The sequence below is a fragment of the Miscanthus floridulus genome, chromosome 4, assembly GCF_019320115.1.
Source record: "Miscanthus floridulus cultivar M001 chromosome 4, ASM1932011v1, whole genome shotgun sequence".
In the NCBI taxonomy this organism is placed as follows: domain Eukaryota; kingdom Viridiplantae; phylum Streptophyta; class Magnoliopsida; order Poales; family Poaceae; genus Miscanthus; species Miscanthus floridulus.
In genome coordinates, this window is record NC_089583.1 from 20,186,351 (window position 1) to 20,258,439 (window position 72,089).

Genomic DNA, 72,089 nt, shown 5'->3' on the forward strand with positions numbered 1-72,089 from the left:
GACCTCCTCCTATCTTCGAGGGGGATGATTTTCCATATTGGAAAATTCGCATGGAGGCTTACCTAGCAGCTCTGGATGTTGGAATTCTTAGAGCCGCCTCTCAAGGGTTCCCAACACCTAAGAATGCCGCACAACTTTAAGGCGATGAAGTAAACTATGAAAAATGGAATGCAAAGGCTCGCAACACCATCTTTAGAGGCCTTTGCAAAGATGTGTTTAATCGTGTAAGAAACAACAAAGACGCCCATGCACTATGGTCGGACGTTTGTGCGCTTCATGAGGGAACCAAGAGTGAGCGTGAGGAACGCTATCATCTTGTGATTAAAAAGCTAAATTCTTTTGAGATGCTTCCCAAAGAAAGTGCTAATGAAATGTATTCTCGTTTAAATATTCTTGTAGAGGAAGTCAGTGGGCTTGGACTTACTCAAATGTCACCATCCGACGTTGTGAGAAAGATCTTGAGTGTCCTCCCCATTGATAAATATGGGCACATTGTGACTGTGCTACATCAAGGTGATCTTTCCGCCGCTACACCGACACAAATCTTGGGAAAGATCAATGCTCATAAGATGTACATGCACATCACGCCACAAGATGGCTCATCCTCTACAAAGAAGAAAGAGAAGGACTTAGCATTCAAAGCTAGCCAAGATAAGGGCAAGGCAAGACTTGAGTATGAGAGCTCAAGTGATGAAGATGATGAAGAAAGTCTTGCTCTCATGGTGAAGAAGACCGCCAAGATGCTAAAAAAGCTAAACAAGAGTGGCATCAAGTTTGACGGCAAGAAGAAGAAGTTCTTCACTAGCTCAAGAAGAAAGCCAATCTCCGAGATGGATTGCTACAATTGTGGCGAACTTGGTCACCTAGCTCATCAATGCACAAAGCCCAAGAAAGACAAGTTCAAGAACAAGGGCAAGAAAGACAAGCACAATGCACAAAGCCCTCAGTTGCAACTCATCCCTTCAACTGATTGCAACTTCCGTCGTACACAAATTGCAACCTTGGTGGTAGGCCAGTTGCAACTGCCCTGGGGCCTGGACGGCTGGTTGCAACTCTGTTTGTATACCAGTTTCAACTTAGCCCGCTGAAAGCATCTAGGCCCCTAGTTGGATTTCGGTGATTAATTTCAATACAAGATTACTATGACTAACGTGTGTTTTGCAGAGGCAATTTAGTTAGGTCATGGTAATAGAGATCGATTGGGCAATCGAGGTTGTCATGCCCCTACGATGGAAATCGTTTCGGTTTTCAAAGGATGGACGACAAGGTTAAGGATAACTAGTTCTAAGTGTCAATTGAAGTTGGAGAGACACTTAGAGTAGTTTAGGACTTTGTTTTTCCTTTAGCCATACTATGAAGGGGGGTATGAACGGGTAGCTTGACCTAGTTGAGTCTAGTGAGTTAGGTGTGGTGCACACTTGTTAAAACTAGCTCTAGGTAGCTCCTATGAATGCCTAAGATCCTTTGGAGCTAACTTCATTCACATATGATCGAGAGTTGGAAGTGAATGGAGGGTCAAATACTGACCGGACGCTGGCCACAGGGTCCGGTCAGTTCATTTGACCGTGAAGATCAAGTCTAGTGTGACCGGACGCTGGAAGGTCGTGTGACCAGACGCTGAGGGCCAGCGTCCGGTCGACTAAAGTAAGGGTCCAGACTTGAGAAAGTGCGACCGGACGCGTCCGGTCAGTGGTGACCGGACCCTGAGTATCCAGCGTCCGGTCGTTTACAGTAAGCATCCAAGTGCGACCAGACGCGTCCGGTCGGTACTGACCGGACCCTGACAGCGTCCGGTCATCACTTGAAAACTGTTTGTGGGTTGAACTGACTGGAGCGTCCGGTCAAAACGATCGGAGCGTCCGGGCACCCCGTCGAAGCTCATAACGGTTCGTTTTTTAGGCTGCCTTATAAATAGAAGCTCCACTCGTGAGTGGAGCTACTTTTGCTCATTCCAACAGCTGAGAAACACGTTTGTGAGTGCCAAGAAGAGCAAGGTCCTAGTGAGGTGTTTGTGATTTGAGAATCCAAGAGTGAAACCTCATTAGTGAATCAAGAGTAGCCAAGTGTGCATCCATCTTCTCATTAGGCTTCGCGTGGTCAAGTGAGAGTTCGTGCTTGTTACTCTTGGTGATCGCCATCACCTAGACGGCTTGGTGGTGATTGGGAGCTTGGTGATCACCCGGCGGAGCTTGTGGGTGACCCAACTCAAGTTGTGAGCGGCTTTGGGTGATTCGCCGTGATGGAGTGTCGAAGAATCAACCCATAGAGAGCACTTGATCCTTGCGCGGATCAAGGGGGAGCTACACCCTTGCGCGGGTGCTCCAACGAGGACTAGTGGGGAGTGGCGACTCTCTGATACCTCGGCAAAACATCGCCGCGTTCCTTTCTCTCCCTATTTACTTTGAGCACTTACTTTGAGTATTTACTTTGAGAAATTCAATACTTGTTTTATATTCATAGAATTGCTATGCTAGAGTAAGTTTGGAACATAGGGTGCAAGTCATTTGTGCGTTGATTTGTTAGAAACACTTTTCTAGGCAAAGGGGTTAATTGGGCTATCCGTAGGATTTGATTATTGCAAGAAAATTTAGAATTAGCCCAATTCACCCCCCTCTTGGGCATCTTGATCCTTTCACCCGCCAGCCGATTGCATCTTCAGTCATACACAAATTGCAACTCATCCCTTCAACCAATTGCAACTTCCGTCGTACACAAATTGCAATCTTGGTGGTAGGCCAGTTGCATTCCGGTTGGGTCGGCCAGTTGCAACTGCCCTGGACGGCTGGTTGCAGCTCCGTTTGTATACAAGTTTCAACTCAGCCCGTCAGCCGATTGCATCTTTAGTCATACACAAATTGTAACTCATCCCTTCAAACCGATTGCAACTTCCGTCGTACACAAATTGCAACTCGTTCGCACGCTCGCTGTGTGCCTGCCTCGCTACGTGGTGGGGCGGTGTTGGCGTGGGAGAGGGTAGAGGTGTGTGGCCCGCGCCTGATTAGTGGGTTAGTTGGGCCGGTTGCCCAGACAAGACACGCCGGTTGGCCTGGGTGCATTCTGTGTGTGTATATATATATATATATATAACTCAATATAAATGACCAAGGTTAACTATATACTTCAGATACCAAATTAAGGCCGACATTTGAGTAAACTAATCATCAAGTTATAGGACGAGCCGTCTTAGAAGTTTCATCAAAATGTACGCAGTACGTAGACGCCGAACTAGCCCCTCCGTTGTCCGTACACGGGCCGGTTAACGTGTGAGCTGACGCACCATGCTGCGCATGGAATTCATTTGGGGACTGCGTGCTTAACGCCGCGCGCGATCCGTTTGTCTCTGACGGCGCGGCTGACCTTCTTATTCATCCATGCTATCAATTTCGCTTCCGCGGTCCTAGCTGGAGATTTGATCCATCAACTGGTAAAACCACCTGACTTAGTGATAAATAATAATGACCTTGGTCAATTCCCATCTTAATGCAAGGGCCACAACATTTGCATGGTCAAACAAGAGGTAGCAAAGTGTGTGGGGCGGTGTGCTTGTCACTGAGGAGGAGGAGGGTGTTGAAGGCCCAAAGCTCAAGCTACACGTACCCACATAACAACACACATGTGCATAAAATCAGCTCGATTGTATAAGTCATATTCTTGAACCAGCTATATGGGGTGGTAGCCTCAGTTGGTGGTTGACGGTGGTGGATGAGGTGCTGATTGTAATTGATAGCAATAAGAAAAGCATCATGTGGCAGTGCGATTGTTAGTTCAGTCGAGTAGTGATACCATAATGATAGTGTGGCCAACATGCATGTATTAGTTATCAGGGTGGGTTGGCGCGCTTGGCCATGGGTGATAGGCCAGTGACGACAATGATCAATATAATCGTGACGACAACTGGGTACATTGGCACTCTCTGATTTGATGCGAGGTATGTAGCCGCATGGGTGGATTCAGGGGCTTTTGTCGAGGTCCGCCGACCACGATGACTTGTCACAAAACCAATGGGACATAAAACACGGTTTCGCACTCCTGAACATTAGAGTTAGAGAAGAAACCCTAGTCGACATTGGTGATGACCCCGGTGCTGATTCCGGCTGCAAGATTCGCCACCGTGTAGCCATGTTAACAAGGGCCATGCCGCGTTATCGACAGACTGGGCGCCAAAGAGTTCAAAATCGAATCGAAGGAGATGGTGCAATTAATCTACAGTTTATAGTAGCTATCAACGGATACATTAGGGCGTGTTTGGAAAAAGAAGAGAAACCCAGATCTCTAATGATGTGGAGTGTACAATAAGGTGGACGCAGTGGGCCAACTGACCAATTGGTTCACGTCTATCTCCCTTGGGTTGGTGGCGATGCGGCCTGACGCTGCCGGCTCTATACTACGTGAGAAGACGAATACACTACGAATATAATAACTTATATATATATATATATATATATATATATATATATATATATATATATATATATATATATATATATATATATATATATATATATATATATATATATATATATATATATATTCAGTAGCCAGCTACAAAATAAGTTATTCTGTAGCCACCTCCATTTACGATAATTTTATATACTAATTTACAATAATATCAATACGTATTTATGATAGTTGGGTTGCTATAACACATGGGAATATTTACCATAACATCATAGTAAATCACTTAGTAAGAAGTTACTATAATCTCATAAATTAATATAGTAATTATCGTAACTCAAAGTGGCTACAAAATAAGTTATTTTGTAACCAGCTACAGAGTAGTAGTTCTCTCTCTCTCCATGTGTGTGTGTGTGAGAGAGAAGATGAATAGAGATAGACACTAATGCGGGACTAGGTTGTGGTCCCGGTTGGAAAACCCTATCTAGTCCTGGTTTTCCAACCGGGACTACAAATCCAGGACTAAAGGCCCACCCTTTAGTCCCGGGTCGTCCAACCGGTATGGAATGGGGCCCTTTTAGTCCCGGTTACTTATACCAACTGGGACTAAAGGCCGAGCCCGAGGGCGACCATCTCCAGTCCCGGTTGGTATAACTAACCAGAACTAAATATCACTTTTTTGTTTACTTTTTCTTTTCTTTTCTTTTACGGTTTCTTTCCATTCAATTTGTTTTCGTTTTAAATAGTTTTCGTGCACGTATTATATGCTATATACTATTGTACGTCATCCATAAATAAGAATGAAACTAATTAAGTAGGAGCTTATATATTACAATGATCATCCCCATTCATCAAGTTCATACAAATCATAATAATTTAAAACAAGTCATTACAAACTATATGTTCAAGTACACCCAAAGTTCAATTACACACCAAGTTCATGCAAGCACAAGTAGATCACCACCAAGTTTGACAACGTTGTATTATGTACTCAGTGAAATGTAGGTCACCGATATGGTATCCACAAATATCATTGACGTATAACAACGTATTAAATAGTGCACTCTCCCTTGCTTCAAAAGTATGAGCACATGGTCTACTAACGACGGAAAGCGGTGGTCGAGAAGTCGGTGGATCAGATGATCCCCTCTTAGTCATAATCAGCTTTTTCCTGAAATCCGTCCGTAGTGAGTGTTGGCTTATTCAAACGTGCAATGACAACATATTTAATTGCAATTTTGTTCTCAGGTGCCTTAATTTACTCCCACCTCTGACATTTGTACAACACCTGTATCCCTCCTAGTGGCGATGGAAAAGCCAATTCAACATTGGTCCAATCGACCATTATCTACATCAAAGGTCTCAACATCCACTCCCTCACCCCCAAAATTTGAGAGTGTCTATTCAAACCATACGATTGGGTCAATTATACGGTACATTTAAGAGAAACACATATACATATATACATATATACATATTAGGAAAATATATTATGTACAAGTGTATTTAAAACATATTAATTTATTAAAACACATATCGTTACTTACTATGCTAGGATGACTGAACGGTACAGCCGACAACCTTGGTTCGAATCCCCAAGTAATACAATAGCCCCAACTTGGGACAATTGGTTTAGGGAGACGTCTAGCCATCTCTTCTCATTAAAGTTAATACATAAAAATTCATATAACTAGAGTCAATATATGAATTCATACACCCAAATTCATAAATTCATATATATATATATATATATATATATATATATATATATATATATATATATATATATACACACACAAAACATCAAAATTCATATATATCACTAAAGTCAATATTTTTTATATATCAAAATGCATATCACTAAAATGTATATATGAAAATTTACATGTAAACCCTATATCAAAATTCATATAATTAACTGGATCCTATATATTATACCAAATGCATATCTATATACAATATGTCACACTAAAGTCAATATATATATCAAAATTTATATCACCAAAGTCAGTATCTTTTCTCATATATATATCAAATTATATCAAAATATATCACTAAACCAATTACAAGTTAGATCGAGTACAAATAGCTAGCCAATTAGCTTAAGTTAGGGTTGAGTGCTCGGTTTCACACAATAGGAAGGGATGAGGCGAGGCGATCGAGGTCGAATACCTAGTGGCAGCTGCGAGGGCGAGGCCTGAGACGATTGAGGTCGAGGCCGGAGACGAAGGCGCCGGTGGACACAATGTCGATCGAGGCCAGAGATGAAGGCGCTGGTGGAGATCGACAAGGGCGATGGAGCCACCGTGCGCGCCGGGGAGAGAGGACAAGGGCGAGGCGGCCGGACGGATCGAGATGAGGGGGCTAAGGCGAGGCCACATGCGCCGGAGACGAGGACGAGGGGTGATGCCGGCCACTAAAGACGAGGACGATCGAGGGCGCCGCCGCGCGTGCCGGGGAGAGGACGAGGGCGAGGCCGGCCGAATTGAGACGAGGATGAGGGTGAGGCCACACGGCGGAGCCTAGGACAAGGGCGAGACCGGCCGTCGGAGACGAGGACGAGTGTGCCACTGTGCACCAGCTGGGGTGAGTGGATGAGGGCGAGGCTGGCCAGATCGAGACGAGGGAGGGGGCAAGGTCACGCGCGTCGGAGACAAGGATGAGGGTGAGGTCGGACGGATGCAAGGCGCGGGTGGCGACCGGTGGGGGTGGCGGATCTAGGCGCGAGCTCTCTCTGGGTGGCGGCGATTGAAAGGAGGAAGAAGAAGAGAATCGATGAGTATACGTAGGGTTGGACCCATTATTCCCGGGTTGGGCCACCAACCGGGGTTGAAAGGCCTCTAGTCCCGGTTGGTGGCCCAACCTAGGACTAAAGCCAAATTTTGGCGCATGGCGAAACTGCTGCCTACTCGGCAGTTTTGTTTCCCGCCCATGCAACAATTTTTAACATTTCCTTTAACCTAAATAGGCTGCAAATTGGAAATTGCATAGTAAAAAAATAAAGCTCAAACAATTGCAATACAAATTTGATTTCATATACAATTTATAATGCTTTTTGTTCCTTGCTTTAAATGTTTAATAACATATGCTATAAATTATAATTACATTGTAAATATTCAAATTTCAAATTTGAGAAATTCAAACATAGTTTTCCATGACATGTTGATTTCAAATGAAAAAGTTGTTAACTACAAATTTGTATAATTTTTTGAGATCTACAACTTTCGTTTTGGTCATTTCTCCATTTGAGGACATTTCTAAATATTCAAATCTCAGATTTGAGAAATTCAAACATAGTTTTCCTTGACAAGATGATTTCAAATGAAAAAGTTGTAAACTACAAAGTTGCATAACTTTTCGAGATCTACAACTTTTGTTTAGGTCATTTCTCCATTTGAGGACATTTTTAAAATTCAAATTTCAATTTTGAGAAATTCAAACATAGTTTTCCTTATAAGATGATTTCAAATGAAAAAGTTGTCAACTATAAAGTTGTATAACTTTTCAAGATCTACAACTTTTATTTTAACCATTTCTCCATTCGACGTAGTGGTAGTAAACATTGTTCGAGATATATATAAATTTTAAACAATGTTTACTACCACTTTGTCGAATGAAGAAATAACCAAAATGAAAGTTGTAGATCTTGATCAGTTCTACAACTTTTATGCTTATGAATTTCTCAGCTGAATTCATTTACTGCTTCAAAATGCTGATTAAAGTTGCCATTTTTGAAGAATCAAATTTTGAATTCATAAAACAAGTTCACATGAAAAAGATGACCAAAATGAAAGCCGTAAGAACACAATAAATTGATAGAGCCTGATTTTAGAAAAAAAAATTAGGAGAAAAATTATCAATTTTGAAGTTAGTACGAGGGAGAAAGACTAGTTACAAGTTTTAGTCAGAGATTAAAAAGAGAAATCAGATTTCTTTAAAAATTAAATTTCAAACAGAATTTAGAAATAGAAGATGATTTCAAATGAGAAAGTTGTCAACTACAAAGTTAAATTAATTTTTGAGATCTATAACTTTTATTTTGGTCATTTCTCCATGCAAGGTTGTTTGAAATTTTTGAATATGAGAAGCATGCGACATTGAAAACAATAATAATTAAAGATCTTAGAGAACCTTAGAATAAATATTTGTTGTACATAAAAATTACATATACGATAACAAAGACCTAACAATAAAATTATATATATGATAACATAGACCTTTCTCTGAGTAGGTCAATATTACAATCAAAGTGTAGTAACACATTATAAAATAACCATCTCAAAAACATTCTTCTAGCACCAAAGTAGTAGGGTCAAATAGGTGCCAGAAGATGCCAGAGGTAGATGGCGAACTACGCCTATTTGGAGACAAGGGGGTGGTTGAACGAGCTCTGATGAACCCATGCCTCTCGGAAGATAGTACATTCATGCCTTGAATGGACAGACACCCGGCTTGGATGGATCCATCAACCTGCAGACAGCCCATTCATGCCTTGCATGGAGAAACAGTCCTTAGACAGTCCAGAGCACAATGCAGAGGATGGATCCATCAACGTACCAGACAGCCCATGCAACAATTATGTTGCACGGGCGTCACACCCAACTTCTCCAAGCTTCGACGTTGCTCCATCTTCAAAAACATTCTTCTAGTACCTCTTGTGTGTATCATGGCTGACTACGCGTAATAAAATTTGTATGTAGAGGGCTTTCTCCCACATAGTGGCCATATATGTGGATAGGAAATCGGGCGAACAACGGATGGATTGGGATTGAAATGGGCAGAACAAAACACTGCATGTCGTTGTGGAAGATGAATGGATGGCGCCCGTGGTGGTCGGTTTTATAAGCATGAGAGTGGTGGTAGGTAAGATGAGTGGTGATCGCGCGCGGTGATAGGTGGGAGCAGTGGTCGGCGGTGGTAGGTGGGGGACTTTTAGTCCCGGTTTGTAACAAAAACCAGGACAAAAGGTACTCTTTAATCCCGGTTTGTATTGAAAAACGGGACTAAAAGGTGCCCTTTAATCTCGGTTGGTAGTACAAACCGGGACTAAAAAGTCCTTTTTTGTGTTTATTTCCAACAAAAATTCTTTGTGTTTTTATTTCTCTGATTTTTTTGCATATGCATTTCAATCCTACATGAGTTAAATTTCAATCCATACAAACATAATTATAATATCTATACAAATAAACCTAATGAAACATAACTAACTTGCATACAAACATAATTAAAATATACATACAAATAAACCTAATTAAACATGCATAACCGTTCGAATAAACCTAATTAAACATAACAATACGAATAAACCTAATTAACACATGAACCCTATAAACCGGCCACAACACTAGCCTGTCTCCACTGCTAGTAGTGTATGTCTCTGGTACAGTAACCACGGTCATTATCAATGTAATACAAGGCTCGCACTAAAACACTCGCTCTTGCCTCACAACGCCGAAGACATGGTACCCCATAGATGTAGCCTACTATCGGACTATTGATAGCCCGGTTCTACCTAAATCTCATGCAATACTAGATACCAGCTATCATTCTCTGACCCAGGTTTTCCACGTAGTCCCAAGCGTACCCCAGTCGCTCAATAGCTTGCGTGAGAATGGGCTGGATGCCACTTACAGCATAGGTGAAATCACATAGCAAATTCTGCAAGCGGACAAACAAAAAATATCAGGAAGTGCTCATATTATAATAATAATACACGACGTGCCACATCCATTTGGTTGAATGCCGCATGCCTTTCGCTTACTCACGGCATGTCCAGAATTGCTCATGTAAAGCTTCTATCTTCAAGGACGAGAAATCAGGCATATGGTAGCCAATTCGCTCAATTGTCGTTAAAGAAAGCAGCACGTCATCGATCTGGGCGTTTGTCTTGGTCGACATCCGTTGTCCAGTCTGCACGATATCTTGGCGCATATCATCATTGTTCCTAATGGGGATGTCAGAGGCAAGATTACACATCCATAACTCACCACCTTCATCATTCACGACGTCACTTGTCGTCGTCTCGAAGATATCCCACACCTCAAGTGGCCATAGTGCTGATTCCAGCCACTTGACCTGTTTTATAGTCTGCGACATATACAACAATCATATATTATGAATGAATGTATATATGAAAAAAATTATATTAGCTTGTAAATTTTAAAATATTCCATACTATTGATGGGTCTAGGTAACGCGGAACGACCTTATCTGGTGATGGCGCAAATGGAAGATCGCCATGTTGGAAACCCGGTTCCTATGGCTGGAAAGTCCGCCGCCATTCATCATAAATAAAAAACTAAAAAAACATCCCAATAAATATATAGAACCCCATATAAATATACCATGCAATATATATTAGAGAAACATAAAAAAATCATCAAGATATATATATGCATGCCAAGTAAACTTAAATATTTTGCAACCATTTTGCACCCTACTTGTTGGCACATAATTTTTTTTAACGACTATTAACTCTCATAAAGAACTAATGTTGCTAACAAAGATCTAGAAACTATAAATGTTTAAAGTTATGTAGAAATTATGTATAAATAAAAATAAAATCCACCATTATTATTCCTAATAAAAAACACATATTTATCTGTTTATTACTAAACCATGAAATGATCTACATTATTAGCAATGAAAGATTAGAAGATGAAGTTGCTAACCTTTAGAAGATTGAAGAGGAAGCTGGCGGCCGAGAGCAAGAACTTGCTCCACCAAGCAAGAACACGGACGAACACAGTGTCTCGGGTTAGGGGGACAGTAGAAGCCTATATATAGTGGGGACATTTAGTCCCGATTGGTCGAGTATACGGGACTAACGGGTCAACCTATAGTCCCAGTCCCAGTTGGACTAAATCTTCTATTAGTTCCAGGCACAATTTCGGACGGGACTAAAGTCAAAAACCGAAATTATGTTCTCTGCCATATATATATATATAGAGAGAGAGTAATGACTTGGACCTCAAACAAGAATCCCCGTGATCCTTACCGTGTACTCCTAGGGAACAAACAGTTCAGTACGGGTCCTGTGTGATTGCTGTTAAAGCATGGAAGAAAGTACTAGGTGTCTAGGTCAATTTGTCATCAGTTGACGGTTCAACTGGGAATTGGAGCAAGAATAGTCAGCTGTGAATCTGTGATAAAGAAACGTAGATACATAGGAGTATATGATTTGATTTGTGCCATAGTACTGCCACCACACTGTTTCGTCGGATACTTCCATCATCTATCTAGGTTGGGAAATATACATGCGCGACAAGAAAACAAGGTCCGAGTAAGAAAAGGACGACGGGCTTTTGGGCTGTGGTCGGGGCCGCCTGGATTTGTCATGCTAGGGGCCTGGATTTGTCAGCTTTATTTACTGTAATGGTCGCCGAAACGGCTGCTCTTGTCCTCACGTTATGCCTGCCTCTCCCCTCGTCTATTCAGGTTCTTTCTTTTCTGGCTTTTGGATGGTCATCATGCATGGTCAGATGTATACATGGATGAGTGCGTGCGCGCATTTACACGTCTTGGCGGCTGATTTGATGCAAGATGTAGTAGCCGCAGGGTTGGATTTAGCAGAAAACTACTAGCACGATTGGGAAAAATGAGACACTTGGGTACCGTTGAGTTCCACTTCATTTTGCAAAAAATTTCAAGATTCCCCGTCACATCGAATCTTTGGACGCATGCATGAAGCATTAAATATAAATAAAAAATAAAACTAATTACACAATTTAGACGAAATTCACGAGACGAATCTTTTAAGCCTAATTAGACTATGATTGGACACTAATTGCCAAATAACAACGAAAGTGCTACAATACTATTTCTCGAAAAATTTCGCCAACTAAACAAGGCCTTGGACTTAGGGCCTGTTTGGTTCGCCTAGTAGCTACTAAATTTAGTAGCTTTTAGTCACTTTAGTAACTTTTTAACCAAACGCTATAACTAAAAGCTACTAAAAAAAGGCTTTAGTCCTCTCTAATAACTCTGGAGTTACTAAAAGTGACTAAACTGTTTAGTATCTACTAAAGTTTAGTAGCTCGAACCAAACACCCCCTTAGTAGCATGCAATGCAACTTTAATTACAGTGGGGAGGCATGGTATTTTACTTTTTTTTCTACCACTTTTCATCCTTTTCTACGGCGTAATGCTAGCAGATGCGAGGTCCGGCAGAAGAGAAGAGCTTTGCTACGACCCGTACTTTCGACGACCACCATCAATTCGCGAACTCTTGAACGCGATGTTCAGCGCGGCACACATGCATGCATGATCGCCGGTTGAACAATGAACAGTGACCATACGAAAACGCGCACGTGCGCGCCGCCGGCGGCGTCGGTTGTTGGTCGACTACTACCTAGTACTACTACTACTAGTACCTGTTTTACTGTTTATTAAAAAAAGCTACTAGTACCTGTCATTAACGAACGAACCGGAAGGATGTTCCCGAGAAAGACAACAACACACGGCACCGGCATGCATCGGAATCGCTCTGGCCGCACGCCGCCGCACCCTTTGACGGCGAGCGGGAAGCAGTGAGCGCGCGCATGCATGCATGAAGACGGCCGGCCGGCCGGCGTACGTCCAGCGGATTGTTGGAGCACGAATTACGTACACGCGTTACTCCTAATTAATAGCACAAGGCCACCGGCGGTTGTTTAAAAAAAAATAGACAAGAAGGTGATGAGAATCTGGATCTCATACCTCCGGTGATGCGCAGCGGCCGGCCGGCCGCCCGATCGCCAGCAGATCCTAACTTCCCAAGGTAATCATCTACTTTTCTGGATTGGGACTATCCTAATTTTAACATCATAATGTACTTATTCGTACATCTTTTTTTTTCCTTTTAAAATAACCATTTCAGAGGGTTGAGGGATTGATAAGTGCAATGGTCTCTACTATTCTCTACTAGTAGTAGACTTGATGGCTTTTAATTTTTGATAATGATACTCTCAGGGCGTCCGTCGTTCCGGACGGGATCGACCCGCCTGCCCACTCGCCTCGCGCCTCGTGCTACGCTCCCCGCGCCTCACGCCGCGACCGCGATCTGCATCCGCCTACCACGGCCACTGCCAAGGTCCGTAGGCCTTGAGCGACCTCCGTGCCATTGCGTTGCATCGAGCTCCGCGCCGACGTCGAGCTCCACGTCAACAAGCCTCGATTGAGCGGCAATAGGTAGATGAGTACATGTTGCAACCGTATGTTTTATGAGTTCCAGATATATGTTGCATATGTTTCATCTAGATATTGCAAAAGTAGGTCTGGTGTTGCATATATTGCAATGACTATAAACATATGTTCTAAGTGTATGTTTCAAATATTTCAGCTTTTTCAAACGTATATTGCAAGTGTTTTATCCTAATGTTGTTGTATATGTTGCACTTGGCATACGCATATGTTGCAAGTGTATGTTTTAAATGTTTCAACTGTTTCGAACGTATGTTGCAAGTGTTTTATCTAAATGTTGTATATGTTGCAGTGGCCATACACACTTGTTGTATATGTATGTTCTAAATGTTTCATCTGTTTTAGATGTATGTTGTGGCAAATGCTTCATGTTGCAAGTGTTCCATCAACAGGCGTAGGAAGTGGGCGCAGGCGGAGATGGTCCCCGCGTACGCACGGGAAGCGAAGTGAGCATGGTGGGCCCAATGTGCATGTGTACCGCAGCAGCGGAGCCGTGCCGATAGGCGCAGCGGCAACAGCAGCACATGGCCAGGTGCACGGCGACGGCAGCAGCAGCAGCGCACGACCAGGTGCAGCAGTAGCATCATGTGTGTGGGCGGGTAGGAGTTGCAGGCATACGCATGGACGGCAACAGGCGCGGGCGCTAGAGCAGGGATCTAGGGGCTAAAGTTTAGTTCGTGTCACATAGGACGTTCAGATGCTAACTAGAAGGAGTTAACATGAACTAATTACAAAACTAATTGCACAGGAGTAGACTAATTAGCGAGACAAATTTGTTAAGCCTAATTAATCCATAATTCACAAATGGTTACTGTAGCACCACAATGTCAAATCATAGACTAATTAGACTTAATAGATTCGTCTCGTAAATTAGCCTCAGTCTGTGTAATTAGTTTTGTAATTAGCATATATTTAATACTCCTAATTAGTATCAAAGATTAGACGTGACAGGGCTAAACTTTTGCCAAAGGAAATAAACTTTTGCCTCGCAAATTAGCAATACTACATTTCGCTTTAATTTGTTCATTAAATAATCAAAAAATCAGTTTCCTTAAAATAACCACATAGTAAGAAGTCATGCATTTTCTAGATAGTGAACCTTGCACGGTTCGTCCCCAATCCACACCACAAATGTACGGTCTTTGCACTAGTAGAGAACAGACCTTTGATTTAAGGGCTAAACCAGACTCTAGTCCCGAGAAATATTGCGTCTGTGACTAGAGAGACCTTTAGTCTCGGTTGGTGGCTTCAACCGGGACTAAAGGTCCCTGCCCAACGGCTCCTGCGCGAGGCCGTTGTGGCAGGGGACCTTTAGTCCCGGTTGGAGCCACCAACCGAGACTAAAGGTCGACCTTTACTCCCGGTTGGTGGCTCCAACCGGGAGTAAATGTCTTGTCCTGGCTAGTGGCGTGGCCTGGGACTGGAAAGTGACCTTTAGCCCCGGTTGAATCCACCAACCGCGACTAAAGGTCCCCCCTATAAATCTTGCTGGCCGTCTTCTTCCTCCACGAGCCCGCCCGAGAGCTTAAGTTCAAATTTAAGCAGTGTTCTTGCTCTTTTTCCATCCATTCTTCGATTCCTCCATCGATTCTTCGGTTCTAAAGGTTACCAACTTCATACTCTCATGTTTCACCATTGTCTTATCTCATTTTGTTCACTATATATATATGGTTCTTTATTGTGGTTTTTTTTATTTGTAAGCAATTTGAGCTCAAAATCACTTCAAGCTTACATATTTACATGAAGAAAGGTTAAAGTAGCTATTAAAAACTAGTATTCACCGTTCATTTGTAGCATGCATAACACACTTCATTGTTTAGAGATATAGAGAATTTTAGAGTTTTTTTAATTTTATTTGTTTATAAAATGAGAAATTTATAGTGTATTAAAAAATAAGTATAGGGACTAGTGCCTCCGACTGCAAGGCCGTGCAATAGGAAGCAAATCCGTTCTCTTTTAACGATACGCCCAAATAGCCGGCCCTGACAGATTTGGTGGTTGAACGGCTGATCTGATGCAAGATGTAGTAGCCGCAGGGTTGGATTTAGCAGAAAACTACTAGCACGATTGGGAAAAATGAGACACTTGGACTTAGTAGCATGCAATGCAACTTTAATTACAGTGGGGGAGGCATGGTATTTTACTTTTTTTTCTACCACTTTTCATCCTTTTCTACGGCGTAATGCTAGCAGATGCGAGGTCCGGCAGAAGAGAAGAGCTTTGCTACGACCCGTACTTTCGACGACCACCATCAATTCGCGAACTCTTGAACGCGATGTTCAGCGCGGCACACATGCATGCATGATCGCCGGTTGAACAATGAACAGTGACCATACGAAAACGCGCACGTGCGCGCCGCGCGCCGGCGGCGGCGTCGGCGGTTGATCGAGTACCTACTAGTACCTGTTTTACTGTTTATTAAAAAAAACTAGTAGTACCTGTCATTAACGAACGAACCGGAAGGATGTTCCCGAGAAAGACAACACACGGCACCGGCATGCATCGGAATCGCTCTGGCCGCACGCCGCCGCACCCTTTGACGGCGAGCAGGAAGCAGTGAGCGCGCGCATGCATGCATGAAGACGGCCGGCCGGCCGGCGTACGTCCAGCGGATTGTTGGAGCACGAATTACGTACACGCGTTACTCCTAATTAATAACACAAGGCCACCGGCGGTTGTTCAAAAAAAAAAGACAAGAAGGTGATGAGAATCTGGATCGCATACCTCCGGTGATGCGCAGCGACCGGCCGCCCGATCGCCAGCAGATCCTAACTTCCCAAGGTAATCATCTACTTTCTGGATTGGGACTGTCCTAATTTTAACATCATAATGTACTTATTCGTACATCTTTTTTTTCCTTTTAAAATAACCATTTCAGAGTGTTGAGTGATTGATAAGTGCAATGGTCTCTACTATTCTCTACTAGTAGTAGACTTGATGGCTTTTAATTTTCGATAATGATACTCCGGATGGGATCGACCCGCCTACCCCCTCGCCTCGCGCCTCGTGCTACGCTCCCCCGCGCCTCACATCGCGACCGCGATCTGCATCCGCCTACCACGGCCACTGCCAAGGTCTGTGGGCCTTGAGCGATCTCCGCGCCACTGCGTTGCATCGAGCTCTGCGCCGACGTCGAGCTCCACGTCAACCAGCCTCGATTGAGTGGCAACAGGTAGATGAGCACATGTTGCAACCATATGTTTTATGAGTTCCAGATATATGTTGCATATGTTTCATCTTGATGTTGTAAAAGTAGGTCTAGTGTTGCAGATGTTCCAATGGCTATATACGTATGTTCTAAGTATATGTTTCAAATATTTCAGCTTTTTCAAATGTATGTTGCAAGTGTTTTATCCGGATGTTGTTGTATATGTTGCACTTGGCATACACGTATGTTGCAAGTGTATGTTTCAACTGTTTCGAACGTATGTTGCAGTGGTCATACACACTTGTTGTATGTGTATGTTCTAAATGTTTCATCTGTTTCAGATGTATGTTGCAGCAAATGCTTCATGTTGCAAGTGTTCCATTAACAGGCGTAGGAAGTGGGCGCAGGCGGAGATGGTCCCCGCGTGCACAAGGGAAGCAAAGTGAGCATGGTGGGCCCCACGTGCATGCGTACCGCAGCAGCAGAGCCGAGCCGATAGGTGCGGTGGTAGCAGCAGCGCACGGCCAGGTGCACGGCGACGACAGCAACAACAGCGCACCGCCAGGTGCAGCAGTAGCATCATGAGTGGGGGCAGGTAGGAGCTGTAGGCATACGCATGGACGGCAACAGGCGCGAGCGATAGAGCAGGGATCCAGGGGCTAAAATTTAGTCCGTGTCACATAGGACGTTCGGATGCTAACTAGAAGGAGTAAACATGAGCTAATTATAAAACTAATTGCACATGAGTAGACTAATTAACGAGACAAATTTGTTAAGCCTAATTAATCCATAATTCACAAATGTTTACTATAGCACCACATTATCAAATCATGGACTAATTAGACTTAATAGATTCATCTCGTAAATTAGCCTCAGTCTGTCTAATTAGTTTTACAATTAGCCTATGTTTAATACTCCTAATTAGTATCAAAGATTCGATGTGACAGGGCTAAACTTTTGCCTCACAAATTAGCAATACTACATTTCGCTTTAATTTGTTCATTAAATAATCAAAAAATCAGTTTCCTTAAAATAACCACATAGTAAGAAGTCATGCATTTTCTAGATAGTGAACCTTGCACGGTTCGCCCCCAATCCACACCACAAATGTACGGTCTTTGGTAGCTAGGGGGTGGCCACACTTATGTACGGAGTAGTTTTTTTTTTTAATTTTGAAGTGTTACGGAGTACTACAAGCAAGTACAAATTTCACAACCAAGGATAGCAGAGATTTTCCGTTAAGATTTTGTCTCGCAATGTCAATGGGGAATTCCCCGTCGGGGGTTACTGCTCCATCCCCGTCCCCGCGGGGGCAAATTTCCCCCGTCCCCGTCCCCGTGAAGGCCCACGGGGAGCACTTCTTCCCCATCCCCGTCCCCGCTCGGGAATTTAATCCTTGCGGGGATCCCCATCCCGCATCAACCCCTCCCCCTCCCCGCTCGCCCACGCAGTCCCATCCCCTCCCACGCGGTCTCTCCGTCCCCCCACTCTATCTCTCCCTCCCTCTCCCTCCAACCACGCTGGCGACCCTCCTTGCTCCCACCATGGTGGCGCCCCTCCTCCCTCTCCCTCCATCCATGGCGGCGCGGCTCGACCATAGCGGCGAGCGCGGCCCGTCTCACTCGGCAGCACGCGTGGGGGCGCGGATCCGCCCCACCTCCTCCCCGGCGGCGGATCTGGCCCCGACCCCGTCCCCGATGGCGAATCCGGCCCCCAGCCCCCCACCTCGTCCCCGGCGGCAGATCTGCCCCCCACCTCGTCCCTGGCGGAGATCCACCCCCACCTCGTCCCCAGCGGCGGATCCAGCCCCCACCTCGTCCCCGGTGGCGGATCCGGCCCCCTGTTCGTCCCCGACGGCGGATCCGGCATCCTCCTCCCCAGAGCTGAGGCTGCCGCCGTCGCCCGTGCTCTCCCTCTGCTCCGCCCTCTCCTCTCCTCCTCTGCTCCACCTCCACAGAGCGCCGTCGAGCTCCCTCTCTCTCTCTCTCTGCTTCCCCTTCTCCCTCTCTACTCCACGCTCACCGCCGCCCACCGCTCTACTCCGCCGTTCTCCCTCAGCTCTGCTCCTCCCCGTGGCCGCCTGAAAGGGAGAGGGCGAGACAGAGACGGAGGCTGGTGGTGGTGCTGTGTCGGCGCGTCGGTGGAGTGTGTGTCTGGTGCGGCCGTGCGGGAGGTGAGAAGTGAGAATCTAGGGTTAGCCGTAGTATATATATTCGGCTGCGTTGGGCCTTTAGGTGGGCTTTGCGTGCGCACCTGCGTAGCAGCTTAGCGGGCCGGGGATACGGGGAACGGGGACGGGGGACACCAAACCATCCCCGTCCCCGTCAGACCCGACGGGGACCAATTTCCTACCATTTAAATCCCCATGGGGATGAATTTAGCCCCATCCCCGTCCCCTAATAGGGGAATTCCCCATGGGGAATCGGGGATCGGGTCCCCGTTGACATCTTTAATTTTGTCACACCCATGGCCACCAGAGTTGAGCTATCCCATGGACATACGTGTGCAATCGTCACAACGAGAACATGTTCGGGGATATAACTTGCTGTAGAAGGAAGAGGTCTCCGTGTGCCCTGTTCAGAGTTTAACACGAATTAAGACTTGTCTTCCTCAGATACAAGTTCTCGTGGGCACGACACTGCCCACTGATTCTCCGTCCTCTACTTCATTCGCCCTGGTGTGTGACACCTTTTTCATAAAATGTAGATGATGTTGATAAGTTGGACCCATGCATGGACTTGGGTTGAGTGAGTGAATGCAACGGTCTCCACTACTATATCCGTTCTAAACCATAAGTCTTCTGGTACTACATAGTAAAAGCTATTTATCTAAAAAAAGGTAGAAACACTTACAATTTGAAATGGATCGGAGGGTGGAGTCAATTATTTTAATGTTTGCTTCACAAAGTAGCAACAAGATTCCCACCCGTGTTTTTTTTATCTTTATTTACCTTTTTTCTGATTATAGCCTCACTAGATACAATCTTTTATTTTTTTTTCCTACTTTATCATATAAACTTAAATTATCCAGCTGCGTTCATTTAAAGAACTCACAATGTAGTTTTTGGCCCTTAAGGGCATATATGCTTTCCTACTATGCATCGTTGGATCATGTCCATGGAGATATGTGCACACAACTTCATATATATACACCCAACGGTGCACGTCAGAAAAGCACATGCCTTTAAGGGCAGATTTTTTTACTGTGCACGCTAGTTCCCTCATGTCAGCTTGAACAACCCATACATAGTTTTCCTTTTTTATGACGGATTGAGTGCAGATGGTTGATGATGTTGAGTACCATAACATGGCTACTTAACATTCCTAAGAAGACTACTCTGTTTCATCCTTTGGATACATATTTATCAAGGTAAAGTTTTTGAAATTTGAGAGCTTTATTCCTACTAAGTTCCCCAAATTAATTCTTAGTGCAAGGAAAATAGACCATTGGTCCATTTACTTTGGATTTTGGTGTTTGATGACCAACACAACCAAATTGGACTAATGAACTTACAAGTGATTGTTTTGTAGTTCAATAGGATGCAAAACGTGACTTGGACGAAGGCGAAGTGATGATCCGATGATCAACACCATAAGCAAGACCCTTGGAGCACAAGAGAAAACCCAAGATATCAAGCAAAGTCCAAGCATGAAGATAGGAACCAAGCCGTATGCAAGATCGTGAAGAAACGAGCTCACAGAAGTGACCGGACGCTGGACCGGACGCTGGAAGAAAGTGATCGGACGCTCCGATCAAGAGGCTTAGCAACAGGCGCGACCGGACGCAGGACAGTAGAGTCTGGTCGAGTACAGAGAGGTTCTAGAGCGGCGAAACTGCGTCCGGACGCGTCCGGTGGCAGGTGACCGGACGCTGGCAGCGTCCGATCAGTTGTTTGCGGCTCCAACGGTTGGGACGACCGGACGCGTTCGATCAGGACGACTCCAGCATCCGGTCAGTAGCAGAAAAGCAGGATTTCGTCCCCAACGGCTACTTTCTCAGTGGGGCTTATAAATACAACCCCCAACCGGCCATTTGGCAAGTGTGGAGCTAAGAAAACATACCAAGGGTGTTAATACACTATTTTAGTGATCTCCACTTGCATAGTGCTTAGTGATTCATTAGGTGATTAGCGTACGTGCTTTGCGAAGTGCTTAGGCTGATTAGACCACCGCTTATGCGCTTGCTCTAGGTGTAGGCCTAGTGTTTAGTGAGGTTTGCATACCTCTTACCACTCGGTGCTTGCGCGCACCATTGTTGTACATCGGAGGGGCTTGTAGTCTTACGAGATCACACCAACTGCGTTTGTGGTGTGGCCGCCACCGTGTACTAGAGGGAACAAGGCCCGCGGCATTTCGGCCGAAAGCTTGATAGTGAAGACGTCGGGGAGCATCCAGGAGAGGCTTGCCGGAAGGCACGTCGGAGACCCACTTGCGCGTGGGGAAGGCCCGAGGCTATCCACGGAGTTACCCGGCCGGGAGCTTGGCCTTTGCGAGGGATACCTTACGGGGGGCTCCAACGAGGACTAGGGGGAAGCTTGTGCGCTTCTCGATACCTCGGTAAAAATACTGGAGTCGTCGATGGGAGTTTGCATATCTCTACCTTGCTCTTTAGCTTCCGCATTTACATTAATTGTATTACTCCTTTTGCGGTAGAGATAGCAACACACTAGCGAAACCGTAGTTGCACATTTAGATAGTTTATCTTTTGTATAGGTTTTGCTAAGGTTAGAAAAAGAGGCCATACTTAAGAAGTAGTTTTTTAAGTTGTCTAATTCACCCCCCCCTCTTAGGCGTCACAGTCCCTTCAATTGGTATCAGAGCCGGTTGGCTCAATTTGGACCTTTGGCTTAACCACCGTTGAGCCGACGCTACTTAGAGTGGTTGGGATGGATACCTCTAGGCCTCCGCACTTTGACGGCACTAACTTCCCCTATTATAAAGCTAGAATGACTTGCTACCTTGAGGCGGTTGATTTGGGAGTTTGGAGAGTCACTCGTGACGGGATGAAACCCATTAAGAATCCTGATAAACCCACAAAGAGTGACGAAAAGGAAATACATTTCAATGCTAGAGCTAAAAATTGCTTGTTCGAATCTTTTAGCACGGATATTTTTAACCAAGTGTTCACTTTAAATACGGCACATGAAATTTGGTTAAAACTCCAAGAGCTCCATGATGGCACAAGTATTGTCCGTGAGCAAAAGCATTGCCTAGCTCAACAAAGTTATGATTCTTTTGAAATGAATGATGATGAGCTTGTTCGTGATATGTATTCTCGTTTAAATCTAATAATCAATGAGCTCAATTCTATAGGATTAACAAAGCTAGGTGATGTGGACACCGTGAGGAAGATCATCTCGTACTACCACAAAAGAAATATGCAAGCATCATCACCATCCTTCACAACATAGAGAACTTGAGTACCATGACCCCAACCATAGTCATTGGCAAGATAGTGGCATTTGAAATGTCAAGCAAAATGGGTCAAGAAGAAGCCTCTTCATCAAGCAAAGGCAAAGCTCTCGCATGTACTGAGAAAAAGAAGATGAAGGACAAGCAAGTTGAGACAAGCTCAAGCTCAAGCTCCTCAAGTGAAGATAAGGATGATGATGATGATGAATCAAGTGATGATGATCAATCTTCCTCCTCCACCTCCGACCTTGATGAAGAATCAATCAAACTAATCAACAAGGTGGAGAAGATGATCCAAAGTCTCAATGTCAAGGGTGTGCCCATCCAAATCCAAGATCTCATTTTCACCAATCAAAGAAATGAGTAAAGAAAGAGAGGATGCTATGGATGAAACGAGTTGGGGCACTTTATGGAAGTTTGTCCAAACAAGCCCACACCCAAGACAAAGAAGAAGGCATGCAAGAACCAAGCTCTCACCTCAATAAGATCATGGGATGATTCTTCAAGTGAAGAAGAACACCATCACAAGAGGCGAGGCTGCAAACACTCATCATCAAGCTCTTCACGTGTGTGCCTTATGGCACGAGGTAACGAAAGCTCTTCCTCCAGTGAGAGTGATAGTGATGATGATTTGCCTTCTTATGATAAAATTGTGCAACAAAATCTTAAATATGCTAAAGTTTGCACTAATCAACAAAAGAAGCTCAAAAGTTTAAAAGAAAAGCTAGATAGTTCACAAGAAGCATACAAAACTTTGCTTGAATAATATGAGAACTTTGCTAATCTCAATGTTGAACTATCTACTAAAATTGAGCAACTTAAGGCTAGTGCAACAACAAATGAATGCACAATCAATGATGAGCAACTTGTAAAGAAAAATAAAAAAATAAAGGAAAAGTTAGCTAGCTCACAAGAGGCTTATAAAAGTTTGCTTGCAAAAATAGAAACCATGTGCAAACATTGTGATGAGCTAACTAATAAAGTTTCTAATCTTGAAGCCGTTAGTACAACCCCCACCAAGGCATATAAAAAGAAAAGTTCTATCTTTAACATGTCTAAAAAAGATGCCTCTACTTCTTGTAATGATTTATGTTTAGACTCACCTTTGTGCAACCAAGTTTGTGTTGAGAAAGTTGTTGTAGATACATGCACACAAGAGGTTGCAAAGGAGAATGAGCAACTCAAGCAAGAAGTAGCTCGCCTCACCAAGGACTTGACTCAAGTGAAAGGCAAGGCGAAGCAAACCCAACTTCATCAAGATAACACCGTCAAGGGAGTGAAGAAGCTTGATGAAGGACAAACCATGGTTTGCTATGTGTGCCACAAGGAAGGTCACAAGTCCTATGAGTGCAAGGTGAAGAATGGGGGAGGAGCAAAGAAGAAAGAGAAAAACAAAAAACAAACAAGCAAGCTCTCCAACACCTACACCAACAAGGTGGACAAGAAGGCCTCCACACCTTATCTCTTAAAGAAGAAGAATGACAAGGTGGTGGCCATCAAGGTGAACAAGCAAGCCAATAATGGGGTCAAACGCTTTTGGGTGCCAAAGGAAATTATTTCCAACATGAAGAGCACCAAGAAGGTTTGGATCCCGAAAGAGAAGTGAGAAGTCCGATGGACGACGGGGAATTTGGAGACTTGGTAAAGTATGGATGCATTTCATGGAGTGCATCATTATGGACAAAATTATTACCAAGTGGGTTAGTGAAAACTATGGACCCAAATTCCCCTTCCCATATTAGGTAACTAGATTCAATTTACTTCAATTAGTATTAGATTTAAATTTTCCTACAATTGGTATCTTTTAGCATCTAGTTACCCTTCATGCCTAGGTTTGCATTTGCATGCTTATATCTTTTGGCATGCATACACTAGGTATATCTTATGGTAGGCTTGCTCGGTTTCATTCTTAACAATTGGAGCAAACCTACATAGTTTAAAATTAGAAGCACGACACATAGCTTGTCCTTCAATTGTTCATCTAATATGTGCCAAAGTCTAAATTGTAGATAATTTCCTCCGAATATCATCTTTGAAAATTGATTCTCACATTCATGAGATGTCATCTTTCAAGTGATATTTTTTATTTTAAAATCAATGTGCATGATCCCTACAAGTATTCCACACTTGTCTATGCACAAATTTAGGGGGAGGTTAATCTACAAGTTTGATGCTTTGAGACTAATACCCTTTCAAGTTTATCATGTGTGTAGTAGTCTCATTGCAAGGAAAATGGAGTCCCCGGAGTTAAGCATCACACTTCAAATATTCACCACTCATTGCAAGTTGTAGAAATCAATTTGGTTTCCACATGTGGTATTTCTAAACCAATATCATCATGCTGATTTCATTTTGATATTTATATGCTTTCTCCATGCATTATATAGATTAAATTCCCTTGAGCAATAACTTGCTAATTAGGCATATACTTTGCTTTCTATCACATATATGCATACTTTTAGGGGGAGCTTAATCTATATAATGTGAGAGTCAAATTTTGTGTCCTATTCCACTCTACACATAAAGGCTCACAAAGTTTGACCCTTACTTGTGCTACTAATGTCTTCCTTTTCGGTGTTTGATTCCAAAGGGAGAGAATTTAGAGGACCAAAAGCAAGCATTAATAATTTACAAGTGGTAATGGTCCAAGAAAGGGAGGATAGTGGATTATGGATTGCCTATGTAATGGGGAGAATATGTAGGAAGCAAGGCGTTAATCCATAATGCCACATGGGGACATTTCCAAGGGCAAGATAAGTTTTTATGTAGTATCTTTTAGTTTTACAAGTAGTATCTTTTAGCATCACATAATCGTGCCCCTTGCATTGCATCCTAGCAAGTAGGTAGTTTTTTTTAAAATTTCAAAATTTTCTATTATTTGCTTGCTTTGATCATGTTGTCATCAATCACCAAAAAGGGAGAGATTGTAAGGAAAATGGACCATTGGCCTATTTACTTTGGATTTTGGTGTTTGATGACCAACACAACCAAATTGGACTAATGAACTTGCAAGTGACACTACTACACAAACTTTACTAGAGGCGGGCATTTTCGGTTTTCCGCGGCAGGCAAAGCCGTCCGCCGCGGCCTAGAGGCCACGGTAAATCGTGGCTTAACCGCGGCGGACGGCCTTGCCCGCCGTGGTTAACCGATTTACCGCGGCGGGCGGTGTAACGTGCCCGCCGCGGTAAATATACTTTTACCACGGCGGGCACGTTAGGATGCCCGTTGCGGTTAATCATTTAAAAAAACAAAAAAAAACCAGGAGCCTGCCGGCGAGCCCACCGGCAACGGATACGGGCTTCCCACGGCTGCAGATCCGTGACGCTTGGGGAGGGAGAAGAGGAGCAGCCGACCGGGCCCCAGCGTCTCGGGACCGTGGTGGAGGTCCTGGCATCGTGGCCGTGGTGGATCCCGACGTCGTGGCCGTAGTGGAGGGAGGCCGCCGCGCCGAACCGTCCTCGCCCGCCACGGCGGGATCCGATCACCGCGCGCCGCCACCGGCCAGAGCTGCCTCGGGACGCCGTCACCGGCCGGATCCGGTCACCGTGCGCCACCACCGGCCAGATCCGCCTCAGGACGGGCTCATCGTTGCCGTCCCACGATCCATGGAGGAGGAAGTCGCCGCCATCAGATCTGGAGAGAGGAAGAGGGAGGAGTGAGGGAGATGGAGAGAGGAAGAGGGAGATGAACTCACCTACCTTGGATCGACGTCCTCCGCGCCAATGGCCCAGCGGATCCGAAACCCTAGCCCCGCGCCATCGACCCGCATGCCGTCGTCCCACATGCGCCGTCTCCCTGCGCGCCGCCGTTGCTCCGCACGTGCCATCGCCCAGCGCGCCGCCGTTGCCCCGCGCGCGCCATCGCCCAGTGCGCCGCCACATGTGCCACCTCTTGTCATATTGTCACGCGCCGCGCTTCGCCTCGTGACGTGGAGAGCAGGGAGGGAGGCGTGGAGGGGTAGAATGAGATGAGAGCCTCGCGACATAGAGAGTCGGGAGGCGGAGAGAGAGAGGGAGTCGGGGAGGGGAGGGAGTCACGGCGCAGAGAGTGAGATGAGAGAGGGAGGCATGGCTGCTGGGAGTGCGAGTGAAACCCTAGTCTATGTATATATATGACGACGGAAATAGTGGGCCTCGCTTTGGGCCTATTGGGCCTCCGATTTTCCATGGCGGGCCTTAAACGATGCCCGCCGCGGTAAATCGATTTCCTGCGGCGGGCAAGTAAGGTGGCCCGCCGCTGTAAACCCTTTTCCCGCAGCGGGCGCCTAGGTGGCCGGCCACCGGTTAACCGTGGCGGGCAAAAGAGGTGCCCGCCACGGAGCCCATTTTGGCCACGCTGCGCAAATTGATTCCTGTAGTAGTGTGATTGTTTTGTAGTTCAACAGGATGCAAGACGTGACTTGGACGAAGGCGAAGTAATGATCCAATGATCAACACCATAAGCAAGACCCTAGGAGCACAAGAGAAAACCTAAGATATCAAGCAAAGTTCAAGCATGAAGATAGGAACCAAGCCGTACGCAAGATCGCGAAGAAACGAGCTCATAGAACTGACCGGACACTGGACCGGACGCTGGAAGAAAGTGACCGGACGCTCCGATCAAGAGGCTCGGCAACAGGCGTGACCGAACGCTGGCGGCAGATCGACCGGACGCAGGACAACAGAGTCCGGTCGAGTACAGAGAGGTTCCAGAGCGGCGAAACTACGACCGGACGCGTCCGGTGGTAGGTGACCGGACGCTGGCAGCGTCTGATTAGTTGTTCGCGGCTCCAACGGTCGGGACGATCGGACGCGTTCGATCAGGACGACTCCAGCATTCGGTCAGTAGCAGAAAAGCGGGATTTCATCCCCAACGGCTACTTTCTCAGTGGGGCTTATAAATACAACCCCCAACCGGCCATTTGGCAAGTGTGGAGCTGAGGAAACATACCAAAGGTGTTGATACACCATTTTAGTGATCTCCACTTGCATAGTGCTTAGTGATTCATTAGGTGATTAGCGTACGTGCTTTGCGAAGTGCTTAGGTTGATTAGACCACCGCTTATGCGCTTGCTCTAGGTTTAGGCCTAGTGTTTAGTGATGTTTGCATACCTCTTACCACTTGGTGCTTGCGCGCACCATTGTTGTACATCGGAGGGGCTTGTAGTCTTGCGAGATCACACCAACCGCGTTTGTGGTGTGGCCACCACCGTGTACCGGAGGGAACAAGGCCCGCGGCGTTTCGGCCGGAAGCTTGATATTGAAGACGGCGGGGAGCATTCGGGAGAGGCTTGCCGGAAGGCACGTCGGAGACCCACTTGTGTGTGGGGAAGGCCCGAGGCTATCCACGGAGTTACCCGACCGGGAGCTTGGCCTTTGCGAGGGATACCTTGCGAGGGGCTCCAACAAGGACTAGGGGGAAGCATGCGCGCTTCTCGATACCTCGGTAAAAATACCGGAGTCGTTGATGGGAGTTTGCATATCTCTACCTTGCTCTTTAGCTTCCGCATTTATATTAATTGTATTACTCCTTTTGCGGTAGAGATAGCAACACACTAGCAAAACCGTAGTTGCACATTTAGATAGTTTATCTTTTGTATAGGTTTTGCTAAGGTTATAAAAAGAGGTCATAGTTTAGAGTTAGTTTTTTAAGTTGCCTAATTCAGCCCCCCTCTTAGGCGTCACGGTCCCCTTCAATTAGCAGAAAAGCCTATGTTATTATAACACTCAACTATGACTGAGTCTATTTTTCAGCCTTGGATCATGAAACCATTCATTTTTCAAAATCAACTATCAATACCGTTCACTTTTCGACTTGACTCAAAAGAGAAAACCTTATATTATAACACTCAACTATGTCTGAGTCTATTTTTCAGTCTGGAATCGTGAAACCATTCATTTCAAACCTTAACTATCAATACCATTCACTTTTCAACTTGACTCAAATTTAGAGTTCCTTTGCGTAGCATGACATCGACACGGAGACATGATAGACAACTAAATACTATTTGAAGTATTAAATTTATAAATAGATTTAAAATTTGGAAACTATTTTAAGTGAAGTACAATACATAATATGACTGCCCTATAGATAGTACAGTCATTCAAACAAAACTAAACCTTTTTCCATCGATCAAATTACACTCCATACTAGATTGATTTTAGTAATGTAAAATTAATAAGGTGAGTTGATGTTCAAACGATGAGATGGTTCAAATAAAATACACAACACACAAGATCGAGCCTAGCCAGCAGCACACAGATCAGCAACACATGCACCTGATACGTGGTGAGAATGTACACGCAACATGAGACTATTTCTTTGAAAGGCTGCAGCTACGTACAGTACACTACTACAAAACTAGGAATCACCGCCAATTCCAAAAGCACCTTCACTGCTGGATTTGGAACCGGCACTGCGTCATCTGCATTGAAGGTCAGAGGTTATCACTGTTAATTGGGCTTTCAACCAACAGTGATGAAGATTTCCAAAAAAACTCAGAGCACCCTGTCGTGGCTCCCCACCGACGGGCTCGCCGTGCCGTGCGGCCACAGTCGACGCACCACCAGGCCCCACTGCTGCCTTCACCCTAGGCGCCGCCGCTATAGGCCTATAGCTCCACATGTCTGCTGGCACTGCCAACCCACACAGCCAGGCCTGGAGCCCCACACGGATCGATGGGCTTTGCCGCCGCTGCCCGGCCGCCGGGCTCGCAGCGCTGCTCCTGCACAACCGCAGCCGATGCACCACCGAGCCAACCATTGCCCTGTCAGGAAACTGAAGGCCGCTCCTGTAGCTGATCCCGACAATAGGAGAGAAGGCCGGTTCAGAGCGTGGCTGGAGGTTGTTCAGGCGGTTAAGGTGGTGCGCCTGTTTGGTGGGCCCAATGCCATGTAATAGTATAAGTACTCGATTCAGGAACTGAGAGAGGCAACAATTGTGCCCTTATTTAGTTCCAGGAAGTTGGAATTTGGGGCTACTGTAGCACCTTCGTTTTTATTTGGCAATTAGTGTTCAAACATGGACTAATTAGGCTCAAAACGTTCGTCTCGCAATTTCCCATCAAACTATGCAATTAGTTTTTTTTTCATCTACATTTAATGCTCCATGCATGGGCCGCAAACATTCGATGTGACAGGTACTGTAGCACTTTTTTGGAATTTGGGGTCCACTAAACAAGGGCTGTAACCGAATTCTGTTTCTCGCTATTGAGTCCTGTCCTCTGTCCATCTGTTTCCCATTCTGAATTTGCTGTTCCTGCTCTTTCTCCTCTGAATCTTCTGATTTTCCCCAATTCTCTTCAGTTATCGTCAGGGTTCATCTTGAACCCTGACATGCCCTCGCCCCACACGCACTGCTGCAGCAGCCCGGTGCAGCCCCACACATGTCACCATCACTGCCCCGTGCGGTCAGGCCTGGAGCCCCGAGTGTGGCCGGGCTTTGCCGCTGCCACCCCGCGCTACCGGGCCCGCCCGCACTAATGAGCTCGCAGTCGCTGTGCGCCTATGCCCTGTTCCATGATGTGCCGCAGTGGCCATCGTGCCCTTCGATTCTTTACCACCGAGCAGTGCTAGAGAGAAAGGCAGACGAAGGGAGTGAGGAAAAGATCTTGGAGAAGAGAGGATGCGAATGCGTCGGTGGACTTAGTCAGAATTAAATGGGTTGCGGACGAAAACATACGCACTCAACAGAAATTAAATGAAATTCTAGATCTAGAGCACTGAGCACGTAACACTGTCGGTTTTTAACCACAACCGGCAGTGATACTAACTGTGAGTTTCGAAGCAAGTAGTTATATCGCTACCGGTTTTGAAATTGCCGGCAGTAGTGTCCCTTTATGTAGTCGTAGTGTACTATATGTGTAGTTATATACACATAATGTAGCTGGTATATGCATTGTCGTGACAAAGAAGCTAAAGTGTAAAACCTAATATACTACTTTTTGAAACGATCCATAGCTACGTTCAAGTAGTTCGATCCAGATGCATTGATCATGAAAGAAAAAGAAATAGAGCAACGGCATGAATATGATACGTAGGTGCACAAGCGCGTGCACACCGACACACGCGTAAGTGCGTAACCCAGAGGCCAAAGCGAGAAAAATGGGCGAGGAGAGACAAAACGTCTGAATCGAACTCCGCCATGCAACGACTGACATTGCAGTGAGACGTATAGCAGATTTGTGTAAAGAATCATCTGTTTATACATACATGATTACAATTTTATTTCCCGCGTTTACAGATGTGCCTGTCATTATTTGTTAAAACTGCGTCTTCGAAATCACTGCCTGGAAATTAAAGTGGGAACGATCGTCATCGCATGCTCTCAATTTGTTCAATCCTCTGCATCACCGCGTTCGCTGCCGCTGACACCAGCTCGGCCAAATCACTGCATGCAGATCCAGAGATCACCATTAATAATAGAAAACGATTCTAAGAGAGACAGCTCTTTTTATTTACAATGGTGTTGCTGTGGTCTAATCAAATCCCTTTTCCCCACCTATCTATTATTGGACAAGTATAATTAGTTCCGCACAATTCCTATACTTCAGTGCCTGAAATCGATTTCAGGTGACCCGCTCCCACACACCCGCTTCGACGTAGAACACGGTGGCATGGCTAGGGTTTCCCAACTCTGACGCCCTCTTTGTGACTCCCTCTCTCTCTCTTCTTCCTCAACTCCGGCGGGTTTAGAAGGGCCTCGCGGGAGATAGGCCAGTCAGGCGATGGGGACGGCGGGAGGCCGGCGATTAGGGTTCTGGCTATGGAGGAGGCAGTCGGCCTAGGTCAGTGCGGGGGCGACAATGGCTGTGGCGGTGGCAGAAGGGGGAAGGGAAAGAAGGTAGCGGCCGCGGGCGCGGTAGGGTCTTGCCGGAGCTTCGTGGCCGCGGCCGCTCCGGCGAGACCCTACCTACGTCGCGGCGGGGCAGCGGTGGCGATGGCGGTGGGGTCGCATGCTTTGGGAAAAAGAACGGTGACTGACCTGAGGTAGAAGACAACACAGTGACCATCGGATGTTCATCCAAACGTTGGAATCCATCGCGTGAGACGAAGCCTGTTTTGAGGCGACTGAAGTATAGCACATCCCTTTCAATGGCGCGTGCATGGACCCATATATAGAAGATTATTAGGAGTAGCTAGGTCAGGTCGGCGCGTTACGTACCCTGTGGCTGGGTCGTAGGCGAGGCCAACGGTGTACTTGGCCTCGCGCAGCGCGACCCTGAAGCGCTCGACGTCACGGGGCGCGTGGGTGTCGACGACGGCCTGTGGCAGGACCAGAGCGGAGGGCTTGACGCCGTAGAAGATGGGAACGATCACCTTTCGCGCCTCCACCAGCGCGGCGAGCTCTTGGAGGCAGAACTCGGAGTCGAGGTATTGCTCGGAGAAGATGGCCACAGCCACCTTGCACTGGCTCATGCCATGGTTGATGCCCTCCACCAGCCTGTCCCCCGGACGCAAGGACATGCTGTCCAGGAACGTGCGGACCCGGCCGCCGCTGAGCTGCAGCAGCCGGTCGTGCAGCAGGCGCGCCACCGTGTGCCTGGTGTCCACCCCGCGGTGGTTGATGAACACGTCGTAGTACGGCGGCGGCGCCTTCACGCAGCCGGACACCTCCGCCTCGTCGGCGGACGACTCTACCCGCCGCGCCTCCGCCGACGACGAGGCGCTGTTCCCGGTGGTGGCTGCGGCCTCCGCTGACGCGTTGAGGCGCACCGCTAGCGAACCGCTCATCGAAGCCTCCGCCGACGAATGAAGCTAGATCGACCAACGATCAGGGAACAGTACTCTGGGTGATACAATGCCCGGGGATGAGTTTTATAGCGGCAATTGGCAACAACGTACGTGTGAAAGCGTACGCTCCTTGGTGAGGAAAAATCTCGGTCCATTTTGATTCTGCATTTGAAATTTTGAATATACATCTATGACGCGCACGGTTTGTCCCAGCGCTTCGTCGCTGAACATCAACATCGAGGTTGTGTACTTGTGTTCAAACGTGTCCGCGGATACAACACAAAAGCCAGCAGGAATCAGAAAAGGCGTGCAGGTGGTGCTCACCGAACCATTGAAAAAATAAGGGAAAAGCTAAACATGAACGGGTTGTTTTTGTTGTCTGTGCTCACGCGTTTTGCCGGCCATCGGAATTTTTGCTCACTCTTATCTCATCCATCGGATGCTTTGTTCTGTGTTATCATCGTGCAAGTAGTTTTGTTTCTCTAGTGAGAGACACCCACACACAGCTCTGTTTTTTATTTTCTGGGAACCGCACCCATTTCTTCTTGCCGTCTTCATTTCGGTGAGTCTTATCCGCCAGGCAATGTATAGGGTATGTCATTTCAATCATTTCCCTTGCTTCTGTCTTGTTTTTTTTTTCTCTCGCTGGATGCATCAACGCTAATGGCCAAGCTATTGGCCCACTATGATTGCCGTTGCTTTCACGAATACAATGGGTGCGAAGAGTGCCAATGGTTTGGTAATATTCAGTTTCCTGCTGCGTTGAAGCATCCTATTATCAAGGTGGTTTCAAGGTTGGGAGCTAGATTTTATTGGCCAAATTCATCCTCCATCGTTAATGGGACATCACTTCATCTTGGTCACTACTGATTACTTCACAAAGTGGACTGATTTGTTTCTTTGAAGAATATGACACACAATAATGAGATTGAGTTTATTACTGATCGTATCATATATGATTCGGTATCCCTCAGACATTATTTACAGACCAAGGGACCTCTTTTGTGTCAAACAAAGTACGGGATTTTTGACGAATTCTATAAAATTAAGTTGCTCAATTCATCTCCATATTATGCTCAAGCTAATGGCCAAGCTAAATTGAGCAATAAGACTTTGATCAAGCTTATCAAGAAAAAAAATTGAAGGCGATCCTAGAAGGTGGCATGAAGTTTTGTATGAAGCTCTGTGGGCCCATCGCTTGTCTAGACATAGTGCCACTAAGGTCACTCGTTTTGAGCTGGTGTGTGGGCAGGAAGCCATGTTACCGGTCGAAGTGAATTTGAATGCATATAGATTAGCAAAACAAATGATTATCTGATATAATGTACCATGGTATGATAATTCACAATATTGATGAGGTAACCTATAAAAGAATACAAGCTTTGAAGTATATTGAGAAAGACAAGGCTCAAATGGTCATCGAGTTGGAAAACAATTTTACCACTTGGGAGGAAGAGCAACAAGTTTGGCAAATTGTCACCGAGCTGGGAAGAAGGTCCATTAAAGATGATCAAAGTGATATTCAGAAATTCATACTTGCTGGAGACATTGCAAGGTGATCATCTCCCAAGAACAATTAAAGGCCATTTTGGACATGTTCCCCTTCGGCCATAAAAATCTTATTATAACCAGCATTACCATCAAGGAAACTGATAATGCGATGTCTCAAAGCATCATTAATAAGCATATCGGCTATAGACATAGGATATTCATCTTTTAAAGTAGATATATTAAGATCTCTAAATCAATACAAACTCACAACTTTTTGGTGTCTTTCTTCTCAATGGGTACAATATTAGAGACCCACGCCACATATTTGCATGGCTTAAAGAAATCCGCTTCCAACAACTGATTAATTTTCTTCTTTAGTGCAGTTGTATATTATAGAGTTGAAACTGCACATGTGTTGTTTGTGAGTCCTAAACCCATGTTTAATGGGAAGCCGATGCTCAACAAGCTCGCGGCTCAATCCAGACATCTCAGCATTATTCCATGCAAAACAATCAACACATTACTAGAGAAGCTCGATTAACTTAACTTTATAATCGGCTTCCAAGTTTTGGTTTACAAACGTTAGCCTTGGCGCCATCCGCAATACCAACCTTTTTCGATAGTTCAGGCGACGTAAAACCTTGTCCTATTTTATTAAGTTCATCAAAATCGTCAATATCCTCATAGACATCGGTCTTAGAAGTTCAATACCGCTCAACACGATGTTTTAACCACTCTAAATTAGAATCCACTAGTAACTACATGAAGATATTGAGCCAATTATTAATCAGCTTCAAATAAACAGGTACAAACCTCTCTCTAGTGACACTAATGATTGAAAATCAACAAGGTTATGCTCAGACAAACAGGCAATACCATCATGCCCCTGATTGAAGATTGGCCATGGCAACATGGGTTGATGAGTGTGCGTGAATGATCTCCGATTCACTCTGTTAGCCACCCACAAGATGAGGAACGGGTGCAGACTGGAAGGAACACACTAATTGACATGGACCCAATCGCCCCTGAGAATTAAGTTGTAGCTCCCTTGCACTTATGTAACAAAGAAAACAGTTTATAATGTTTTGCTCCTAATGGTGAACACACCATCGAAGCAACCTCCCTTGGCCGGAATTAGCTCTCCTCTTGCAATGCCGCTGATCGTCATATTAGTCTTGATCAACTCCTCATCCGTACCGCCAAGCTTCTTGTAAAGCGACTATGGCATTAAATTTACAATCGCTTCATTATCCACCAATATGTTATGGATTAATTGGTGTGCCATTAATGTGGCCCTTCACACGTAGTGGCTTGAGATGATTCACGGAGTCTTCGGGATTGTGTCGCAAAGTTGAGTTGAGTCATCCTTGCATCGTTTCCCACAAAGTAATAGTCTCAAGACAGATCCTTCCGGAGAGGGCTCATAATGGACCATCTCCTCCTCTCTACCGTCGTTAGGCACCTTAGAGGCCGTGGGAACCACATGAGATTCAACGGGACTGAATCACTCGGAGGCGTGTCGGTGGTCGCTGGAACAAGCAACCAGCTTGGCCAGTTTCGGTAGCCTCTGCACAGGAGCCCGACAAATCCGTCCTGGCTGGATCCAAGCCGATTTGGCACGGTAGCCTCTGCACAGGAGCCCGACAAATCCATCCTGGGCAACTTCTCCCACGTAAGTTGGCGGCATTGCCCCGTGAGCACGTTGATCGAAATTTCGAGACAGTTCCTGGATTTAGCCTAAATTTACACTAAGAAACAAGGATAACATTTTTTGAACGAATGTAATCCATTATTCGATGCACCTACAGTTCAAACTTATATTTTCTGGAAAAATTCAACAAAACAAAATAAACTATAGAAATATGCCAAACGGCAGTAAAAATGTCCCAAAATTAAACATGTTGTTTGTGGTAGTGTACTAAAGCTTCAAAAAAAATTGGTGGCAAAAAACAAAAAAAAAAATATTTTGCCGAGTGCCTAGGGTTAGCACTCGGCAAAGTAATAACTTTGCCGAGTGCCGCCCAGCTGGCACTCGGCAATGAGCTGCTGAAATTTTTTTAAAACTTCGCCGAGTGCCAGATCACGACACTCAGCGAAGAAAATTGACTTTGCCGAGTGCCGCCGATCTGGCACTCGGCAAAGCCGCCGTTTCCTTCAACCGCGCCCGGCCGGCGCACTCTCTGTCTCGCTCTCTCATTTCTCTCTCCCTCTCACCTCTATCTCCCTCAGCCGCTGCCACCGCACTGTGGTGCCCCGGCCACCCCGCCTCCCCGCCCCGGCCACCCCGCCCCGGCCACCGCGCCTCCCCGCCCCGGCCACCGTGCCTCCCCGCCCCGGCCACCGCGCCACTGCAGAAGAGAGGAGGAGGAGGCAGGGGAGAAGAGAGGAGAAGGGGAGAAGAGAGGAGGAGGGGAGAAGAGAGGAGGAGAAGGAGAAGGAGAGGAGAAGGAAGGTGCCGGCCTAGGCCCGTCGACCCTCACGCCGCTACGGTCATCCCCGCCGTCGTCCCCGCCGTCATCGCCGACCCTCGTCGCTGCCATTCTCGTCGCGAAGGTATGCCCTACACCTGTAGTAGTTAGTAGTAGTACTTAGTAGTGTTAGTAGTAGTTAGTAAGTAGTAGTGTTAGTAGTATTGTTAGTAGTAAGTAGTGATAGTAGCAGTGTTAGTAGTAGTAGTGTTAGTGTTGGTAGTAGTTGTAGTGGTAGTAGTACTTGTTGTACTACTTCGATACTTTCATCTGCATGGAAAGAGAACTAAAGTACATGGCTCGTCTTGGTATATATATGTTTGTTGGCCTTCGTGCCTATGTTTGGTATATATGTCGTTGTTGGCCATCGCGCCTACGTTTCTTGCAGGTTTTGGAAACCTCCCCGTGCAGGGGAGGTGATGCCGAAATTTTCAATGGATTCTAACCTATTGCCTTTTTATGTAGGAGAAGGACCCGTGGTAGGGACTCGGCGACGCTGATCGTCTTCATCAGCGCTGCTGGTCTGCCTGCACCGCATCGCCTCACCACTGCACCAACACGTCACTGCCCCGCTAGCCTGACTCCACCGCCACCCTAGGTATAACCCCCTCCTCCTTTGCATGTATGTTTTATATGGTCACGTAGCCCAGTTAGGCGTCTCCCGTTCGAAAGAGATACAGTTGGAGGTATGCAGATCTTTGCATATATGTGACCGTATCTCTTTCGGATTGTCCACGTATTTTGGACAGCTCGCGGATGCGTAGATGAGGTTAGTTTCCATGGTTCGCTCTGGTCCAAGACAGACTTTCGGCATCACCTCCCTGTTGTTCTCTAGATACACAATCTCCCTTGCAGGACGTGTATCGGGAGAACAGCGGGGAGGTGCTGCCGAAATTCTGTCTCGGATAGGAGCAGAGCATTGAAACTGACCCCATCTACGCATCCGCGGGTGGTCAATATTACGCATTCATTGGTCATTCTTGAAATAATGAAACGATACATGATGTCTGTATGCAGGACTTCTTTAGGTGCGACGAAGGGTTTGAGGACCGGGCGGCGTGAGTGCAGGACAAGGTCTGTAGGTCCTGACTCTCGGACCTATACCATGAGACGCGGCTCTAGTGCATCATCAACTACAGCGCTGACGTCCTTGGTTAGGTGGTGAGGAAGGCCGATGCCAGGACCAGGACGCTCACCAAGGAACAGTACCTCTTGGTAAGTACAAAACATTAATATTGACTCCTTCCATGAAGAATAGGTAGGCTTCATTTCATCTTCTGACATATTAATAACTTGATGGCATGCAGCAATGTCCTGATTGGTGCGCCAGGCACCGCCTCTGCTGGGAGGCCATTGTGGACAGGTGGCTCTCAGAGGAGTGGGCGGAGAAGTACAACATCCGTCGAGACTGCCGCCTGCAGATGGGTGGGGCGCCACACCACCAAGGCAACCGGAGCCTCAGCGCGTACACCCGGACATGGGTAATCTTCTTTGTGTTTTCATCTTTATTTATTTATTCTAACGCTCAATTCTCATTACTTGTAATTATCTTTGTATTTTCCTCGCAGTCCCAGGCGCACCAAGGCCAGGAATGCAATGAGTTCATGGCGTACGCCTGGCACACAAGGGCAAGGTGATGGCCCCGGAAGTCACCTACAACCCGGCGGATGGGCCTGAGGCATACACCAGCGCGAGCGTCCACAGCAAGCTTAGCGAGTACACCTCGGCGGCCCGCGAGCGCCATGGGGAGGACTTCGATCCGGCCACCCAGCCCCTGGACACAGACCTCCTGATGAGGCTGGGAGGAGGGAAGTAGCACGTCCGGTACTGGATGGCGAACAACACAGTCGACTCCGCCTCTGTTCCCAACCTCACCGAGATTCGAGCAAGGAGCACGAGCTCCTCCCTCCCCATACGCTCTCGGCAGTAGAGCTCACAGCAGCAGATGGCGGAATTCCAAGTTAGTACTATTTTATTCGTCGTTCATTACTTTTACACATCTACCTTGCCTTTGCATTGTTTAAACATTGTGGGTGGAATGTTGCAGGCCGACTTGCAGAGGTTGGAGGCCCAGCAGGCGGCCCAGGAGGAGGCCCATCGGCTGCAGATGGAGGCTGTACAAGCCCAGAGGGTGGCCGAGACGTAGAGGCTACAGGACATGTTCAGCTTCATGGCGAGCCTTCAGACCTTGCCAGGTGTGGTCGTGCCCCAGTCGCTGCTCGCTCCAGTTGTGGCTCCTCCTCCTCCTGTAGGGACTCCGGTGATTATATATGGTTGTTTATTCCTTTAGCTTGTGCGACCCTCCTGTAGATACTCATGAATTCGCTTCTCCTTTGTGCAGCAACAGTCAGCGGGTTCGAACCCAACTCCTCAAGGTGGCCCTTCTCCACAGGCCGGGTGGACAACTAGCCCTCCTCAAGGTGGCAGTTCACACTCCGGGTGGGGAGGCTGGCAGTAGGTACCGTTTATTTGTTTCTTTTTATGTTGCATGGACTTGTGTTAGACTTAGCCTTATGTTGGACTACTACTAGAGACATATATATATTGTGATGGATATTGTCATGGATAATACGAATGTATGATGGATTATGGACAATGGATTTGTATGTGATGTATTATGGATGGTGGATGTGTATGTGATGGGTTATGGATGTGTATGTGATGGAATATGGATGTGTATATGATATATCCTGTGCTGTGTGTTGATATATATGTGATTTCTTTGTTTGCGCTGATGGAAAACAAAAAAACAAAAAAATAGCATTTTTTCCCTCTTTGTCGAGTGCCACACTCGGTAAAGATGGCTTTGCCGAGTGCCGTGACCATGGCACTCGGCAAAGCTAGGAACCAGAGACCCAATTTCCCAGCTTTGCCGAGTGCCAGAGCTATGGCACTCGGCAAAGATTTTTTTTAAAAAGAAAAAATTTCTTTGCCGAGTACAAGAGTATGACACTCGGCAAAGAATTTTCAAAAAAAAAATTCTTTGCCGAGTGCCGCTGAGGTGACACTCGACAAAGAGGCCGTCAGAGTTGACGTCGGTTTTTTTTTGCCGAGTACTGACGTGACACTCGGCAAAGGCTTTACTGAGTGCCCAATATGTGGCACTCGGCAAAGAAACCTTTGCTGACGGGTTCTTTGCCGATTGCTCTTTGCCTAGTGCGGCACTCGGCAAAGCCTTTACCGAATGTATTTCGGGCTTTGCCGAGTGCCGCAGGCACTCGGCAAATTGCCGGTTTCCAGTAGTGAATATAAGCACCGGATCCAATCATCAGTTGCATGCTCCGAGGATTCATCCAAATATATATATAATTCTTTAGAGATAGAGAAGAGAATCGATCGAAGCCCCCCTCCGTTGTCCGTACACGGCTTGACGAGTGAGCTGACGCAGGCTCTCACTGCTGATCGACCTTCTTGAGGATAAAACTTGTACATCCATCTATTGTTGATAAAACTTGGATGACTTGTTTACTAGTGATCAACTAATTAATCAATAGTCTGGGTCTAATAGTGCTCATATATCTATCCTAATTAATGCATGCGAGAGCGCGGCTGCATTTGCAGGTCAAACAAGAGTATGTATGTAGCCGCGCGCGTCTGACTCACTCGCGAACCTTGTCTTTACCTGTATAATTTTATGTAGCTACGACTACGTACCATGCATGACCACGACACCCTGAGATCCTCGCGTGGATCCTTACCGTGTACTCCAACTCCAAGTCTCTATCTATATCTATCAGTAGTGAACAAACAGACACGGGTCCTGTGATTTCTATTAAAGCATGGAAAAAAGGTACGACGTACCTAGACGGCTCAACCTATGCCACACTGTTTCGTCAGATTCTTTGTTTTCTGCCTTTTTTTTGTTTTGACAAATTTGTTTTCTGGCTTTTGGTGGATGGTCATCGTGCATGCTCAGATAATCAGATGAGTGCGTGCATTTACACGCCTTCATGGAGAGGGAGAAGACGACGACCGCACGCGCAAAGAAGAAAACGGGGAAGAAGCGTGAGGAAGAAGACGATTAGGATGGTGACTGATGGTCAAGCAGGATAGCGGGCACCTGATATGGAGACAGACCCAATTTACTGTGGGGAGGCATGGTTTTTTCCTTCCACTTTTCATCACTTTCTACGGCGTATGTATCCTTTTTGATAGTTAGAACCAACCATGCTTACAATGCAATTACTACGTCAGATTTGCACATCACTGTCGGCCTCATCACTACCGGATTTGTGAGAACCGGCAGTGATGTACCTTCACTGCCGGTTATGAGCTTGAAAATAAAAAAAGGATTGGTGCTGGGCTAAAACTGGCAGTGAAGGACCACCTCACTGCCGGTTTTTGGCTTGAATCGACAGTGTTTTGGCAGCACTCATCACTGCCGGTTTAAGCCAAGAGCCGACAGTGATTGGACATTATCACTGTCGGTTCTAGCCAAGAACCGACGGTGATAAGCCTACAACACAAAAAGGCTGCAGCCGTCCTCTCCTTACTCCTATCTTTCATCCCGAGAACAGAGGCGCGCGTTTGGACTCTTTCCTCCATTGTTGCGGCTGCTCTTCATCATGAAGCTAGTGCTTGGATTTTGAAGAATGGCTTGATCTTTTTGCTTTAAGGTTAGTAACAAACATCCACTCCTTTGATTTTGTTGCATAATTAGCTTCGTTTTGATGGCTACATTGCTTGATTCTCATTCTAGTTCTTTCTCCATTCTAGAGAGCACTTTTTTAATTGGACATTTGTGCAAGGCTCAAATTATGGTGAATCCATCATCCAAAAGGTTAGTGTTTATGAACACATTTAAATTCCTAGCTAATTATTCCATGGTGGTCAAGATCATCATTGTTAGTATGTGATGCTATAATTAGTTCTTAGAAGTAGAGTAGAATAGTAGTTCTTCAATATTGTGCAATAATTGTTTTTTACTAAGATTTTCAATTTTCAGGGCCGAGGCTACCAATTTTAATTTTTCAATAATTAATGTACAATAATGTTTTCCAAAAATCGTACTTTCGAGCTACAATTGTTGTTCATGAAGCTCGATTTCTTATTAATTCTTTGTAATTAATGTCTCAGTATTTTTTTGTGCAGAGATGGATCGAGAGTGGATGCATCTGTCCCGAACGGACAAGTGGTACATGCATGGCGTCAGCCAGTTTATCACCGATGCCAAAACCCATGCTGGGAATTGGAACCCTGTCTTCTGCCCATGCAAAGATTGCAAGAATCATAGGAACTTTCGTCAAATTGAGTCTATACGATCGCACTTGATTACCAGGGGGTTCATGCCAAACTATACGATATGGACTATGCATGGCGAGGTTGGTGTGAATGTTCTGTAGGGAAACGATGATGATGTGGACATGCCTGACGTAGCCATCCACGATGCTGACGAGGCACCCGGTGTCAACATGGAACCTATGGCCACAGTTAATAATGTGTTTAGGAACAGTCTAGCTAACGACACCGAGGATAACGATGGCATTTCTCAGCTGCGACGTAATGTAGAGACCGGAGGTCTTAGTGAAAGACAGTTGAGAAAGCTAGAGAAAATAAGACAAGATGGCAAAACACCATTGTATAGGAATTATCCAATGAGCAAACTGGAAGCCGACATCATACTGTTAGAGTTCAAATCGACAAACGGATTGAGCGATAAAGGCTTCGATCAGTTGTTAGGTATAATAAGGAAAATGCTCCCAGAAAAAAATGAGTTACCAGAAAAGACATACTTGGTCAAGCAAATGATCTGCCCCATCGGCCTCGAGGTTGAAAAAATCCACGCGTGTTCCAATGATTGCATATTGTACCATGGAGAAAAATACAAAGACTTGGACAAGTGCCCTAAGTGTGAAGCTCCATGGTACAAGGAAGGGCCGTCAGATGAGGGTATCAAGACCAGAGGAGGTCCCATAAAGGTCGTTTGGTATTTCCCTATAGCTCTCCGGGTGCATAGGCTGTTTGCATGTGCAAAGTCGACCAAGCTGTTGCGCTAGCATGGCGAAGAGCGTAAGAAAGATACAATGATGAGGCACCCCGCCGATGGGCATGACTGGAGGACTGTCAATACTATGTTCTATAAGGACATCGGTGGAGAGGTAAGGCACCTTTGGTTTGCTTTAAGCACAGATGGGATGAATCCTTTCGACCAGGTTAGAAGCAATCATAGCACCTAGCCAGTGACGCTCTGTATATACAACCTTCCACCTTGGGTCTATATCAAGCGGTCGTACATCCAGATGCCACTACTGATCCAAGGGCCAAGACAACCTGGGAATAACATCGATATGTTTCTAGAATCAGTGATCAATGAACTAGTGGAGATGTTTAAAAAGGGTGTGCCGGATGTTTGGGACGAGTACAAAAAGGAACATGTCACAATCAAGGGAGTACTTATCGTTACAATCACCGACCTGCTAGGTCGAGGTTCGTTTGCCGGAGAGAAGACAAAAGGCTATACTGGATGTGTCGAGTGCTTGGACGACACCGATGCGGTAAATCTGCCAAACAACTAAAAGATAGTTTATATGGGACACCATAGGTTCCTACCTAAGGATCACCCTTACCGCAGGAACAGAAAAGATTTCAACGATACTATTGAGAAACGCTTAGCTCCAAAATATCAAGACGGGCCTGTGATACTTCGAGAACTCAACAAACTGGAGGTTGTCCTTGGGAAGGGGGACAATATAGTAGTAGCGCCTGATGGAAGCATTTGGAAGAAAAAATTAGTTTTCTAGAAACTATCTTACTGGCTATTTCTGAGTGTACGCCACTGTCTTGATCCCATGCACATCACTAAAAACGTGTGAGCTAACACTCTTAACACCTTGATGGACACCGGGGGGATATCGAAGGATTCACTAGCCACATGCCTAGACATGCAACACATGGGAATCAGGAAGGAGCTGCATCCTATGGAGCTATAGAATGGCCAGTTCGAACTTTCGGTTGCATCAAGGACATTGAAGAAGGAAGAAAAGCACGGACTTATTTCTTTCTTTAATGAACTCAAAGTCCCGACGGGCTACTGTGCGAACCCGAAGAGGCTAGTGAATATGAGAGAACTCAAGTTCAACTATGGCCCTATGAAGGCCCATGACTGTCATGTCATTATGACTTAGTTGTTCCCTGTTGCCCTGCATGGTATCCTCCCCCCAAAGGTCCGTGCCCCAATTATAAAGCTTTGCTTGTTCTTCAACGCGATCTCAAAAAAGGTCATTGATGTGTCCACGTTAAAGCAGCTGTAGCGAGACATAGCCAAAACTCTCGTTAGGCTTGAGATGCATTTCTCGCCGACTTACTTTGATATCTCATTGCATCTGCTCATTCATCTTGTTGACCAAATTAGAGCCCTTGGCCTAATGTACCTGCATCAGATGTTCTCTTTTGAAAGATTGATGAAAGTTTTCAGGAGGTATGTTAGGAACAGATTCAGGCCAGAAGGGGGCATGGTTGAAGGATGGTCAACGGAGGAGGCCATTGAGTTCTGCACATATTATCTGTACATCAAAAGAGTCGGAGTTCTAGAATCTCGTCACAAGGGAAGACTACGTGGTAAAGAAATGATCGGGGAGAAATATGTTACAGTAGACGACCCTATTTCTTTCAAACAGGCACAGTTCGCTGTGCTCCAGCAAGCCAAGGGTGTGATGCCATACATTGACGAGCACAGGCAATCGCTACAAACTCTATATCCGAGTAGGTCACAGGCTTGGCTGGATAAAAAACATAAGGAGGAATTTGTCAGCTGGTTATGAAATCGCTTGCTTGAAATAAAGTTGGGTAATCAACTGGATGCCTTAGCCAAGGGACCTTCGAGTATATATCTTAAGTACCAAGGGTATAAGATCAATGGATTCACATTTTATACAAAAAAGCAAGATAGAAAGAGCACATACCAAAATTGTGGTGTTCGTTTTGATGCTCACGACGAAAACGGCAATGTGCAGGCGACATACTATGGTTTCATAGAGGAGATATGGGAGCTAGCCTATGGTTCGTTGAAGACAACTTGTTTTTGCTGCCAGTGGGTCTGGCTCGTGGAAATCAACACTGACAGCGAAGGGTTCACTACCGTTGATCTCACTAAGACCACATACAGAGACGACCCCTTCGTCCTTGCAAGAGATGTTATGCAAGTCTTCTATGCAAGTGACAGCAAGATAAAAAGGAGGCTAAAACTAGTCCTAGAAGGAAAAAAGAAGATTGTCGGTGTCGATGGAGTGACGGACGAAGAAGACTACAGGGGCTATCAGGAAATACCTCCATTAGGGGCGAACGTACTCCTACCTATCCTTCAAGAGGATGACGAACCTGCTTACGTATGAATTAATCACAATGAGGCCCTCATTGTTGATGCACCTAAAGATAGTTAGATTATTGTTAACTATGTAATAATTATGCAGACGTTGTATCAGTAACTCGTACTGAATATTTAATTTATATTTTGTGCGCATCTCTACAATTTAATTATTGACTATATAATCAAATATTAAGATGATGTTCATAAACACTATTATTTGATAATTATAGAACATTAATTAATTATTATAGAATTAAATAATCAAGACATAATTTTTTGTGTTAATTTAGAATATAAACTAACTGCATTATTTCTATTAATAAATAAATAAAGAAAAAGTAAACTAAGTGAACTCCCTATCCTAGCTCAGCGGTTAAGGCCACGCACTTTGTAGTCTTAGACCCGCGCTCGAATCCTAGGTGGGCCAAACTTTTTTAATTTTGCATTTATTATTTAGTAGTGCATTACGACAGGATAAAAGAAAAAGAACAACTAATTCTAACGTAATCCCTATTCTAGCCTAGTTGTTAAGGCTCGAAACTAAGAACCCTGGGATCTAGGATCGAATCCTAGGCTCGGATTTTTTTTATATATTTTTTATAAAAAGGCTACGAGACTATGATTTTTTTTATATTTTTTACTAAAAGGATGCAATGGCGGTAGGGCCTTTCACAGCCGGTTTTGGTTTTAAAACTAGCAGTGATAGCGCTACGATGGCAGGCTCCAAACCGATAGTCATTTTTTTAATATTTGTTTACTAAAAGGCTACGATGACGGCAGCCACTTCATTGCCGGTTTTGGTTTTAAAACCGGCAGTGATAGCTTCTATCACAGTCGGTTGCTCAAACCGACATAAAAGGCCTAATTCACTGTCGGTTTTTAAACAAAAACCAACAGTGATGTATAGATGCTCCTCACATGCCAACAGTACTGCCATGACCACAACAGTTGGAACACTGCTTCCACCTACCCCGACAACTTTAGTTCAGAAATAAAAATATACCACGACTGTTGGCCCCTATAAAATGGCCCTCGGCCAGGAGCTAGCCTCTCCATGCATGTTGATTTTAGCTAGACCTTATTAGCCATGATACAATATTTTTCTCTCACAACAAACCACAAATATCGTTATGCATCATAGTCCACCAAAATGGTGGACACATGAGGCCACATTCACTGTCGGTTCTACTTAAAAACCGGCAGTGATGTCCATGCCCCCTATATAAAACAAACTGCCACCCATATACATCGATCCCACCTACCTACGAACTCTCTCAGTCTTATTTCTCATGTTTCACTCTCACTTCTGAAGACATCCACTCTCTCTATGTTATTTGGTCATGGCTCCTGTATTTTTCAATGGTATTGATATGTTGTCTTCTCCAATATTCTATCTATATTCATTTGATTTATATTTATATTCATGTTTCTTTGCATTCTATATTTATATATATTCTTATTCCTTACATTCGATCTATATTTAATTGTGTTGCCATATTTTACTTGGAAGAATTTTTTGTGCATATATTTTATGTTTAATTTTTTTTTGAATTTATCGATCAGGTGGTATGAACAACAGACCTCCCCCGCCACAAGAACCAGGTTTCCGCCCTGACGATGAGCCATTCGCTCCTAATGTGGCTATTCCACGGTTCCCTATTCCAGCTATTGTATAAAATATTTTCCAAGATCTTTTGTTGTTTAATGCTAACAAATAAGTGTAATTAGTTTAATATTATTGTTGCATGCATATATGTCGCAGACTATATCCCCAACAGATTGACTGCGAACAGCACTTAGCCAGTTCTTTATCTCGGACATCGTCGAGAACACGACATCTAATGCAAGTGGTCGGCTATGGACGTGTGAACTTAGTTTTTTCATCCCTGTGAGGGGTTCAAATCATCAGAACCATATCCACGGGACGGGAATACAGAACACAGACGTGATAAGCGCCCAATTAAGTGTTGTGCGCATCTATTTAGAGGCACTTCGACATATGTACTATGATGTGCTTGATTTCTTGCACTTTAAGGCACCTGCTTTGAATGCTGGTGATATCCCCATCCCACAAGCAAGCGAATGGTTTGCGACCTACAACCATACAGATGTGGTAAAATAGTCACTTATACCTGAGTCATGGTTATTTGTTGTTTATTATTGTAATAACATTCTCTATTTTTTTTTCTTTTTCTCCGCATGTAGATTGCACTATAGGACCTTACCTATGCTTCATGTGGCTTGTGGACCGTTCTAGACCAAGCTACGGTGCAACTCGGGTACGATTGGGACTTCTGCAATGGAAACCTCGACCAGCTCACTATAGAAGGACGCTAGTACTGCATAAGGATTACTAACAGGGGCAGTGGTCGTTCAGTAGGTTACATCTATGTCCGACCATTCTTTCGGTATTGTGAGGCACGAGAGAGTGCACTCATACGAGCATTGGACTTCATCGATACAAGAGGATACATAATCCGTTACATTAATTACCATATGTGGCTACGGAGGCATGTTAGTGTGCGTGGCCCGATCGATCCCGGCAGTGATTCCGATAGTAATTAATGGTTATTTAGCTAGGTTTTCAAGGTCATAGTTTAATTAGGTTCTAATTTTAATATGTACGGCTTTGTGTGTTTAATTATTGTCATGCATGTAATTCGTATAATATTTATTGGGTAACTAGAAATATACATTTCGGTGTCATATTTGTCTCAAAATTATTTTTAGGCTTGCACGTGCCATGTGTGAAGGAAACACCTAGTTTGGGATTTTTCGGAGATGGTTTGCTACTTTCTGAGGTTTAATTGAATTTTCGCGTGACGACACCGTTTAATTATAGGTTGAACTGAGTCTACCCACGAAAAGATCTGGAATGGTGCCAAACTTTTACACAGGCTCTAATGTGCTCTAGGGATAAGAATTTTGTGGAGGTGGATGAAAAAATCTATTGGGTCCAAGATGAAATTCACTCTCTTTTGTCTCATTCGGCACAAAGAAAAATATAATAAATAAAAAGTCTTACAAGAAAGAAAGATAACACTTCTTTCACCATGACAATATATAGCAACTGTACCATGTATCAACAAGATACATGTGTGCTGTTTCAACAGTAAAATTTGGACTATTGTTTTAGAACAACATACTGGTGTGCTACAGGCATGGCTAGTAGACACATTTTGTTGCTTCCATAGATCTAGCTTACCACTGGAATCCAGCAATTGGACTTAACTCAGCTATAATGACAAGGGAAATAATGATTGAGAGAACATCTACATTTGACACTACACTGAGTTATCCGGATTGGCATTGCCCCAAATTGTGTATTCAGGAGGGAACATATTTTTTCTATTCAAAAGTAGCCTTATTAGTAAGGTAGACCAACAATTTATACAGTTTAGGAGCATGCTGGAAGAGCAAAATGAAATCAGTAGTTAGCCACGTGCAATAACTACGAAGGCTTGTCACAGAACCATAATTACTTGGCTAAAACCATGTTTTCTGTTACAGCAGAAAGAGAAAAACTCAGGAACTATTTGTCAGGTTTACTAGAAGTAATAACAAAAGAAGCATTGTTTGGATGCAGTCAAACACATTCATAAAGATGCTTCACTCCTTTTGTGCACCTGTAACAGACGAACAACTAGGAACAATTATTGTTGGAGAAGTGATATTTAAAGTAATGTTTCGATTAAGGACTAAAGCATTTGATTGTCAACAAAATTTGTGAGAAAAGAAAGCTAAGATCAAACAAAAGAATTCGATGGGGTCCAAGCTGCAGATAAATGAGAAATTTAAGGATGGTACTGATGAACTACCTATCACTATTAATGAATAAATTAATGTCATAAATTAATCAAAGTACTAACTCTTGTGTATCAGTAGTTAACTGAATAAGTGAATCACTCAATTATAATTTTATTAATAAATCAAACTATGGAATGTGTTTCTAAATACTATTTTTTAGGATTAAGTATATTTTTGGTCCCTCAACTGTTGTGTTGGTCTAATTTTAACCCTTAACTACAAAACCGTCTAGTAGCAGTACCCCAACTATCAAAACCGTTCACTTTTAGCACTGGGGTAGAGGCAAGGTTGTTCTGACCGACATTGAGCGGTTTTGATGAGCCATCAGCCAATAGGAAAGCTCCAAGCAAGCAGTGCCACTGCGCCAGGCAGCAGCAACACAGCGCATCCACTCATCATCGACTCATCATCCAAACACCCCCGGCCACGGGCGGCTGCGCTCGCTCCACTGTCCTGCCCCCCGCGCGCACAACACAAGCAACAGCAGCCCCGATGGCCACCGCCGCCGCCGCGTCCTCCACCAGAGCCTGCTTCCTCTCCCCGCTCCTACCGCCACGGCACCCGTGTCATTTCCTTAGGCACCTCGCGCGCGCCGCGGTCACCAAGCCCGCGCCCGCCTCTGCCTCCTCGCTCGCCCTCCCCTCGCCATGGCCATTGGCATGGCTACGGTGGCTCCGTGAGCTAGTCCCCGCCGAGGCTGCGGGGCGGCTGCTATCATCGGCCGTGGGCTCCCTCATCATGGCGCTTGCCTCCGCGTCGCTGGTCCTTGGCGACACCCCAGAAGCTGCAGGCGAACAAGCTCGCCACCGTGCGCCTCTTCCAGTAGAGCACACCCTCCGTCGTCTACATGACCAACCTCGTTGTCAGGTGGGCCTCCCTGTCCCCGTCCCAAGGCTCGTCCGCCATGGATGCGGCAGCTTGCTCACGCTTGCCCGACAGCAGCACGCGTCTCAATCGCGCGCGCTCTAGTCGTCGAACGCGGCACGCGACACAACGGCGTTGGCGTACTCAGTGAGGAGCTCACTGAGGTCGATGGCCACACCTCCGGTGCCGACACTGGCCTAGGCGGCGACGCGGGTGGCCTCCTGCTCCCGGACGTGGCGCGCGCTGAGGAGGTGGACGATGCACACGCGCCGCGCCAGTACTCGTCATCGGGCGCGAACGTGATGTCATGGCCATAGATGAGGCGCTCGGCCATGGCACTCCGGGGCCAGCTCACGAACGCTAGGTCGCGCGCCCGCATCGCCTCTTCGGCGGCGGCCACGGAGGGCACCACGACGGTGGGCACGCGGCCTAGGCAGAGCAGCAGCACTGGGTAGTGCGTGCGTGCCAAGGATGCCAGCGAGCGGTGTGGCAGCGCGCCTAGCAGGTGGAGGTGGCCCAGCAGCGGGATACCCCGCGGTGACGGCAGCAGCGGTAGCCTCTGGCCATCATGGCATGACGTGGGAGCAGCAGCACTAGCGGGCTTCTTTTTGTCACCGGCGACGACGACGAAGAGGACGTAGGCGAGCGGCGTGGCGATGAGGACAGTGAGCAGGAGGGCGATGGGAGCAACTTGTTGTTCAAGAGCCATGTTTGAGCTGGCCGAATGTGCATGGAGTCAACATAAAAAATGCTCTCTTCCTTTTTGTACATGCATGGAGCCTTTTGCTACCGGACCCACTGCTTATCCATGATTGCCATTTTGAGTGGACAAAAAGTCAACATAAAAACCGTTCAATGTTGGTCAAAACAGCATTGCCTCTGCCCCAGGTGCTAAAAGTGAACGGTTTTAACAGTTGGGGTACCGGTACTAAACAGTTTTATAGTTGAGACTTAAAATTAGACCAATACAATAGTTGAGGGACCAAAAGTGGACTTAATCCTATGTTTTATTGTCACGTAGTAGGCTAGGATTTCTTGACCACCTGTTTTCTAGAACAATCCTAATGTCTGTTTCTAGAAATAAATATTTATGGTGATAGCTAATTGGTTAACCATCAATTGTTTATCAGAGCATCTGCGGCTAATATGTTTTGCCTAACATATCTAGTTGGTGACACTTGGACACTTGAGAACCAAAATAGAAGTGATAGCTTGATAATCTACAATAAAATGGCTTCCTAGAGAAAGAACAAAATACTCAACTTTAGAGCCATAAAGGGATGGAGGGACACCAGTTCAACACTCTGGTACCGCTCTCTTTCTACTCGTTCCGGGCTGCATAAGCAGAACAAGGATGAGACCAACATCATCTGAAAATTCTCAGGCTACAATTTTCAGTCAGACAAATCAATTTTAGCATAGGTGGGCAGGACATGTTCAGATCCTGGTCTTAGAAGCACCATGCCTGCAATGAACATCGTAATGGGGTGGGCGCATAGGAGATAAATTTTAGTGTTTCTCCGGCAATTAAACTATTCATGAATCATCAGTCTAACTATACACTCATACATGATGCCAAGGCCAAAGATTAAAGCAAACTAGCTTGGTTCCTAGGGTCTAAAAAAGAAAAGAAAAGAAACATTCTTTGATATTTGCAATGTATATATGTGTAATGATTTTTGCAGCATGCTACTGTGCTACTATTAATAAGGCCTTATGGCCTTATTAGTAGCATGTGTGAGATTGCATAAAGCCATAAACATGCATATGAGAAAACTATAGAAAAAGTTAATATCTGCTAGGCATTTGAACGAACATTTGACATGCAAGTTGTTAACACAGTACATTTGGCATGCAAGTTGTTGATTTCTACTCAAGTTTTTGAAGGAATTGCAACTTAAGTTGAGCGATGGCTCATTGTTTATAGTTTTTGTGATCCTTTGCTCTCAGATCTTTTATCTTGTTTAACCATAGTGCAAGCTAATGAGATTCAAATATTGTAGTAAATTAAAATTACAAAGAGTTCCTAAAATTGTAGTAAAATAAAATTTAAAAAGGTCCACTTATCTGACATTGTATGATTTCTATCAGCTTTAGACTAAGTTTTAGCTATGAAATCGGAGAAACAAACAATTGCTATATTTTTTACATCATGAACATTTTCTATTTAGTTGTACTATGTATGGTTTCTCATAAAAAATAGTGTAGTATGGTTTCGTTGCTTGTAGCAACACACGGGCCAGGACCTAGTTCATGTAAAAACAAAGAAACTGAAATGTTCTGACAGTCTCATTCTCTTGATGGAAAGTAAGGTGATGCAGTTGCTCAACCTTAATTCATCTGTTTAGTGATCTTCACTGTAGCAAGAAACATTTTTCTATCTTTGGTACTGATTTTTGAGAAATATTCAGCGATGTGATATCGGTTGCTGTTTGTACCTGATTTCTTGCTGGCAGTCAACTTTTCTCGACAATATTTGCAAACTGCCTTCATGACATCACCAACCTCAACCATCCCAAACCTTAGATCTTCTAGTTGGCATCTGGGATGAATGGTTGTCGGTGCTATCACTGGTTTAGATGTTTCTAAAAGATGACAGGAGATATCTGTTTTCAAAATGTTTCTAAAATATGACAGGAGATATCTGTTTTCAAAAATGGCATATAATTAGCATGGTGCAATCACAATCCTAACTCAGTAAAAAGAGAAGAAGTTTCTGCTGCCTATTAAGATTAAACTACATACAATAGAACTAGGTACTAACCCATCCTCTCGTGCTTGCTAAACTCACAGAACTGTATGGAAGTGTTCTGCACCTTCTGAAATGTGCAAGTATTGAAGCCAACTAGCCTAGGGCCCACTACATGGACAGGAAGAGCACCTGCACAACCAAAATGGATAAAAGCTTTGTGAAAGTATTTTCTTCTATACTTCTGTACACTGCCGCTATACACCATAATACGCAGAGAGGCAGCAGTGGTGATGTATCAAACTATTGAATAAATGAAAAGTATGAACATTTGGATGTACCTATACGTTGCAGCTATGAGAGGTCCAACTTCAATGCCACCGAGTCACCGACCACAGAACAATCAGCACAATCAAGGGTCACAGATAACACATATGACAACAGAGTGGAGTAGATAGCAATCCTGAACAGCCCCAAGCACTGAGAAAACATAGATGGCCTTCCCAATTATCTTTGAGACAAGCACATAGATGGTCTCCTATCGGCTGTCAGGTTGTCAACATTTTTCGTATCTCTGATACAACCTCCCATGACGACTTTTTCTTCTTATTGAAAAATATACTTGGTCGAATAGCCGATGATAATAACCCATGGAGAAAAACTCAATGTGACCTCGACAATCGAACTAGCGACGGTCATCGGCTATGTTGATCTTCATTGGCTTTATGTGATTATTCTTGAAATTCCACTGCTATACCATAAACTAATATCTCACTAGTCTTACATCCTTGTCGATCGGCTGCAGACTCCGTCAGTTTGAAGGGTAAGGTCTTGAACCAACAACCGATTCTATCTCAAGAGAGGTGATTGGTCTTTGTCCGCTTGGAGAGTAAATGCGTCATCGACAGGACCTTCCTCGCATGGCAACTTAAAGAAACAACAATTCCTTGCTTTCTGGTCCGCTTTTCAATAAAGGCCACTAACAGTAAAATGCCTTCATGCGTATGTAAAATAGTCGATCTCCATTAATCCATGTCATGTACGCATCCATGAATAGTAAGCCAATGTAAAAATAGCCGACCTCCATATATTAGAATAATCATTATTAATTTGATCTTCTCTTGCTTACATCGGTTGGCATAACAATGATATACTCCGAGCATCTTATCGGCTATTAACTTGATACCTTTGTTCTTGGTTTCCACAATATTTAAACAAACTCTGAGAACCTTTCAATACTCGGAGCCGATTTTCTGTATGTTGATAATAACTTATGGCAGATGGTTATTGCTCAAAATCACTCGGCCGATGGTGGGGTAATTTGAAGAAATATTTCCTTAGCTTATTGGCTATCTATAGCAGCATGTAAACCTAACCTGTGCAAACCTGAGTTCGGAATCTACTTCTTTCTGTTGTGTATGGACATATGCAAAGAATACTTGGCAATTATCCTTCCTTCTTTGAGTTGAGCATCTCCATGCAAAACTTGCTTTTATTTATCTTCACGTATGCATCCTGTGTCACAATATATTTGGAGTCTCGATTTTCGGCAATCATACCAATACTTGCATACATGATACTTTCCGGTAGATTCCTGTGTGCACTCTGATCATTTCCTTTTTTGTTTTAGCATTGAATTTAATCGATTGTGGCTGCGTCGGCTCTACATAGCCGATTGTGTGTTCAGAGCACCACCTGGTATCCAAGCTCTCCACGTCGCACACGGTCATCCACTGATGAAGTACCTTTGCTAGCGGCAGCTCTACCTGAGCTGGCCATGTCGTGTCTGCTAGGCCAGATGGTTCCATCACCTTATGCATTAGCTGAAGTGGAAATTGAGCCGGTACTGGCCCCCAGCGCTAAAGTGGAAATTGAGCTAATACCGACCCCCTAGCCGATCTTTGTATATCTGTTCTTGGAATCGATAGAGGTGAGCAAGAGATGGAGTTCAATTCAACGTGATGCACCTGAACTCTTGTTTCTTGGTTGTTTGTAGTAAAAGATCTCATTGGCTTTTAGTGGCACGTGTGTCATCAGCTTGTCTCTGGACAATCATCGTGATCGGCTTGATGCTTGATGGCTGGTCACATACATACCAAGTATGGATATTTTAATCTGCCTTGCTTGTACGCGGACCACGTCACCATGTTGGTCGTAATTTGCATCAGCTCCGTAGAGCCAATATATATGGCCGACTGTAGCAGTGCTAATTGATATTTCCTCTGGTGCCGTGGTGTAGCACTTTCACGCTGCTTCTTTCCACGTCTGCAGCTTCTGAGTTGGATAAGAACAGGAACCAAAGGAAACAATAACCACTTTGTGAACACGTCAGTCGCCGATAGATCAGTTTGGTGCAAATATCATACCGCTAATTTTCTTTGTAGTGGCCGAATTTCTTGACAACTCGTGACGAGCACAGTAAGCATGATCGGCCTTGAGAACTGATACGTGTCGACCTTGGAATCAGATCTATCTGAAAATTTAATTTCAAATAAATTCGGCTGTATTTATAGCCGAACCAATCAAATGTTCTATTCTGAGTCCGATGATCATATCTCTTTCCCCTGCATTTTTCTCCCTCTATCTATTTGTATATAATCTCTGTTCAGCAGATGCAGCAACGAGAATACAAAATTCGTCTCTAACATATATATGTGTTGAAATCAACAATTGGCTCAGATTGACGTAAAACTCTAGCACGTAGGAATACTTTCCGGTCTCTGGCCAATGTATTCCCTTTGACGTCTCAAGTTTGGATATAACTCCTTTGATCATACGTGGCCAGCAATTCTACCACACAATTGCTAATGTGTTAAAACAAATGAGGCCAAATTGAACGGCACAGATCTCATAGACTTGACACTTTAACTACCCGATGAGTATCCTTGTGATCTTCCCATAGGTTTGATGCCCTGGTTTGATCGTTTCCGTGAGAATCCCATACAGATGCGATGTTGCCGCGTATAGTTTCCGTGTATAACTTGTCAGCTACGTTGATCTTCTGAATCCTCTGCCAGCTTCTTTTCCTTGTTAATTAACTCCAACAACCACACGTGTTGCACATGTATTGACTGTTCCATAAAACCGCCTCGACGAAATTATTCGTAGCATCTTAATAGATGGCCGAATAAATATCAATATCGGCCTCTTGTTGTAGATGAAAAATCCCATTCGTCCAGTCTAAATGCCATCAGGTTGCAGGCCTTCAACTGTATAATCTTGGACCATTAATTGGCTCTCCAGTCAAGTGTGTACATGTAGTAGATTCCGGTTAATACCTTCACATATGTGATAGTTGCCTTCCATTGGCCAGAATATACATGCGTAGTTTTCTGTTGGTGCTCATCTGCGTGTGGGACTTGATAACCACTTCTGCTTTCCCTTTCCATTTACGTGATCTGCATTCTCCTGGAGATATGTTCTGAAATTCCCCCCAGATTCTCCCTCTGCCTGCTCAACCAATATTAAATCTGAAAGCTTCGTTTCATTCAATCGATGCCTCGTTGCATTGAACAAAGAATCGGCAAATGTATTCAACTGCAGACTTCTGATCAAACGATTGTGGTCTCATCGGGTATGCCAAAAAGTGTGTTGACACAAAAATATAGCGATATGATCAACACACAGCAAGTCGGATGATCTTGATGGAGTGAACCCAAAGATCTGCTTAGCTTCAATACAAGAACGGTTGGTTTCGGGACCAAAGGCGTGCCAGTCAATTTGATCATGCAATTGAAAATGAGAGAATAATCAGTAGTTTAAGGTGGAACATGTCGATGTTGCACCAGACAGTTCCAAATATACGACTAAACAGTCGATTCGATAGGGCTACGACCAAATAGTTGATATCCAACATATCAATAAAGCAAGGATCGCTGAATTGAAGATTATCGGCTAATATCAATGATGATGGTACGAATTTAAAATAACCAATACTCATGGGTCATAGAGATTTTATTATGATTGATTAATCCAGACAAAACAAGTACAATACACCTAAATATAAGTAATATAAAAAATATTATCAGCTAGATGGATATAACCAGTGTAAAGTATTGAGCCGATAAGTTTAACGAGAAAGGATATAACATGCGAACAAATCGACTATCTAGTACAAATGAATCTACAAACGCTCTGAATCTAATATGTTATCATCAACAGTGAGGTTCGATCGGATCGATACAACTATGATAATAATAACAAACGAAAGCCAAAGAATCTATAAAACTATCTATATATTGACAGGTTCATGAAAAACATGCTATATGTGTGAAAGCACATGCGAATCGGCTAAAATAGCCGATGCATGCATAGCAAACAAACAGAGTATCTCGATCATGAACAAAACCACTAATCAATAATCTCTAATCCAAAGTCTTACCAATGAGGTTCGACCGGGTTTGCAGCTATGGTAGTGTCATTAGATTAGATCTCATTAACTAGTGAGTTTATTCAAGATTGAAACATGTCTTTGGATGCATACTATGTTTGATTGAAATAGAGATAAAACAGCTGATCTAGTGGAATTAAGTCGTCTATTATGAGATTTAAAGCGTGACCAGATCAGAGGACGACCAATTAAGATGATATGATACCGATCTATCTCTATCTCAATCAGGTGATTTGTTATAATTAATAAAACATTAATTATAACAAGATCGATAGCTGGTGAATCAACCAAAAGCAGCAAGAAAAATCTTACTAATCTTAGGAGATTCGATAACTGGTGACATTGTATTAAACAACAAGTTATTTAACACAAGATCGATAACTTTGATCTATATTATGATTCGTAAGAGATCAATTAGCTGATGCAGCCTTACAAACTACGATACAGATCGATAACTAACTTATATTATGGCTCATAAAAGATCAATCAACTGATGCAGCTTTACAAGCACAATACAAGTCGTGACGGTACTCACAAGCAAGTTAAAGGTCGATCAGTCGATGCAGCCCTGTTTGTTGAAGAACTCGCCGAAAAGATACATTACTCCTACTCCTACGGGTTAGCGTGAAGCCGAAAAAGTAAAGACTGATTTTTTATTGATATGTGGATGTCCATTACAATAGGCCATAAACTCGTATATATACACAAACACGAGTCGATTGGCCTTTGCCGTGTACAAGCATGACTCTAAAATAAAGATGAAAATATAATCTAATTTTATAAGAAGAATATATCTCCATTGACTAAGCCGGGTCTAGGTCTCCCATGCACGTTCTGCAAACATGGCTATGCAAACATACGGCCAGACCACAATATTATCAATCTCTAATAATTCTCGACGTGTGCTTCTTTCTTTAATTAATTACCATCTCGTGCTCATTGGTAAATAGAAATCGATTTGGCTTTCAGCTCGTATGGCAATTTGACTTAACTAAGTTCTTCTTCTTCTCTTTGCTTCCAAAGTTGTTGTCGTCCCAATAGAACACGTAGTACAGGCCAAGATCTCATGCTCTCAGTAATCCAGCTTTCTCCCGTTAGCTACCTTTCCATGTTTACCTCCCTAGTAAGCCAAATCAACTTGCTTATGGACGTTGCGCCTTGCATGCATGCAAATATTCATTAACTACTATCTGAACTATGCCTTGTGCATACTTGACAACCTCCAAATATAATATTTTATTTCCTTCTTGAGCATTGGCAATCACATATGATTTCCAAATTGATCCTGTGCATGCGCCAAAGCTGAGTTCCGTAACGGATCAAGTATCTTAGCTATGAAATATCCCTTGTTTAGGAAATCTTCTTATTTTTAACATCATCGGCCGATCTATTCTTTTTCAGAGTAAGCTTACCAAATTTTGATGTCAACAACCATATAGAATAAACAAATTGTTTGACCTTTCTTTTGCCCAGTCACATAAAGTAGCTATGTACTTAATGAATTGATGATACCGAAATAAGGTTGATGTAGTATTTAATCATCACTACTCTTGATTTTTCTAAATTGTAAACACAAACAAAAAAAAATGTTTGTTTGCAAATACTCCTCATTAATATTTTTGAGAACAGTAATAATCAGGATAGTGCATCCACAATTGGTATTGGTCACATTTATAGCACCAAATCCTTTGGTCACATTTACAGCACCAAATCCTTCCCCCACGAGTAACAAAAAGATGAAACAAATCCTTCCTCATGAGTAACAGAAAGCTGCATTGCAACAGATAAGAACCAGCATTGGCAGCCGAGACAAACTGGCCGCGGTGGTTCCTCACCGACTGCGCTGACAATCGCGCATCAGACCAAGATAAGGTTCAGGGAACACATCCAGCATTCCAATCATCAAATCGAATCAAGAAGGGGAAGGGGAATAGAAGATGGTCTGCACTCCAATCATCAAATCGAATCATGAAGGAGAAGGGGAAGAGAAGATGGTGCAAATGAGGAACCGGAGAAGGGGATCTAGAGGAGGCGAACCTGAATCTGCCACCAGTATTGGAGGAGCACACGCAGGAGCGGCGGTGGTGCGGTCGCCAGGCGAGTCGCCATTCCTTTCTCTGGGAATTCGCAACGGGAGCTGCCGATTGAGTCACAGGCGAGCACGGGAGCCTGCTAGCTAAGTGACTATGACCCTCGGGAACATCCAGGCGGCGGCGGTGACCAGATGGGGTGAGGGGAGCATGGCAGTGCCGGTTGGACCCGAGGGGGAGGCGAGGTGAGGTATGGGTAGGATGGTCGCCCCAGGTTCGACGAGCTCACCGATGCCGAACCCGGCAGCAACCGTCCGTGCCGACCCTCAGCTGGGCCTTCAAGACCGCGGCCACGGCCAATAGGGACGGCGAGCTGAGGGGGTGAGTGGGAAAACGGTGCCGGGAGAGCCCTCGGTGGCGACGAAGCAAGATAGCAGGAGGACGGTGGCGACGAGCAGAGCTCAGGGGACGTGGGCGGAAGTAACCCAGCAGAGTCCCATGACCCACCGAGGCGAGAAGGAGGCGGCGAGCTGGGCTCATGAGGCAGGGGCGGCGGCGAGCTGGGCTCATGAAGCGGGGGTGGGGTAGCGGCGAGCTGGGCTCGTGCGGCGAGGGCGGCGGAGAGCTAGTCTCGTGCGGCGAGGGCGGCGGCGATCTGGGTTTTTGCGACGGCAGTGGATAGAAGAAACCGGCGCCTCCCACGATCTACAAATATTGGAATGGAAAAAGAATATAATAAACAGGAGGTGGGTGCGGGAGAGGAAAAAAACGGGAACGCGGGGCCAGCGGCCATCCGATGGGTTGGCTCGAGGTCGGGGCGGTTCGTTGGGTTGGCTCGGGTAGCGATTAATATTCAGTACCCAGGGTACAATATATATATATATATATATATATATATATATATATATATATATATATATATATATATATATATATATATAGGGAGAGGCTATTCAGTAGCCAGCTACAGAATAAGTTATTCTGTAGCCACCTCCATTTACCATAATTTTATATACTAATTTACGATAATGTCAATATATATTTACTATAGTTGGGTTACTATAACACATAGGGATATTTACCATAACGTTATAGTAAACCACTTAGTAAGGAGTTACTATAATCTCATAAATTAACATAGTAATTATAGTAACTCAAGGTGGCTACAGAATAAGTTATTTTGTAGCCAGCTATAGAGTAGTTGTTCTATATATATATATATATATATATATATATATATATATATATATATATATATATATATATATATATATATATATATATATATACCATTTTGGATTCTGTTTCATGCAGTGGCCTAAGGAGTTACATGTTGTGAACAAAGAAATGGAAGATGACGACCTACTGATAGGACGCCAAAAAAAAGTTGTAGACATCTTGAGGAGTGGAAAGATTGAAGCATAGCCATTGAAAACATTGTGGATGCGATGTAACATTACTAATACTTAGGGATGAAAACGGATCGGATACGGACGGATATCACCGATATTACATTTGTTTTCATATTTCTGTCCGGATTCGGATTCGAATACGGATAGTGTCAACTATGTCGGATAGGATACGATTGGATATCGACATCATAAATATGCGATTTGAGTATTTGGATACGGATACGGTATCGAATGTTGGATAAACGGACTTGGATACGGACAGATCTCAACCCCTCTAAACGGATTCGGTTTCGAATACGGTCGGAAAATATCCGTACCGTTTTCATCCCCTACTAATACTCATGTGGTGTATGTTCCAACATTTGAACATGTGTACTTGTGCGTGTATATATATGTATATACATGTTTACAATTAAGTTAGGTGACATATTGATGCAATGATATATATTGTTTGTTTTGTATACACATAAATATATGTGCGCACAGAAATCACAAATATTCAATTTGAATTCTTGGGGTGGAAATTTTTCCAGAGGCGGCTGGAAACAACAGTCGCCTTTGTAAAATTTATTTGTAGAGGTGACTGCGGTGCCCAACCTCTTCTAAACATAGATTTGTAGAGGCGGCTATTACAAACCCTGTTTCTAGAGGTGGCCGGATAACTACCTATATAAATCATTGATTTATAGAGACAGAAAATTAGAGGTTGCTCGTCCAGCCGTCTACGTAGTGGTTGTTTGTAGTAGTGCTTGTACTAGTACATAGTGTGTGTGTTTTCAACCGGCATAGTTTTTTTTGCTTTCTTTACCTTTTTCTAATTATAGTGGCATGTTGCAAAATCTCGACTAGTGGAGTTGAAGGAGCTCATATTGCATATGGGACATGACAGTGTCCTATGGCTAGGTGGAGAAGATCAAGGGCAAGCTAGAGGCTCAGGTGCGATGGACTGTTGAGATGGTGAAGCACGAGTAGAGGGCTTGGCACCAATAGACTGGGGCAACTGTGAAGAGCAAGCGAGGCTGCGATCGATGAACCAATAAGGTTATGTGAAATACCTAGTTTTGTTTTGGTACGTAAGTGACAAGCTAGGTGGACTAATATGTGTTTGATATGAGATACATACGTGCTAAGTCTATAGGTACACTATACTAGTGTGAGCAACTTGAGCCATGGTGATAAAATGGTTTGGATTTGTTGCAATTCTCAACTAGTGTTATTGAATGAGCTCACTGCATAGGAAGATCTAGGGTCACAGGAGTGGTGAACTGGGGAAGAAGTAGCAGTCGTAACTTCTGTTCATAATTCTTTTTCTTTTTTATAACTTCTGTTCATAATTATTTCTATGTCCTCGTTCCTGGTTGTCGGCCTCCTCTTGAACCAAGTGTAGACGTATAAGCAGGCCTCAGTATGGTCATGGCCCATGGCTCTCTATCAGCAGCCCAGTTCGAATTAGCAGGCGGCCCATATAGGTGACAGTGGCCTAGCCCACTTTGCCGTCCCTCGCTGCTTGCAAGTTGCAGGTGCCCACTGCTCAGGGACAGTGGGCTGCCTCCCCTCCCCCCCCCCCCCCCCCCCCCCTTTGGAACGTGGGAATATTTTTCTTTTTTCTACGTTTTTCCCGTGAAACTAAACGAATTCCTGTAAAATTTCGGTGTGATTCCTGTGAAATTCCTGTGTTCAAAATTCATGTGATTCTCTAATAAGGTATTTTGAGTCAGGTGCTACTTCTTCCCAACTCCAAAAACTTTCTCCAGTGACGTGTGGACGAAGGTTCACGTCACTTGTATCGAGCCTGGACTTGTCAATGAGGCCGGGCCTGGGATCTCAAACTGCTGGCGTATGGGCGCACCAAGCTGTTGAAAGGTTCTAATGTCTAAAAGGGGTGAATAGCCTATAAAAAATTTCTAGAACATGACGTGTGGACGAAGGTTCACGTCACTTGTATCGAGCCTGGACTTGTCAATGAGGCCGGGCCTGGGATCTCAAACTGATGGCGTATGGGCGCACCAAGCTGTTGAAAGGTTCTAATGTCTAAAGGGGGTGAATAGCCTATAAAAAATTTCTAGAACAACACTAAATAAAATAGTTAGACAATTATGAGGCTAAGCAAATATTGCGCTAGCCTACTAAAATACAAGCCACCTACCATAATTCTAGTCTCTATGATCTCTAGGCACACAAAGGTTATGTCACTACACTAAGTTAGTGGCTCACAATGACTAACTAAAGAGACTCACTAACCACTAGATACGACACAAGCTAGCTCTAAAAAATAATTACACTAAAGAGCTTACCTACGCTATAAATGTAAATACACAAGTGGTTGAGATGTTTATACCACCGTGTAGAGAGGTGTGCCAATCACAAGATAAAGCCAATCAATTACAATAGAGTCCCAGTAACAAGAGGTGACACAATGATTATTCACCAAGGTTCACTTGCTTGTTGGCAAGCTACTCCCCGTTATGGCGATACATTCACTTGGAGGTTCACGCGCTAATTGGCATCACGCCAAACCCTCAATAGGGTGCCGCACAACCAACACAAGATGAGTATCACACAAGCCATGAGCAATCCACTAGAGTACCTTTTGGCTCTCCGCCAGGAAAAGATCAAGAACCCCTCACAATCACCACGATCAGAGCCAGAGACAACCACCTTCATCCGCTTGACGATTCTCGCTGCACAAAGCCGTCTAGATGGTGGCAACCACCAAGAGTAAGAAGCGAAATACGCAGCGAAACACAAATACCAAGTGCCTCTAGATGCAATCACTCAAGCAATGCACTTGGATTCACTCCCAATTTCACAAAGATGATCAATCTATGATGGAGATGAGTGAGAGGGCTTTGGCTAAGCTCACAAGGTTGTTATGTCAACGCAAATGGCCAAGAGGGTGAGCTTGAGCTAGCCATGGGGCTTAAATAGAAGCCCCACGAAATAGAGCAGTTGGGCTCTCCCTGTAGCCCAAGTCGGGGCGACCGGACACGCCGGTCAGATCGACTGGACGCACCAGCCCCAGCGTTCGGTCACTGATCGCCATCCATGTGTCCCCCGCATTCAACGACATCCGCATGATCTCAATGGTCAAGTGACTTAGTGCAACGCCTAAGTCACGACCGGACGCGTAGGCAAGCTGACCGGACGCACCACGCCCATGTCAGGTCCTCACGCGCCTACGCACCAACACCTAGTGATCGAACGCACCGATGGAATGATCGGATGCTCCAATAACGTGGAGTCCAGTAACTTACAGAGAGCATCCAGAGCTGCATTTTCTCAATCGGACGTGTCTGGTGTACCTCGACCGGACCTAGCTTGGCGTCCAGTGCAATACCCTAGGTTATGCTGCCTTGGCTTCTTCTGACTAGACTCACCACTGTCGCGTCCGGTCACATTTTGACCTAGCGTCCGGTCACTTCAACAACAGAGCCCGAGCGCGCCAACTTCATCTATAATTGACCGGACGCTACTCCCCCGAGTGCGGTCACTACGTGACCTACGTCTGGTCACTGTTTCACAGTGACAATCACCTCCTTTACTTCGCAAACTTCTCCACCCTTGCTTAAATATGCCAACCACCAAGTGTATCACCTTGTGCACGTGTGTTAGCATATTTTCACAAACATTTTCAAAGGTGTTAGCTCTCCACTAGATCTAAATACATGTGCAATGAGTTAGAGCATCTAATGGCACTTTGATAACCACATTTCGATACAAGTTTCACTCCTCTTAATAGCACGGCTATCGATCCTAAACGTGATCACACTCGCTAAGTGTCTCGATCACTAAACCAAAAAGCTCCTATTAAATTTCACCTTTGCCTTGAGCTTTTTCTTTTTTCTTTTTCTTCTTTTCTAAGTCCAAGCACTTGATCATCATTATCACCACACCATCATCATGATCTTCACCATTGCTCCATCCCTTGGAATAGTGCTACCTATCTTATGATCACTTAGATGAACTAAGTTAGCACTTAGGGTTTCATCAATTTACCAAAACCAAACTAGAGCTTTCAATCTCCCCCTTTTTGGTAATTGATGACAACTCTTTCACAAAGATATGAATTGAATTTCAATTGAATCCATGTTGCTTGGCCAAGCATATTTACCATGTGTAAAAGAATATGGACAAGTTTCATGAACCCTAATTGGTTGCAATTGCTCCCCCTATATATGTGCTAAGAGTTTGGATTGAAGCTTGCGCATATGCTTAGATAGGAAAGTAGGAGTCAATTTCTACCAAATGATGCTAAGGTATAAGAGATGGACTTTTGAAGCGTGATGCCAATCAGAGGGCACCAATATACCATCCTTAGCACCATTAGGAACTAGACATACATAAAAACTAGAATACCCCATGAGATCAACATTAGAAGCAAGGGTCTAGTTTTTACAATATAAACACAAGTCTAGTTACTCAACCTATGCATGCTAGTTTTTTATTTCATCATTCAAACCTACAACTAGCATACACCACACAAGCATGGAATTTTAAATTTAAAACTTGTGCCATGCAATCAAACATATGAAATGCACACTCAAATGCGTCAATCAAGTTTATGAGCTTGCTCCCCCTACCTGTGTGCTTAAAATTTTAATTGATCCCCTTACTTTGTCATATACTCATATTTCTCCTCCTATATCAAAGTTGTCCCCCTTTGTCAACATTTCACTATCTTTGTGCAGTTTCTCCCCCTTTGTCATCAATGACCACAAAGGTACAACTTTAGATAGGGTAAGATTATCAATGTCAATCAATGGGGGTGAGTATCATTTTACCAAATTTGGTCCAATCTAGAACACTTGCCAAAGATATTTAACTCGGTTTGATCCAAGGACAGCCTTCTTCACACCTCATTTCAAGGGTTATCTTGTACCATGTTGAGTTAAACACTTATAGCTCATTTTTCTAGATTAAACACTAGGTTCACAAGCCCACAAACATGTCATATGCTACCACTAGATCAAGTCAAGCATAGAAACAATAGTGGTACCATACACGCATCAAATTCATTTGATTTTCATGAATGAGCCTATAACATGTGAGGAAAGACTAGATGCACTAAACAAGTCCTTAGCAAAGGATGTATGCCATGCCAATCAACTTTTACCTTGGATTGCTCGAAGGAGATGCATGTCATATAAGTAGGGGGTGCATCAACACATATTTGAGTAATCCAATATGTTCAACTCATTCCTTAGCTTGCAAAACCATTTCTAATCCAATGGCTTGGTGAATATATCGGCAAGTTGATCTTCGATGCCCACACTCTCAATGCAAATGTCCCCTTTTTGTTGGTGATCTCTTTTGAAATGATGGTGGACATTAATGTGCTTTGTTCTTGCATGTTGAACTGGATTGTTGGTTAGCTTGATTGCACTCTCATTGTCACATAGCAATGGTACTTTCTTGAACTTGATTTCAATGTCATTCAAGGTAGCCTTCATCCAAAGTATTTGTGCATAACAACTACTGGCGGATATGTATTCGGCTTCGGCGGTTGATAATACAACACTATTTTGCTTTTTTTATGACCATGAAACAAGTGATCTTCCCAATAATTGACATGTGCCTGAGGTGCTCTTTCTTTCAACCTTGCATCCCGCATAATCTGAGTCAGAGTAACCAACTAGCTCAAACTTTACTCCTTTGGGATACCACTGTCGGATACAGTGAGAAGGGGTACCCTAAGCAAGAACCAAAAAACGACTGCTTAGACTTCGTAAAAGTCGAAACCAGCTAAACACCGCTGGCCTCGGCCGATTCTCCGACTCGCCCGAGGCCCCCTCACCGCTAGCCTCGAGCGACCCCCCACCAAGGGCCTCGGCCGGGCCACCGACTCTCCGTCTCGCGCGAGGCGGGCTCAGCAGCACTCCGCTGCCTCTTCCTTCACCCGCCCCTCTGACAAAACGTCGTGTTGCATTAACTCAGCCAACTGCTGCCCCTGACATCGGCCGCATGCTTGGCACAGTACAGCAGAATGGCCGACGGGACAGGAGGCAGGACTGGGCAGAGGTTACCCGCCACTGTGCTAACCACTATGCACATGGTTGACGCCCATGCCTCACTGTGCTGCCAACTCCTACTCCGAGAACAGCGCAGCGTGGGGAGCCACGTCTGAGATACTGTGGCCTCGGAATCAGCACCCAGGATCAATAATTCCCCCCAAGGCCTCAGCAGTTTGCTTCAGGGGCTCGGCAGCCTGAGGATCCATATCCGCCCAACCCCCCATGATGGCTCGGCCTCACCATCTGCAGAGCCACAGCTCCCTACGACGTCATCGCATGATGGCCAGCACATCGCCCGCCATATCCTGCGTCAAGCTGTACTGGAGCCCCACGACGCACAAGATTAAGTATGACCGGCGCGTCACTTCTACACGACAAGGACGGGGCCACTCCATCGACCATACCACAACAGTGGCTGGCTACAGGGCTCGGACACGCCGCCCCCATTTATAGAGCAGGAGATCTCGGCATCCTGACGCCAACTCCGCTTCGCACGAGGCTCCCCAGGGAAGGCCTCGGCAAGGAACGCCGTCTCCGCCCCGCCCGAGGCTCTCCACGGAAGGCCTCGGCAGGAAGCGCGTTCTCCGTATCACGCGAGGCCTCTCGCGCGAGGCCTCGGCGAGGGGCCTGATCTCCGTCTCGCACGAGGCCTCATTCTCTGTGCCGCTCGGGGCCGGCTTGTCCACGGTCCGTCGCCCCCTGCCTCGGTCGACCCTCCCGACAGCGCATCACGTCTCATTAATACTTTTAACCACTCCCGCAATCTCCGCCGGACAGCGGCTCAACGTCACAGAATGGCCAATGCGACCCGAAGTCGCATCAGCGCCGTACCGGCTGGGACAGGGCACGGCGGGGGTTACCGGCAACTGTGTCCCAGCACTGTGTCCACGATCAGCACCTGGGACAGAGCGTGACGGGGGTTACCAGCCACTGTGTCCTAACGCTGCACCCGCGACCTGCCGCCCGCTCAAGGCCTCGGCACTGTACACCGGGGCCTCAGCAATCTCAGGGTTCGTGCTTGCCGAGACCCCCTGCCGCAGTACAAGCCTCGGCACCAACCAGGCCTCGGCCTCGCGCACAATCTGTCCACCAGGGCTTGCACGTTCGCCATCACGTCAGCTCTGAGACATTCCCGGGGCTCCCACGACGCACAGGACCTAATGGGACAACCACGCCGCTCCAGTATTCCAAGGACGGATCGCTCCTACGGCCACGCCACCACCGGAACGGGCCACAGGGTTCGGACGTGCCACTTCTATTGGCACTACGTCGCATAGTGATACATGTACTACCTTCGTCCTCCCTTCAACTATAAAAAGAGAGGACTTGGGCCTCGTAGGAGAGGGACCGATAGAACGACACACTTCTACACTGCTTAAGAACAACGCCTCAAGCAGTCCGCACCACCCTCGCCGAGACCTGGGGCTAGCTCCCTCTCTCACCTAGCTTGTAACCCCCTACTACGAGCACTCCGGTGCAAGGAACATAAAGATCGATCTCTCAAACTGGACGTAGGGCCTCGATTGCCTGAACCAGTATAAACCTTGTGTCTCTTTGCATCACCATCCGGGATTAGGGGCACGCAGCACAAATTCACTCGTCGGTTGAGGGACCCCTGGTTCCAAAGCACCGACAGTTGGCGCGCCAGGTAGGGGTCGCTGTGTGTTAGCTTCATCATCCCAGCAGGACCCGGATGGCAGACCCCATACGACCATTGCGTCTCGGCACCATAGTTTGGTTCGGGAGCCTAGAGTTCATGTCTCTGGGGCATGAGTACGACATGGTGCTCCTCGCCCCTCGAGCCCCACCGTCCGACGATGAAGTCACGCCCCGGCAGCCCAGGCGCAGGCGGCGCCCGGGCAGCCGCTCTCGCCGCGCTCGCCAGGCACGACGCGAGGAATGCCACCCCGACGCTACACAAACCCGGGGCGGCACACCACTCCCCGCCGACATCCTACGACCAGCTATTGGTACGGGGTCCCTAGCTGGGGACCTATCTGGCCTGAGCCTGGACAAAGGAAAATCGCCGGTGGCTCGCGGCGACGCCCAGTCGTCCGGTTCCACTCCACCACTACCTGAAGAGTCGACCCCGGCGGGGCAGAATATGGAGACGGCACCATCCCCATGCCCCTTTGGGTTGAGGAATGCCACCACCTCTTATGCCTACGCCTACACTGCCGCTCACGAGCACCCCTCGGAACGCCGCCAGCGCTTCGCTCTCGACCTAAGCACCCACTTCGACTCCTCGGACGAGGACGAGGCATGGCCCGGGGTGGATTTCTCCGAACTCCACAACCCTGGGGCTTTGCGCCAATTCTTGGCTGCAAGCGACTACTGCCTCGGCTATTCCGACTTCGACGATGAAGGGACTTACGATCCATCTCGTGAGTGCTTCCATGTCGGGCTCGGGATGCCAAGGGCGGGCGAAGAAGACGAAAGGACAGGCAACCATTCCCCGCCCCAGGCAAGGGCGGGCGATGCCACACCTCCACGTCTCGTAGCCCCGGCGGCGCGAAACAAGAACCCCGTCCGTGGGGGGCATCGACGCCCAGACCTGGAGCAGCTCCACGAGCTTCAAGCCAAGGTCGAACAAGACCGACTCCTTCTGCAACAGCTTCGGGACACTCTCAAGCAGGAAGGGCGCGGTGAGGGCGGAGGAGCCCGAGGGAGGGCCCGCGACGTCCATCACCGCATCAACGACAACGAGGGGGGAGAGCCACCCCCAATCTTTAATCGGGCTAGCCAGAATGTCGCAGCGGCTGCGATGCTGGTCCGAGCAATGCCCGAGCCCTCCACCACCGAGGGGCGATGGGTCCGCGAAGAGCTCCGCGACCTCCTCGAGACCGCTGTGGTACAGCAGGCCGAAAGTTCCGCCTCCCGCCGGCGCGGAGGCACTTTGGAGCAACCCACGGCGCGACCTCGCCGGGGCTAGGACGCCTCGGTCCATCCCGAGCCCGCTCGCGCACCGGCGACCAACGAGGCCCCCTCGGTGCGCGATCGACCTAGAGACCAGCACGAGGCACAAGGCGACCACGAAGTAGTTGGCAGGCGACGGCGCCGTGGCGACGGAGCCGCCCGGGGCTACCACCCACACCGAGGCAGTCGCTACGACAGTGAAGAGGACCATAGTCCTTCTCCCAAGCCACCTGGCCCTCGGGTCTTTAGTAGAGCCATTCGCAACGCTCACTTCCCAGCCCGGTTCTGGCAACCTGCCAACCTCACAAAGTATAGCGGCGAGACGAACCCCGAGCTATGGCTGGCCGATTATCGCCTGGCTTGTCAGCTAGGCGGTGCGGAAGATGACCTGCTCATCATCCGCAACCTCCCTTTGTTCTTATCAAACTCAGCGCGAGACTGGCTCGAACACCTTCCTCCCGCACAGATCCACGACTGGTGCGACTTGGTGAGGGTCTTTGTCGGGAATTTCCAGGGCACCTATGTGCGCCCCGGGAACTCCTGGGACCTCAAAGGTTGCCGCCAGAAGCCAGACGAATCTCTTCGAGATTTCATCCGGCGCTTCTCCAAGAAATGCACCGAGTTGCCCCGCGTCGGTGAATCAGAAATCGTCCAAGCATTCCTCTCTGGCACCTCCTACCGAGACCTGGTCCGAGAATTGGGCCGGAACGTACCAACCACAGCGGCCGCACTCCTCGACATCGCCACCAACTTTGCCTCGGGCGAAGAGGCGGTTGGGGCCATCTTCCCCAACAACGACGCCAAGGGGAAGCAGAAGGACGAGGCCCCCGAGGCCTCGCCCGCTCGCGTCCCCAAGAAAAAGAAGAAGGGTCACCCAGGGAAGCAGGAGGTCCTCGAGGCCGTCCATGTCGCCGCGACAGATCGCAGGAATCCCCGAGGCCCCCGGGGCCCCGGGCTATTTGACGACATGCTGAAGAGGCCCTGTCCTTACCATCAAGGTCCGGTGAAGCATGCCCTCGAGGAATGCACCATGCTCCGACGTTACTATGCCAGGCTTGGGCTCCCCGACGACGATGAGGCCAGGAAAAGGGGCGCCGGCGAAAGGGACGGCGATAAAGATGATGGGTTCCCCAAGGTACACAATGCCTTCATGATCTTTGGTAGACCCTCGGCATGCCTCACGGCGCGCCAGCGAAAGAGGGAACGCCGGGAGGTCTTCTCGGTCAAGGTGGCCACCCCCCGGTACCTCGATTGGTCTCGGGAGGCAATCACCTTTGATCAGGATGACCACCCCGATTATGTTCCAAACCCCGGGCAGTACCCGCTTGTCGTCGACCCGATCGTCGGCAACACCCGGCTCACCAAAGTGCTCATGGACGGAGGCAGCGGCCTCAACATCCTCTACGTCAACACTCTGGAGCTCCGGGAGCTCGACCAGTCACGGCTCCGAGGCGGTTCCGCACCCTTCCACGGCGTCGTGCCAGGAAAGCGCACACGACCCCTCGGGCGCATCGACTTACCCGTCTGCTTTGGCACTCCCTCCAACTACCGCAAGGAGGTCCTCACCTTTGAGGCGGTTGGATTCAAGGGGGCTTACCACGCCATCTTGGGGCGCCCGTGCTACGCCAAGTTCATGGCGGTCCCCAACTACACCTACCTTAAGCTCAAGATGCCAGGCCCCAACGGCATCATCACCGTCGAGTCCACGTACGAGCATGCATACGACTGCAACATCGAGTGCATCGAGTACGCCGAGGCCATCATGGAGGCCGAGACCCTCATCGCCGATCTCGACCAGCTTGGTAGCGAGGTTCCCGACGCCAAGCGGTGCGCCGGGACCTTTGAGCCCACGGAGGCCGTCAAGCTCGTCCCCGTCGATCCCGCCGTCCCCAACGGCCGAGGACTGAAGATCAGCGCCACCCTCGACAGCAAATAGGAGGCCGTGCTCATCGACTTTCTCCGTGCGAACGTCGATATGTTCGCGTGGAGTCCCTCAGACATGCCGGGCATACCAAGGGAGGTCGCCGAGCACGCCTTAGATATCCGGGCAGGCTCCAGGACGGTAAAGCAGCGCCTGCGCCGATTTGACGAGGAGAAGCGCAGGGCCATCGGTGAAGAAGTGTAGAATCTCATGGCAGCCGGGTTCATCAAGGAAGTATTCCATCCAGAGTGGTTGGCTAACCCTGTATTAGTCAGAAAGAAAAGTGGCAAGTGGAGGATGTGCATGGACTACACTGGTCTAAATAAAGCGTGCCCGAAAGTCCCCTTCCCACTACCACGAATTGACCAAATCGTCGACTCCACTGCAGGATGCGAAACCCTCTCCTTCCTTGATGCATATTCCGGTTACCACCAAATCAAGATGAAGGAGTCCGACCAACTCGCGACTTCTTTCATCACTCCATTCGGCATGTACTGCTACGTAACCATGCCATTCGGCCTCAGAAACACAGGGGCTACTTACCAACGGTGCATGATCCAAGTCTTTGGTGAACACATCGGGCGAACCGTTGAGGCCTACATGGATGACATTGTAGTCAAGTCCAGGAAGGCCGGTGATCTCGTCGGCGACTTGGAGGTTGCCTTCACATGTCTCAGAGAGAAGGGCATCAAGCTCAACCCCGAGAAGTGTGTCTTCGGGGTTCCCCGAGGCATGCTCTTAGGATTCATAGTCTCGAAACGTGGAATCGAGGCCAACCCGGAGAAGGTCTCAGCCGTGACCAACATGGGCCCGATCTGAGACCTCAAAGGGGTGCAGAGGGTCATGGGATGCCTTGCGGCCCTAAGCCGCTTCATCTCGCGCCTCGGCGAAAAAGGCCTGCCCCTGTACCGCCTCTTGAGAAAGTCCGAGCGCTTTTCTTGGACCACCGAGGCCGAGGAAGCCCTCGCTAGGCTCAAAGCACTGCTCACCAACCCCCCCGTCCTGGTTCCGCCCACCGAGGGTGAGCACCTCTTACTCTACGTCACCGCGATGACCCAGGTGGTCAGTGCGGCCGTAGTAGTCGAGAGGCAGGAGAAGGGACATGCTCTACCCGTCCAACGACCTGTTTACTTCATCAGTGAAGTGCTCTCCGAGACTAAGACACATTACCCCCACATCCAGAAGCTGGTATACACCGTAGTCTTGGCTCGACGCAAGCTGCGTCACTACTTCGAGTCCCACCCGGTGACTGTGGTGTCGTCTTTTCCTTTGGGAGAGATAATCCAAAACCGGGAGGCCTCGGGTAGAGTAGCCAAGTGGGCTGTCAAACTCATGGGGGAAACCTTGTCTTTCGTAGCTCGGAAAGCGATCAAATCACAGGTCCTGTTCGACTTTGTAGCCGAATGGACCGACACACAGCTGCCACCTGCTCAGATCCAATCAGAATGCTAGACCATGTACTTCGACGGGTCTCTGATGAAGACTGGGGCTGGCGCGGGCCTGCTCCTGGTCTCGCCCCTCAGGGTACACATGCGCTACATGATCCGGCTTCACTTCGCCGCCTCCAACAATGTCGCTGAATATGAGGCCCTCGTCAACGGCCTGCAAATCGCCATCGAACTTGGAGTACGACGTCTCGACGTATGGGATGATTCCCAGCTCGTCGTCGATCAGGTGATGAAAGAGTCAAGCTGCCATGACCCCAAAATGAAGGCGTACTGCGCGATAGTATGTCGCCTGGAAGACAAGTTCGACGGTCTCGAACTCAACCACGTTGCGCGAAAGTTCAACGAGGCCGCAGACGAACTGGCAAAGATGGCGTCGGCACAGGCCCCGGTCCCCCCGAACGTCTTCGCCAGAGACCTCCACAAGCCATCCGTCGACTACGCCTCGGCGACAGAAGAGGGCATATTGGCCGAGCCTAACGCAGGGCCCGAG

The 72,089-nt window shown here is 46.1% G+C and overlaps 3 protein-coding genes and 1 long non-coding RNA gene across 4 annotated transcripts; all 4 read right to left on the reverse strand.

The window, feature by feature from the left end:
• Positions 1-18,341: 18,341 nt before the first annotated feature.
• Positions 18,342-25,921, reverse strand: LOC136548195 (dirigent protein 10-like). Its single transcript, XM_066539803.1, has 3 exons — positions 25,836-25,921; positions 25,512-25,770; positions 18,342-18,803 (listed from the first exon to the last, which is right to left on the reverse strand). Exons 1-3 carry the CDS (start codon positions 25,919-25,921, stop codon positions 18,342-18,344), a joined length of 807 nt encoding a protein of 268 aa, XP_066395900.1.
• A 4,507-nt stretch (positions 25,922-30,428) lies between these two features.
• On the reverse strand, positions 30,429-31,847 carry LOC136548196 (probable 2' cyclic ADP-D-ribose synthase BdTIR). Its single transcript, XM_066539805.1, has 2 exons — positions 31,279-31,847; positions 30,429-30,504 (listed from the first exon to the last, which is right to left on the reverse strand). Exons 1-2 carry the CDS (start codon positions 31,845-31,847, stop codon positions 30,429-30,431), a joined length of 645 nt encoding a protein of 214 aa, XP_066395902.1.
• A 17,036-nt stretch (positions 31,848-48,883) lies between these two features.
• Positions 48,884-49,491, reverse strand: LOC136548197 (cytochrome P450 71A3-like). Its single transcript, XM_066539806.1, has 2 exons — positions 49,049-49,491; positions 48,884-48,941 (listed from the first exon to the last, which is right to left on the reverse strand). The coding sequence occupies exons 1-2, from the start codon at positions 49,489-49,491 to the stop codon at positions 48,884-48,886; spliced, it is 501 nt and encodes a 166-aa protein (XP_066395903.1).
• Positions 49,492-49,790: 299 nt separating this feature from the next.
• LOC136551094 (uncharacterized) lies at positions 49,791-51,992 on the reverse strand. Its single transcript, XR_010782439.1, has 4 exons — positions 51,813-51,992; positions 51,547-51,663; positions 51,221-51,388; positions 49,791-50,117 (listed from the first exon to the last, which is right to left on the reverse strand). It is a non-coding gene; the product is annotated as an uncharacterized lncRNA (long non-coding RNA).
• Between the last annotated feature and the right edge of the window lie 20,097 nt (positions 51,993-72,089).

Coding starts and splice junctions, on each gene's coding strand:
- LOC136548197 (XM_066539806.1), bottom strand. CDS start 49,491: ATGGCTCTTGAACAACAAGTTGCTCCCATCGCCCTCCTGCTCACTGTC. Junction 48,942..49,048: donor GACGAGTACTGGCGCGGCGC/GTGTGCATCGTC, acceptor CATCGACCTCAG/TGAGCTCCTCACTGAGTACG.
- LOC136548195 (XM_066539803.1), bottom strand. CDS start 25,921: ATGTGGGACGACGGCATGCGGGTCGATGGCGCGGGGCTAGGGTTTCGG. Junction 25,771..25,835: donor GCGGAGGACGTCGATCCAAG/GTAGGTGAGTTC, acceptor TCCTCTCTCCAG/ATCTGATGGCGGCGACTTCC. Junction 18,804..25,511: donor ATGCCAGGACCTCCACCACG/GTCCCGAGACGC, acceptor TCTCCCTTTCAG/GCGGCCACGGGGAGGAGCAG.
- LOC136548196 (XM_066539805.1), bottom strand. CDS start 31,847: ATGAGCGGTTCGCTAGCGGTGCGCCTCAACGCGTCAGCGGAGGCCGCA. Junction 30,505..31,278: donor GCCTACGACCCAGCCACAGG/GTACGTAACGCG, acceptor ATCTGCATGCAG/TGATTTGGCCGAGCTGGTGT.